Here is a 72,089-nt window from a genome sequence, read left to right on the forward strand (position 1 = left end):
TGTGAGATTGCAAATGGACCAGAGTAAAAATTTAAGAGTTTTTACACTGGATTGGACTGGCATTTTGATGATTACCCTGGATAGGATTTTCAGTTACTAAAATGTGTCCATATTAGGAACTGGAAGATTTTCATCATCTAAGAGTGATGGGGAAGCTGGGGCCCATGCAATGCCAGATTACGTCATCCAGGGAAAGAGAGAGAAAGCACCAGGGCAAGTTAAAACAGGGATCATGAGAAGGAATAACATTGTTCTCTGCGTCCTGCTGACTCCAGCTTGTCCAATAAAACAGCTTCATTTGCCCGTCTCTGTAACTGAAACAGGCTCAGAGGGTGGTCCCATGACCCCCTCCTATCTTACTGATTTGGACTCGTTCTAAAAGAAAGGACTAAAGCTTCGGCTTCTTGCTGTTCTGCATTTGATAATAGGTTCCTACAGAATGAATATAAGGCTCAGCTTAACACTTCTTAGAATACATTTTGCAGATTTCCTTCTTATCATACGTAATGGTGACGTTTCATGAACAGATATTCAACAGTTACGAAGTCTGTGCACTTTTGAAAAATTAAAATACCCATACTTATTAAAAATGAAACGGCCATACTTATTCATCGGGTTAAGTAGCCTAAGACATTTCTTCTCAATGGAAGGTTAGGCAGTTAATAGAAATGAGATTTACACAGTGATAAAAACATTGAAAACTACTATGTGTTCATGGTATAATTACCATCATATTAAAAACCCTTAAATTTATGGCCATGTATAAAATTGTTGTTTGTATTAAGGTTGGTGTTAGAATTATGAATAATGTTTGAGTTTACACTTTTCTGTATTTTCCAGATATTTATTCATTCCTTCTTTTCCCTCTCTCCCTCTTTTCCTCCCTCCCCCTCAGTCCTTCCTTCCTTTCTTTGTATGTATTTACTGAGCACCTATCCTGTGTTAGGACCTTTTCCAGGCCCCGGGAAGCCACCAGTAACAGGAGACACTAATTCCAAATCTGAGTTTGTGTGGGGTTGGGCATGGATCAGAGAGAGAACTGGAAGAGGGGGAAGAATTAGGCAGCGACACCAAGTGCAGGTGAAAGAGGAGGGGAGTGTGAGCTGCACCAGTTCTCTGCCCCCTTTGTAAGTTCTCTTTGGATAAGCTCATCTTCTTGTGTTTCACCCAGGCCTCTGCTGTCACTTCTTAGGAAGAAGTTCTGCGACCATCCGAGTGCCTTTCCTGTCCCATCTTGCACGGCCCCAACGCCCTCCCCTCACTTAAACAGAACTGGCTGACCTCATAGCGTGAATTTATGTATCATTTGTCCACTTGTTTATTATTGTGTTCTTCCTGAAAATGTGAGCATGACATAGGGACTCTGTTTTGTTCATTGCTGTATTCCTGCAATTTAGAAGTGTGTGCCTCTAGAACACAGGAGAGGTTTAACAAATATCAACAGAGTGATTAAAAGAATGATTCCCTAATCTATATGCTTAGCTTTGACACCTTGCCTGAGTTCCAGATTTGCATTCCCCATGCTGACCAACCCTTTAAAGGATATCCTGAGTGTACTTTGAACTACAGGTGTTCAAAGCTTTTTGTGATCAGCCTCCTTCCCTAGCCAAATCTGCTTCACTTCTTGTGAAATCCTCTCCCTTCAGGTCATTTCTTTGTCTCTCGAGTCTTCACTCTGCACCTTTGTTCCTTTGCCACTACACCCTGTTTGCCTGGCTCCTTAAGGAAATCAGAGATCTGAGGGTTATCAAAGGATTGAGGTGTGAAAGATTTGTCCTGGCACTTTAGCAGAGGGCTGAGCGCTCACAGTCTTTCCACTTGTTGATATTCTAATGCACTTGCTTGTATGGCCTCGTCTGATTGAAGAAGTGAACGTGAACGTTCATCCGTTAGGGTTTTCTGGCCTGATCTTTATATTGAATTTGCATGTTCTCCTGTAATTGATTGAACATGCTTACTTGTTCCAAGTAGGGAAAAACCTGCATGACTTGTAGCAACTTCACTTTTAAATACGGTTGGAAGGAAGGGATGGAACAGCTGTAAGGGTGTTTTGTATCTTTATGACTGATAGTGATTTCTGAGTAATATTTTCTGTGGAGGAGGGGGTAAAATTGAAAAACAGTATTTAATACCATTTTGGGGGTCAACACTAAAATTTAATTCTATTAAGGGTATTTAAACAAGAAGCACACAAGTTTACCTGTTCACGACAGAGCCTTTGAGTTGCCTGAGTAGACGTTGCCTTTTTTTTTTTTTGCAATGTGTCTCTTCCACACCTACGAGAGACTTAGCCGGAAGAAAGGACTGACATGTTCTGAAGCGTCAGCAAGCCACATACACTTTCAAATTACAAGGCAACGTTAGTCACTCTGGGGCGATTCCATCAACTCTGAGACTCGTGCTTCTGATTTCAAGGAGCTTGCAGGTGTGATGGGAAACGGGCCACAACAACAGAAGACAATATTGCCAAAATAAGTTGCATATGTTTTAGCGCGTCATAGGATACGCTCGCGTGCATTCTCATCTATCACTTTCCTGCTGGCAGTCCTTACTCCATCAGGAAACCGAATCATCGATCCTCCTTTTGTACCTTAAAAACAAAGAGGAAACGAATCCGCGGGGACACTGTTCTGCGGCCGCCTCGTTCCCCGCTGGTGCCCGAGAGGCCACCGTCAACCTCATTTGGAGATGCTTCCAGAGACTCATATCACTACGGTTGAAGGAGACGTAGGCCCTGCAGGTCTAGTTCTGCATGTCCTGGCACTTTTGAACTCGGTCAAGGAAAACACAAGTCTTCTGTAAACCTGCGTCCCGCGTTTCCAGCGGAGTGTTGCAGGCGGTCCCTGCCTTGCATTGTCGCAGACGGATGGAGGGCGGGCGGGGGCGGGGCGTGAGGGAGGGGCGGGGCCAGGCCGCTTCTCAACTACAGATCCGGGTGGGGTGGAGCCTGTAGGCGGGTCGAGCCCTGATGGGCGGGGCGGGGCCTGAGGGAGGGGCGGGGCCTGGTGGGTCTAGGGTCTCCTCAAGGAAAGGTGAGGGAGACGCGGGGCTTGACGGGAGAGGCATCTCCTCCGGAACGGTCCATGAGGGGAGGGGCCTTCGGATGGGCGGGGCCTGGGGCCTGGGGCAGGGCCTGCGGGTGGGCCTTACGCGCAGGCCAGGCGTCTCCTCAGCTAACGGTCCTGGCGGGCGCGTGCCCGCGGGCGGCGCCTCCGGGGCCCTTGCGGCCGGGAGCGCGCCGCCGCCTCTGCCGGCCCCTGCTCGGCCGAGGCTCCCTCCAGCGGCTCCCTGTCGGCGGGCCGGGCCGGGAGGCGCGGGCTGCGGCGGGAGCATGGTGCGGGCGCGGCAGCGCCGGCGGTGAGGACAAGTCATGGGCGACAGGTGAGCGCGGGTCGGCCCAGGGCACGGCCCCACGTGGCGCCCGCTGAGGCCTTTGCCTTCACACAGGTGGCTCCGGGTGACCGTGCTTCCCGGCTGCGTGGGCTGCAGGACGATGGCGGTGCCCGCGACCTGGACGGTGCGCGACGTGAAGCGGCGCCTCGCGGCCGAGACGGGCTTCCCCGCGTCGGAGCAGCGTCTGTGGCTCGGAGGCCGGCAGGTAGGGCGGGGACGGGGTCCCGGGGACGGGGGTGGGGCCTGGGGATGGGGCGGCTGGGGCGCGGGGCTTGGGGACGGGGCCTGGGGACGGCAGGACCGGGGACTGGGCCCGGGGATGGGGCCTGGGGACCGGGGACGGGGACCCGGGGACGGGGGCGGAGGACGGGGTGTACCGGGGACGGGGTCTGGGGGGAGAGGCCGGGGATGGGGCGGCCGGGACGGGCGACCGGGCTCCCGCTCGCCTGGGAATGATCATGCCTGGTGGATACCGATCGAATGACGGGGCTGTGTGCCTGTCACTGCTGTGATTTCTGTCGATTTAACGTTTCAGCATTGTTTCCCCCTCCCCCCTTTTGTCTGAATCTTCACTTCCTGAAATTAAGATACTTTTTTGATGGGCGCTTTAGCAAGAGGGGTTTTTTTTTGGTTGTTTTTTTGGTTTGCTTCTTCGGAGCCATAACCACTGAAGTGACTTCATCCTTACTCATATATTTCTGACTTTGTTATGCATTTAACTGGAATCCTGGTCAGTACTTTTTCACCTTTTATGTCTTAGATGTTTCTACCCATCTCTGAATCACAGAAATTTAGGACTGAGAGGCTCTTCAGGCATACTTTAACATGGAAGCTGTGATTTTGAGGAGGAAATTTATAGTAAAACTTGTAAGGTGCAAATGAATGATTTAACAGATCAAAACTTTGGAAAATTGGAGTATTTCATGTTATATATAACCTTTAAGACTGGGGGAAATACTACAGTTTTCTTAAAGGAGGTGTTAAATGGAGACGTTTTACTAGAAATTAACTTGTTATTTTATCCTAGTAAATATCTTCACTTTTTAAGCGATAAGGAGGTAAAAAAGGGTTGAACCAGAGACACAGGACTGCTTGAACACCCAGGATGGCATTTCAAGTATTGGATTTCCTTACTACACACTACAAATATTGGGGACATGCTTGGTACCCGTGATTTGTAACCTCTCAGTGTAATCTTGGCCTTCTGTGTGCCTGGGTGCACCCTCTGGTCTCTTGCCCTCTTAGACAGATTCTTGTGTTCCTCCAGGGATCAGTTCTCCTTACTCCTTGGTTCCCCAGGGTCTTTGGTGTGAGACAGTGGCTTGATTGAGGGCTTTGGGCAGGACTGAAGAGGAAAGCTTCTCATTCTTACCTCTTTATCTGTGTCTGCCCCAGACTCTTGACCTTCCTGTGTACCCACCCGGGTCCTCTACCTACTTCTTTGGTTGTTCCTCTGGTCCTCCTTTGTCATCTTATCCCCTAGATGTGGTCAGAGCCAAAGAGTCAGTTGGGGCTCTGTCTTGCTATTGGAAAGGTTTCTGGAAGTGTCTCTGCAAAGCACTGCTGTGGGATGGTGGACGCGGGCGTGGTGTGCAGCGTGTTTCAGATTGAGTGGGTGCGCGGCGGGGAGTCTAGTTAGGAAGCTTGTGCTAGAGCGAGGGGTGAGCTTCCAGCCTTCGATCGTGGAGCTGAAACTGAGAGGAAAGGAGGCACAGCGGGCTTTGTAAAAGACAAAATTATGGTGGTTTGGTACCAGACGGGGGTGTGTATTTGTGCAGACCGAGGGAGGGGTGGTGGCAGTGTTGGATGTAGAATAAGGGAGAAGGCCCGGCCAAGGATGTTCACAGGCCTTGAGTCAGACCAGGAAAAGAATGCTCAGTTAGCAGAGATGAACAAGTTCCGGGGGATCCAAGTTTCAGTTCGCTTTTGCATATGTTTGAGCTGGTGGCAGAGTATAAAGCATCTAGGAAAATGCATGAAGAGGTAAATGACCTAGATCCTGTTCCTGTATTACCAGCGGGTAACAGAGGCCAAGTTAAGTAACATGTTAGAGTCTGTTTTCCTGTTTCTGGTAGGAATGGGATAAAATGAATTCTAACCAGTTCTGAGGTCTCTGGTGTGTAAGAGTCTAGGGCATGATCGTCAACAGGCAGCTATGGCTCTGGCACTGAAGCTCAAGGGATAGCGGTCAGGGCTGGGGACATGATTTTGGGAAGCGACTTGCTTAGTGCGTTTCTCCTCCTGCACCTTGGTAAACTCACTGGGAATATGATTAACATTTGCTGAGCACTTAACCATGTTCCACACACTGTTCTGCTGGGGACTTTCCATGTATCATCTCATTTACTACTCAGAACAGCCAGCCTCATGAGATGGTTGTGACTAGTCCATTTTGTAGAAGAGCAAAGCTAAGATTCAGAGAGATAAAGTATCAAGTCAGGATTTGAACCCACGTCTGTCTGATTCCAAAGTCTATGGACTTCTGACTGTTCCACATCAGAGAGCACCTGTCAGGCTGTCTATTGCGAATAAATAAAAGTTAAATGTAAAGTTCTTTAAAACAGAGAAGAGCTTAAACCATTAAAAGTGAACTTTGAACTCAAGGATGGAGCTCTCCTAGAAAACAGTCAGAGGGCACAGTTCTCTCCTGATGCAGAGGACGGGCTGTGACTTCTACTGAACTGGTGAACTTAGTGATGCTAACGCGTGTCATCAAGAAGGGTCTCCTTTTTATAAGCGAATCTTTCACAGAGGTGGTTTCTTTCCGTTTTTATTCAGTGCCGCTCAGAACCTCTTAGATTTGAATCATTGGTGAGACTTCTGCATATTTCAGGGTAAAAAGAAACAAAAGCTGCTGACACCTCGGTGTCACTCGCTGGCTCTGGTTGGTTTTGGACTTAGCATTGGGCACTTACTTGGTCCTCAGTCTTTCCAGGTCACCTACCATCCTTTTTCTCCTTGTCTCTCTTGCTTTTCCTGGTCTGGAAGAGGAATCTGTAAGTTCTTCTTCCTGTCCTGTGAAGAGAGTGAAGCTGTTCGTTAGAGCTGCGTATCTTCCTGACACTTTCTCCTCGAGCCAAATGTGTTTGAGCCTCAAACCCGGAGGTTTGAAGTATTGCTTACCTTTCCTGTCTTTTAGTTGATCAGCAATGTCCTGCCTATCAGCTCTTGAATCTTGAGAACCTCCTTGTGTTCTTGACAGCTGAACAGAGGAAGAAGTGTTGGGAGATCCAGACTGCAGTTAATATTATACTATCTGCTTCACAATTTGGAGAGAGTTATTGTTTCCTAGTAAATGAAAGTGAGCGTCTCTGAGGTCCTTAAGGGAGGCTTAGGCTGGCCTGAACAGAGACCCGGCGTTCAAAGTATTTTGTCATCATTCTGTTTGAAACAAAATATGAAGACTGAAATGGGCAACGTTTAAGGTTTCGTTGCCTCTGGAGATGAACACGACCAGTGTCACTTTGCTTGGTTGAATGATTTAGGGTCCAAGGAGAGAGGCCCAAGCAGAACTCCCAAGTCTTGGCAGGCTCAGGGGGAGAAAGCAGGTAGCACTGTTGAGGTTATCTCTGCTGCTTGATTTCTCTTTGGGAGAATCACCGCCTTGCTGTGGGCCACTGATTACAATCTACCAAAAGCATTCAGTGTCAGGCTCACACAGCAGTTGGGTGTGTTGTCACCAACAGGGTTCTACTCCGTGTATTCTTCATTTTCAAGTCCTCTTTAACACCTGGAGACATCTTCCTGTGTTACAGATTTCCTTCCTTCCTCCCTTCTTGCTGTTCTTCTTTAAAAGTACCTTTGCTAACTGAATTGGACTACTAGTCCTTGGCTTATGCATAGCTCTCTTTTAGTAATCAGTTAATTAGTTAATTAATAATAGAATGAACAACCTTGATGACATCATCCAACTGGAGAACTAGAATGCTGTTGCCGGTTTCCTTTACCTCTGTTCTTTTCTTCCCCAGCCTGTATGCCTGTCTCTTTTGCCTTACCTCTTCGTGTGTTTTATTCTGTTGCCTTTTTATAGTTGTTTCGATAGTTTTATCGTAAGTGTGTGTGTGTGTGTGTGTGTGTGTGGATACCTGTGTTTGTATGGATGTGTGTGTATAAGCTAAACAATATACTGTTTACTTTTAGTTGTTTATGAACTTAACAAGAAGCTTATTATGCTATATGTAGCAACTTGGATTTAGCTTTTTTCACTCAATATTATGTTATGAATATTCACCCCAATTTATGTACAGTTTAGTTAAGTCATTTTCATTGCTGGATAATATTCCACTGTATGAATATGTCATAGGATTTGGGATGTTTCTGAATTTTTGTTGTTAACAACAGTACTGTTGTGATTATCTTTGTCCGTATTTCCTGTGCACAGAGGTTTTTTTTACAGGCTTGCCTTAAGATTCAGTGGGAACACGTATATGAAAGTGCTTTATAAACTGGGAGCTGTAACAACCGTTAACAACCATGTTCAGATTTATATTTTAGAAATGGGGACTAGAATGAAGATGATGTACAGAAAGTAAGGAGACCAGATGGGAGATGGTTATAAAAATCCAACAGAAGTTGAGAGTCTGAACAACTGGAAGTGGAGAAGACCGAGTTAGATGTGAGGGGAACTGGGAATGGACACGCTGGTGCCACTGTCGGTGGAGGAGGGCCGCTGAAGCCGCCTTTTGGCAGGCCGAGCTCTGGGAGCCTGGAGGGCAGCCGTGTGAGGTGGGGGGTGGACGATGGAGATGGTGGAGTCGTGATATGGAGAGCAGTGTCCTTCAGAACCCTGTCCTCCCTGTCAAGGAAGGGTCAGTTGCAGAGGCAGTCTCACCTCTTCTACCAGAGGCGAGAGCTGGGGTAGCGATTGCAGACTGTTGCCTGAAAGTCACTCCTCAGTAGCATGAGTGCGCTGCTGGGGAGAAGTGGATCTGGCTTTTTTTTCAGAAAAGCAGTCCATTACCTGCTCCTGTGGGTCATGATCACACACTGTACCCTGCCTTTGTGGGAAACAGAGCAGTCACTGAAAGGAAAACGTATATTGAGGCATTTTTCAGGAAAGCCAGTTGGGGAAATCATAGACCCAAGCAGCTTCAGAGGTTGGAGTCCTCACTTATCTCTTCCTTTCACAACATAGCTTTTTTATAACAACGTCTATAAGCAGTTTACCAAAGTGTATTTCTAGGAACAGTATCTTACAAGATGCTCTTCAAAATAAATGAAAAAAAAATTACTGCTAAAATTTGTGAAATACCACATAGTATAATCCTTTTAAAGAAGGTTACCATAATATTAATATGTTGAATGCCCTAAAAACCAAATTATTCCAACAAATTAAAGCTTTTTTTTGGTCCTCTAATATCTGTCGAATCCCATGGAGCTCTGTTCTGAGTAATACTCTCTGGAAATGCCGATCAAAAGAATGATTTTGTTTATGTTGATAATCCTGATTCACCGTAAAATTTTAAAAATTATTCTAAAGCAGAATCTATATATCTTTATCTATTTGTAATTATTTAAGGAAAAAGCATTTACATTTTAAAATAAAATTTATGACTAAATTTTTGTTCTCTGGAATATTCACTTCTCCAGAACAACTTATTTCCTTATATGAACACTTAACAAACAATATTTCTTTTTTGTTTTTATGCATATACATAAATACACTCTTTTTTAGATTCTTTTCCCCTATAGGCCATTACAGAGTATTGAGTAGAGTTCCCTGTGCCATACAGTAGGTCTTTATTAATTATCTATTTCATATATAGTAGTGTGTACATGTCAATCCCAATCTCCCAATTTATCCCTCCCCCATTTCCCCCCTGGTAATCATAGGTTTGTTTTCTACATCTGTGACTCTATTACTGTTTTGTAAAACAAACATTTCTTAGGTGAAAAAAAATGAGGTAAAGTTTTGAACTTACAGAATTAGGAACTATATTGCTTTTCATAATTTTATTTTCTTTTTTCAGTTATCTGACTGGATCAGGATTGGAGATCTGACTTCCCAAAATTGTCATCTTTTTGTAAACCTTCAATCAAGAGGCTTAAAAGGGGGAGGTATAACATTGACTTTACCAGGAGTAAATTCCATTTTTAGTCGCATAAAGATTATGTTTTAAAAATAAAATGGATGTACATAACATTTGGATGTGATGAGGGGATGTCAGGGCCAGAGGAACACAGGTGTGGGTGGAGCCAGTGAGCTGTAAGGATGCATTGGGTGGAGTAGTCTGCGGGCAGGGTCCTGTGGATGCTTGGTCGTGGCGGGTAGTTGTACCAAAATGATGCAGATAAATTCATAGTGATGATTTTGTCTTAAGCACAGATTTCTTTTTTACTTATAAACAGATGTATTTTTATTCTGTGCATCTGAGAAATTATTTCCCTTCCCCCATGCTCCCTACGCTTTGCTGTCACCTGTCTGAAAGTGACCTGGTTGGTCAGTTCTGAGAATCTCCAGTTTAGGAGAGACTTTAGGGTATTTGAACTGGGCAGCCGTTGAGACATTGTGCCATGTTTCAAAACACTCAGAACATTGGTTGAGTTTGCGACCATTAAGGATGTCATAACAGGCACCAGAATCTCTGGCTTATTACTTAGTGGCAAAGCAGCCACAAAATAGCGCCATTTATTTCATTTGCTTCGGAAAATAGCAACACCCCGCCATGCTCTTTATTTTTGAATTAATAATCTTATGTGACATTTGGTATATGTTTGAACATTTTTTAAAAACCTAATTTGTAGTTTAATTAAAAATCTTGAGATTTGATAAAATTGAGTCTGCTTTACTTTGTACTGAATCTGTTTAGTCAGGTAGCCCTCGTACCAGAGGGCTGCAGTGAAGTGTGTGAAGTCAGAACTTGCACACCTTCATTGTGTCTCAGAACCAAATAACATGTTGATAATAGGCCAGAGGACTGGACTTTCTTCTAAATTGTTTTACCCGTGTTCTCAGGTCGATTTGGTCAAACAACTCCCCCACTTGTTGATTTCCTCAAGGACATTTTAAGAAGATATCCAGAAGGAGGACAGATTCTTAAGGTGAGGTGTGGGTGTGTGCATGTGTGCATTTACATTGATAAAAATGAGACAGAGTAGTATTACTTACAAGGCCTGTTAGTATTTACATGTTAGAATTTTGTCTAGATTTGAATGGCTGTGTCTGTTTCCCTCTGCACCTGCAGTGCATACGCTGGATGTGATGGCTTGAGATGCAGTCCATGTAAATATGTGAGGTTTCAGAGGCAAAGGAGCCCCCTAAGCCGCAGTGTGCTGTAGTCATGCAGTGTTGCTCTAGGAACATTTATTTGGTAATTTTATGTAATTCTATAATGTAATTTTATGTAAAACATTGTGCAGGGGCATTACAAACCAACCAGCCGACCAAATAAAATAAGACAAAACCCACATTCAGGGGCCATGAACCCATGCCTGTTTGACTCCCCTAGATTTAGAAGTTTGCTTTTTGGGAGAGTTTATTTAAAAGGATAATTGTTTTAGTTAAGTATTTCTATTTACAGTATATTCTTTTAGTTTGAATAGACTCATTAAAAAAACAAACTGAACAATCATAAAAGAATGCAAATGGAAGACACTGCAAAAGTTAGATTTTGTATTTAAGCTTAATAAGAAACTTCCTTAATTAAGTGTAAAAGTAGATGAATTATTATGCATTTTCCTCAATTAGTTTTTATTATGTTCAATATCTTAGCTCTTATTATATTTTCTAGTTTAGATGGTAACATTTTAGAGAATAAGCACTAGGTCAGTTTAGCTTACCTTAGTATTAGTCATACTCAGGCAGGCGCTGACTGAGGAGTGCTGTACCCTAGGGAGTTTAATAATGATGAGGCACTGGGGCAGTTTAAGTCTGTCTCTGAGAACAGGCATCGGTGGCTCACAGAAGGCTAATTTGAAAGCCATTTTTATATTGAGATATTTTAGGAAAGTGAAGGTGGGAAGAGTGTCATTGTTGGGTTATGGGGGTAGAGAGAGGTGAACAGAATAAATTTAAGATAGGATTTAGTAGGGCCTCATCAATTCGAAAATGAGTGATAGAGATTCTGTTGGCAAACAAGGCAGTGGTCGTGAGCAAGGTCTTTGTACATTCTTAGGGTCAGCAAGCGCTGTGTGTAGTCCTTCCACTTTGCTTATTGTGTAGACATGTGTGCCAGCCAACTCAGTATGATTTTTGTCCCTTGGATATTTTAGTAGAATTCTACCACTTTAGATGTAATAGGAATCTTAGAATTACCTAGACGTAGGCCACCACCTTGTGTGATGTTTGCTGAAATAGATCCAGAGAAATTTTAGTGACTAGCTCAAGATCTTATGCAAATTGGCACATGTATTGCCTCTTCTTCTCAGAGTCAGTTTGAAAGAGATCCCCTGAGAAGAAGGGCCCCATCGTATTTTTTGTTCAACTTGAGACTGATAGTTGGAATCTGGGACTTGGGATGTTATCTTGTTTTCTTCATCTCTGTTGCCTAAAATACACACAAGTCTCAAGTAGCTATCCAGGTGAAAGCAAGATCCAGCCTCTAAAGTGCTGTCATCCTGTAAGTTAAACTTGCATTTTGCTACCTATTTAATTTTTATTTCTACCTTTAATATTATTTTATATTATACCCTAATGTAAATAAGATTGCTAATTTTTAGGGATTCTCCTAGACTAAGCAGGGTGGGAGTGAGTCTTAAAAGTCCCACGAGAAATGGGAAGCTGCGCGAACAGGAAGACTTCGCCACTGATGAGGAGGTAGATAAAGCGTGGCCACGTGTCCGTGTTTGGGGTTGAACGGCATGTGGGGTAACTGTCCCCAGCCTTCTGGTGTGCACGGGGTGAACGAACCACCCACCTGATGTCACAACCAGCCCTCATTTGCACACTGCTCCCGCACTCAGTCTGATGCTTATCTTGTTGCATGCAGGCAGTGTGCTGTGTCACCCGCTCTGATGAAGGCTTTGCTGTCGGCATGGCTGTAGTATCAGTGTACGCCCTCTGCAGTTCCTGCCCATCCCTGCCACCCCCCACCCCCGTTAGTGATTCCAGGGTGCTGGAAAGTAAAAAATAGTGCCCCCCAAAGTTAGAGGTTCACGAGTGTGCTAATACAGGGTGGATTATTCTGTGTCTAAAGACCCATCCATTTAAAATATAACCCCTTGATTTGGTTTGGTCTAATTCAGAGCTCATCCAGGAAATTGTCACCTGTTCTGTTTTTTTTTTTTTTTTTTTTTTTTTTTTGCTGTACGCGGGCCTCTCACTGTTGTGGCCTCTCCCGCTGCGGAGCACAGGCTCCGGACGCGCAGGCTCAGCGGCCATGGCTCACGGGCCCAGCTGCTCCGCGGCATGTGAGATCTTCCCAGACCGGGACACGAACCCACATCCCCTGAATCGGCAGGCGGACTCTCAACCACTGCGCCACCAGGAAAGCCCTGTCACCTGTTCTTTACGTTAGACTAAACTAGGTCGAATTCTACTAAAATATCCAAGGGAGAAAAATTATCCTGAGTTGGCTGGCGCACAGATCTACACAATAAGCAATGTGGAAGGGCTACACATCAGCGCTTGCTGACTGTAAGAATGTACAGAGACCTCGCTCACGACGCAAATAGTGGGTTTCCTTTACTTATGTGTAATTACTTTTTAAATATTATAGGTAAATACAAAGATGGGCAGTAGATTACTGTTCTATTAAATATTATTTTTTGGTGTATTTCTTGACTAGGAATTAATTCAGAATGCAGAAGATGCTGGGGCCACAGAAGTTAAATTTTTATATGATGAAACTCAGTATGGAACAGAGACTCTTTGGTCAAAAGATATGGCGCAATATCAGGGTAAGAATCAATAATTAGTTATGGACAAGTTTTACTTTATGTACTAACAGGTGAGTTTTAGTGATTTACAATTGAGTGTTTAGTGAACAGTCAAGTTACCACCTGTCCTTCACTTCTTGGCGTATTTAACCCCAAGAGATGTTTTTCTCTGCTTTTTGTGGGCAGATGTCTCTGCTAGTTGGTATTTTTACAGAGCGAAGAATAAAAATCTTGAAACTCAGAGTAATGAGCAATGTAAATACATAAATCTCTTATTCTGTTCAGTCAACTTGTGAGCACTTATATCATTAGCGAGACAAATAGAACACTTCTGTGCATTTGGAAAGAAGTTAGAGGCTGTGGCTTTGTGTATTACTTCGTGCTTTGAGAGTGCCCTTGAATTATTTTGAAGTAGGGTGAGAAGAAAGATTGAAGGAGAGAAGTGAGTAAGGAAAATGAAAGTAAAGACAGTAAGAAGCGAGAAGTGAGTAAGGAAAATGAAAGTAAAGACAGTAAGAAGCGATAACGAACGTAAAGACTGCTGAAGTCCTGCGCTTTGAAGTGCTGTGTTGAAAAGAATATTTGTAACTTTTAGTGCAGCTTTAAAGTCAGTAGGGTGATTGTGAATGACTGTGTGTGGTAGAAAGTTATCGAGAAAAGGGAGGGTCAGTTCAGACTTTCCTGGACATATTTTTAAGGAGATTAAGTCATATATTTTTTAAGAGGTTTCATGATTTAGGAGGGTAATCAACATTACTGTTAAACATCTAAATACTAAATATTTAGCATTTATGATATATTTATTATATAAATAAATACATATATTTATTCTTAGGTCATATTTGTGATATGGAAGTTGCATTTTTAAAATTCTATAAGGAGATGGGATGAGACGTAGTATGGCAGGAGGTTTTCATTCTAGCCCTGACTCCTGCCCCCTTCATGATCTTGGGCAAGTCAGCTCACCCCCATTGTTCATTTGTTCGGTGAGAGGGTGAAACCAGTCAGGTTTCCTGGCTCTGAGAGTCTGTGATTTAATGTAGTCATTGTTGAAAGATACCCCCCGTAGATATGAGGGACTTTTGTCTGAACCCTGATCCTGCACGGGGCTCCCCGTGGCCCACGTCCGTGGGGTGCTGGTGTGTGGAGTGTCAGTCGGGCCCGCCCCTCGTGTTTCCTCCCTGTGCCTGGGCGGGGCCCTGAGGCTGGCTGCCTGTCAGCCTTCTCCCCTGTGGAGCGGCGAGAACATAGTCCCCCACCCCAGTCACTTTGAGGGTTCCAGGAGATTGTGTGTGTCACAATGCTTTCTGTCTGGTGTCATCCTGATTTGGGGAGTGTCCTGTAGAACTGTATACGGGAAGAGATCGGGAAGAGATCCTGGAAGTATTCTGCTTCACAATTCTCTCGTGTCTAGGAGTTTTTCCTTCCAGCCCTGACTTCACCTCATTAAAAGAAAAAATTATGAAACAAGATTATTTAGCTGAGTTTATGCGTAAGCATACTTAGAGAGAGGCTCTTTAAAGTGACGTCAGATTAGACAATTTTTTAAAACTTGCACATACAGAAGGAAGTGGACATGATCTTGATCTCTTTAATTAACAAATGTTTGTTGAGGGCCCTCCATGCTTGTGGTGTTTGAGGGTCTTTCTCTCTCATACAGACATGAGCGGTATCTTGGCTGGTGTCATCTTCTTGGGTCACAGTTTTTTCCCTTTACTGACATTTAGTGTTGTACACGAGAACTCTTGAGTTCAACTTGTTTGTTATGTAATGAGATTACAAAAGACTCAGAATGTCAGATCCGATGCAGAAAACTCAGAGATCTTCCCCAGTTTCTCACTTTACTAAGGATTTCAAGGATGTGGTTAATTAAGAGGTACAAGTGAAGGAGTGTGGCGAAATCTGGGGCTCCCCCAGGCCCTTTCCTGCTGTGTCTGAGGACACCCTGTGGCCTGGGTTTAGCAGAGGCAGCCTCCACGTGCTTGTCCTTCCTACAAAAGCCTCGCGGTCTTGGCCTTTTCATATCCCCACTTTGACTATTTTCCAAGTAGCAGCCACGCCATTTTTGTAAAGCAAACTGTGGCCAGCATCCCCATATCTGTGCTTGAATTCATAGGCACGTGAGAAGGGTTATTTTTCACCCTATGAAATAATATATTAACAGGGTTTCTTTAGTCTTCTTATACATTTACAGGTAATTCCATTCACAAAAATAAATAAATATTCTATTTAGGAACAAATTTAAAAGTAGTACACTGTGGTTAATTTTCTTCTTTGCCCTGTGTTTTGAGTATCTAAGTCCATAATTTTTCCTTTTTGGATTTTTGGTCAACAATACTATATTTCTTCTGCTGGTAATTTTTACCATTAATTTGTAATTTCTGTTTTTTTTTTTTTTTTTTTTTTTTTGCGGTACGCGGGCCTCTCACTGTTGTGGCCTCTCCCGTTGCGGAGCACAGGCTCCGATGCGCAGGCTCAGCGGCCATGGCTCACGGGCCCAGCCGCTCCGTGGCATGTGGGATCTTCTCGGACCGGGGCACGAACCCGTGTCCCCTGCATCGGCAGGTGGACTCTCAACCACTGCGCCACCAGGGAAGCCCCATAATTTCTGTTTTTAATGTGAAAACAACCAAACTGTAATGCTCAATCAGTCACTCCATTCATTTCTTTCCATCTTCCCAACAAATAAGCAATGTTATGTAGAGGAAGTTATCGTAAGAGTAGTGAACACCCAGGCTCCCTTCTTTCTCAACACCTGCATGTGCCTCTCGATGTGCAGGGCCAGCTCTCTACGTGTACAACAATGCGGTTTTCACCCCGGAGGACTGGCATGGCATTCAGGAGATAGCACGGAGCCGGAAAAAGGACGACCCTCTGAAGGTCGGGAGATTTGGAATTGGGTTCAATTCTGTGTATCATATAACAGGTATGGTGTTTGGCTTTTCAGTCTTGAGACTGAAAATTATTTTAGCCTATATTTTGTACTTTATTGGGTTAACTTCAGAGATGATACTGTTTTAAAAGGCATTTTTCCCAAATTCTCTGTCAGTGGCAAGAAGTATATCAATGAAATATCAGTGCGTCTTGTGTTTTCTCAAGTTACCATGGTAACTATGCCGAATCGTCATCATGTGATGCAAAAGTTAATGCCGTCATTTCCGGTGGAATCCGTGTAGTACATTAAGTCATTTGATGTGAGGCTTGAGATTTTACGTGAGCTGTTGAAAGCCTACACAAAATTGTTACTCTAAAAACTTTTACACTGCAGATCTTTAAGAGTCAGGCAAACTGATTTTCACAGATTTTCCTGTACATAGGTTTAAATAACAGGAAGAAGAAAGTATAATATCCAGTGGTATTGAATAACTGACAAGGGGAGGACCTTTGAAATGACTCTGGTTTCTCATTTTCCTCATAAAAATTTTACTCTCTTTAAACTTACGAGTATTTTAACCATTACTTTGAAATCATGCTTGTAATCTAGAAAGAATATGAGGTTTCTGATTCATAGTTATAGTAGGAAATACTTGAAACTCTTAGGGTAGACACCTCTAAGGGTATATGGCTGTTCTTCCAGAATCAGAGCTCTTAGTATTTACTATAGTTTTGTGATAAAACTTTTTTATGAAATTAGCACTTGTTATCGTTTAGTTTGAAACCGTTTGTGCATTTTGAACTTGCAGGAGAAGGAGGGTTGAGCTGGCAGAGCTGTAGCTGTAGCTAGAGTGGCACATAATTTATTGCCCAAACTGGGACACTGCTGAGAGCAAAAGAGGTGGTATTATTCTCAGACACTGGCCTGAATTGGGACTGCCCTGGGCAAGTGGGATATAGGGTCACCATCACTATGGCCCACTTTTAGTAAGCCTATTTTTTAAATTGCATTTACATTATTATGATATATTGTATGATATTGTGTTAAGTAATATTAGTTATATGTTATGTAATAACAGTGATGAAATCATTATATAACAATTGTATGAATATTAATATTCATGTGTTCAAGTATTTGTGAGTTACTCCTCACATCTGTGTCATGTAGTAGTTTTTAAATTTTATGGGGGCACACACGTGAGTTGCATAAGCATGGAGCCAGTTGTACAGGAGTGAATTGTTTAGAGATTCCCCTGATGGCCAGCATCTGCTCTCACTGTGGATTTGTTCGCTATCGGAGAACGAGCACATTTATGTGGGACAGTGTTACCCGGGGTGCTGTTCTCTAATCCGAGGATTCGCGAAGTTCTTGAGTCCTGCTTTACAACCATCAGGAGCCTCCCTGACGTAGTTTCAATAGTGGGAGTGGAACAGGGAGTGTGGATGAGGGGGCCGTGGACCGGCGTTGCTGGTGGACATGGTGGCTCGGCCGGTGGATGTAACATTTCCTACTTAAAATACCCGAGAGCTTAGGAGTCGGCGGTTGTGACACCTGAGGCTGTGGTCAGTGACCATGCGTATTACAGGTGGACCTCACGGAGTTGTGTCTTGTGTGAAGGTTAGGCCCTCAAGTCACTGCCCATTTCTCACTCGCTCCAGGGCACGGTGCTTGCTGATCATCTGTGTTGTTCTTTCCCTTCCCTCTTTTCTCAGAGAATCTGTGGTTGAAGTTTTATTTTGAGCATAGGCTGCAACTCTGTTCTGTTTAATTGGGTTCACTCGGCTATGGGGAGAGTGTAAATATCCAAATTCTCTTTACGTATTTTAATTGTTTAATAAGTGTTTGAAGATGTATCTTAGGTTTTCACAACAATCATGTAAAGTCTCTCAATGCCTGGTACTTTTTGAATCAAAAGAGAAAGCATTTTTTGTGCTCAAAGAATTATATTTCCAAAGCTAGATTTAGTTTGTTTTTAGATAAATCTGTGTAGAGTCATCTTGTGGCTCATGCTTTTTCGTGTGTAATGTATGATAGTAACTATGTATTGTAGTTGTACTTACAATTGTCCTTTAAATTTCAGAGTTGATCATGACTTGAATTTTCCTTTACAGATGTTCCTTGTATCTTTAGTGGTGATCAGATTGGGGTGTTAGATCCTCATCAGACACTTTTTGGTCCACATGAATCAGGCCAATGTTGGAATCTCAAAGAGGACAGCAGAGAAATTAGCGAACTTTCAGACCAGTTTGCACCATTTATTGGCATCTTTGGAAGCACCAAGGAGACGTTTATAAATGGCAGTTTTCCAGGAACATTTTTCCGTTTCCCCCTTCGGCTACAGCCCTCCCAGCTTAGTAGTAACCTCTACAATAAGCAGAAGGTTCTCGAGTTGTTTGAGTCTTTCAGGGCAGATGCAGACACGGTGCTGCTCTTTCTGAAAAGTGTGCAGGACATCTCCTTACACGTCCGCGAGGCCGATGGGACGGAGAAGCTGGTCTTCAGAGTGACTGCTAGTGAGAGCGCGGCCCTGACACAGGAGCGGCCGGATTCTATAAAGATCCTGGGGGCCGCCATCAGTAACTATTGTGAGAAGATTCCCAGCAACAGCATAACCTGTGTCACGTACCCTATAAATATAGTTTTAGAAGATGAGAGTGCCAGGGGTGCACAGAAAACGTCTTGGCTGGTGTGTAACAGTGTGGGTGGGCGAGGGATTAGTAGTAGGCTTGATGCGTTGGCTGATGAGTTGAAGTTCGTCCCCGTCATTGGAATAGCCATGCTGCTGTCAAGTGGAGATGAGCAGGAGGGAGGAGCAGCGTCCGAGTTCTCCGGGAAAGCCTTCTGCTTCCTTCCTTTACCGCCTGGCGAGGAAAGCAAAACTGGCCTCCCAGCTCACATCAGTGGCTTCTTTGGCCTGACGGACAATCGCAGGAGCATCAAATGGAGAGAGCTGGACCAGTGGAGGGACCCGGCCGCCTTGTGGAATGAGTTTCTCGTCCTGAACGTCGTCCCTAGAGCCTACGCCACTCTGATCTTAGACTCCATAGAACGTCTGCAAGCGGGAAGGAGCCCCGACCTGCCCCTGTCGGTGGACGTCATCTACAAGCTGTGGCCCGACGTCAAGCGGGCCACGGCGCACTGGCAGCCCGTGTTGGAGCCTCTGTTTCACGAGCTGTTCCAGCACGCAGTCCTGTATTCCCTCAGCGGCCACTGGGTCCCCTTGGAGCAGGCGTGCTTCTCGGAACTGGACGAGAGTCTGGAATGCACCAGGTCCGTGCTCAGCTACCTCCAGAGCTCAGGGAAGCAGGTCGTCAGGGTCCCGGCCCACGTGGCCGCCGCCATTCAGCTCGCGGTGTCCAGCGTGAGGCCCGTGAGGAAGGTGACGCCCGCGTGGACCCGGCGGGTGCTGCGGAAGGCAGCGCACCTGGGCGGTACCAGCGCCGCTGAGAAGCTGCATCTGCTAGAGTTCGTGCTCTCCGACCAGGCCTACGGCGAGCTGCTGGGGCTGGAGCTGCTGCCCCTACAGAACGGAAGTTTCATCCCTTTCTCCTCATCTGTGTCCGATCAAGATGTGATCTATATAAGCTCAGAAAACTATCCCAGGTATGCGCGGAGCCCACCTTCTGCCCCTGCCCGCACTTCCAATCGGCTGCTGTGAAATTCGTCAGCTGTCAGTGTGGATGTTACCTTAGGGTGACTTTTGCAGAGCTGCTTTGTTAAAATAGGAAAGGATACATTTTTACATTCTAAGGTGAAAGGCATCCAGATGTTTACCAGTTAAAGAGCGGGTCCAAGCAGTTGTTTTTCTTGGAAATTCCAATAACAGAACACAGAAAAGAATGGTTATAAAGAGCTAATAGTAACTACAGTTAGTCAAAAGTGAATTATTTTGATGAAGTTAATTTAAATTAATTAAAATACCACACTAAGTAATTCTTTATAACTCAGGGTGTGTATTGACATTTCAGAAAATAAAATGAATTTTGTTCTAAGAAGTTTAGACAATTTCTGGATTTAGATATGGTCCATGATGTCCTCATGTTTTAAAGTGAAGCCTGGGTAATACTTGATCAAAAAGTGTTGCAGTGTGATTAGATGTGTGCCTTATAATTGATGTAATATAGTAATTACATTTAACTGGCTTGAAATTATATGATTGAATTTCTGTATCTTAGAATTGTTAGAAGATTAAAATTGCTGTGTTTCTTTCACTCTTTAGGTCCCTTTTCCCAGGTCTCGAAGGAAAATTTATTTTGGATAACTTGAAGCCTCACCTTCTGGCTGCTTTAAAGGAAGCTGCCCAAACCCGAGGTATTATAGCTGTTTAGTTGTTGTTGTTTTTTTAATATATGTATTGATAAAAACGACAGTTTATGTAAGTTTCCTATTAAGTCGAACCGTTAGGAAATTATTAGTTATCCATTTTAGACGTTATCACTCAGCAGTTCCATGTGGTTCAACTTCACGTACTTGTTGTAGTTTAAGATGTGTCAGTGCTGGATTCTGACATCCAAAAGAATCCGAACGTGATACTGTATTTAAAAGTCTCTTGTCATGGTCTGGCGGTGTGCCTTTATGCATGTGGTCCCTGGCACGTGCGCAGTGCTTTGCAGGTTTCAGTGCTCCCCGTTTCTTTTCCATTTGTGCCCCCAGCCTCATCCCTTGTAGCCTATCCGGTGGTGAGGGCGCTCTCGTGGGTTAGAGGGCGCATACGCGGAGAGAAGTTCGTCAGCCTTGCTCTGTCCTCACACCACCTGCCTCCTCAGTTCTGTGTGGCTGTCCTGAGGCAGCGTCGAGGAGATGCAGGCTGACAAAATGACCTCTGCCGCAGGGCCAGGAAAGGGCACTCCTGGGGTCGTAGCGAAGGCTGGGTGTCCTTTATTGGGAATCCTTTTTGGGAAAAAAAATCACCATGGTTCTGTTTAGTATTATCTTTCAACTTTTGTGAGCATCCTTTCTCTTGTAAGACTGTTGCCTGATCTTTTTCTAAGTTAGATATTGGCCTGAAAAATTCTAGATTTGTCCTACTAGTTGAGGTTGTAAAGCATATTCTTTGTTATGTGTCTTTTATACTATATGCTGTTTTCTTTTCAAAGGTAATGACTGTGCATCATTCATGTAAACAGAAGGGAAAGGAGCTGGAATGGGGGAGGCGAGTTCAGGATGGAGCAGAGTGACGCTGAAGGGAGTGCGGGTGTGAACTGGGAGGGTGTCCCTGGGACACTGCTGTTCCCAATATCGAGATCCCTTCCTTAACTGGGAATTGTCATCTTCAGAGTAGCCTTTTTGGGAGTCTAAACGTGGATTCCTATTACTTTGCCATTCTTTGCTCCAAAGTTTTAGAAATCCTTACTTTTCAAATTCTCTATTACATTCTTACATAAAAACGTTACGTTGAAATATAATGTACGTACAGAAAAGTATACATATCTTAAATGTAGGCCTAATGAAGTCTTATAAACTGAACATGCCCAGATCAAAACCAGAAGACTGCCAACACCCAGGGACTCCTGGCTGCCTTTTCTGTGACCGTCCTGTCCACTCAAGGGTAACCGTGACCCTGACTCTTAATAGCACCGATTGATTCAGCGAGTTATTGTACTCCCTGTGGGGGGATCACAGTGTGCACTCTGTCCGCTGCTTTCACTTACTCCGAGTTTGTGAGATCCGTCCAGGTTGGTGCACGCAGTTGTAGATCATCCTTTCTCATGGCTGCGCTATTTCATTGTGTGGTTTTACTTTCTTTTGAAGACAGATTTTTTGTTAATGGCCAGTAGTTTCTGAGGTAGATAGGGGTTTGGAAATCAGTCAGAAGTTATTCAGAATCAAATCAGGTGAAAGGGGTAGAGAACCAGCAGAATCATACTGCTTTTACTCAAAATGTTCAAGTACCCTGTAGCACAGAACATAGCCACAACTTGCTTCTCGGGCCTTAGATGGGTGGGGTACCTACTGTAATATTTTTAGGGACAAATTAAATTCATATACTCTTAACTTTGGTAATTTGACATTGTTATAACGCTAAGTCTTCCCACTCTGTATGTCTTTTCATTTTCTCACCTACTGTGGATTCTGATTTGTTATTGTAGGATCATACCAATACCATGTTTTATCTCTGGCTCCTGGTTAATTTTTTTTGACTGTTAAACTAGAAGAGACGTCTTCACTGTGTTTGTTGCCCGTAACCTGTGGCTCAGTTACCCCAGAAGTTGTCTTCGTGGTCACTTTTCCTATCTTGATTAAAGTATTGGCCTGCCACCCTTGTGATTATTTAATAATCCTGATCTCTAGCCTTTCCGGTATTTTTATCTGGCCATATGGGTGATGGGTAACTGCTTCCTGGGTATCTTCTCTATTGCTTTTATACCATTGGTTCCAGACAAAAATTTGTTTTTGATACTACTTTATTGCCATGTTTTGGGAACATTAAACATGAAACATGTGTAGGGGCTGATGGGGACCCAATAAATGACACCTCTGCTTTCCTGAGAGCCGCGTCAGTGAAGAGATGCACAGAGAGGGATCCAGCAGGTAGACGTCACCAGTCTCCCCCGTGTTACTGATAATCCTGGTAGTGGGGCTCCTGGCTTGCGGCGCATGGTGGACTTGTGCTGTGACCCCTCCAGAGGCGGGTGAGCTCGCCAGGCCAGTTGCAGGGGCACTGGGAGACCTCGGGCTTCCTTTCCGGGTACACCCTGCCCCACGAGTCTCCCTGGGCAGGGGCAGAGCCTCTTCACCCTGACTGGTTGATAAGTCATTCCTCTTTCTGGTGTGTGGGGCAGGTGGGGAATTACGAGTGGGGAGGGGAGAGGCCGAGAGTATTACGTCTGTGTAGCTCCCTTCCTATGGTAGGGAACGTCCCAGATGTCTAACAGCACTGGATCTTTTTTGCTCTAAATAATGACTGTGTGATTGTTTTGCTGACACAAAGCACTGTGGACTTCTGTTTACCAATTATCAGTAAAATTTGATTGGCCAGTTTTGAAAGTACTGCTGCATACAATTGAAGTATGCAGTTTTTTTCCTCTGCAATGGGTATTTCTCTAATTCTGTAGCCCAAGCAAAATCTGTCTCATTGTGTGGTAGTTTTACCTTTCACTTGCTTCACATTTAAAATCCTGAGCTAAGTATTAAGTTACTACTTGTACTTTCACCGTTTACCTCTGTTGCCTCTTTCCCATTGGCAATTACATGCTTCTGTCTTTTCCGTTTGGGGGAAAACAAAACAGACCTTGACTTTGGTTCGCTTTCTTGCATGCCGACATAGTCCAGCTTCTGGAAGGAGTGGCGTGTGTCTGTTGTCTGTACTTTCTCATCATCTGTTGCCACAGCACACGGGCTTTTGCTTCTACATCATTCCAGTAAAATTGCCTGACTGAGGCCACCAGCTAATGACTGTTTAAAAATGATAAAATCTAGTGGAATGTTCTGTTCTTTTTACCTGATCTCCCTGGTCACTCCCTCTTTGAACTCCCTGGCTTTGATGATACCACTCTCTCGGTGTCCTTATACTTCTTTGCCTGCTTCTGAGGATTATTTGTGAATTCCCGTTCCTCAGCTTACCCCCTAAATGGGATTAGTTCAGGAACTCCTTGCTCAGCTCTCATTTTGTTCCTTACTTTCTTCGAGTATACTCATTCACCCCCAGGCATCCACTGTCACACATATGTAATGGTCTCCATACCTTCAGTTGTCACCCCAGTCTCAAGAGGGGCAGTGTAGTGCAGTGTAGTGGTTACAAGCCTGGGCTCTGTGGCTGCACAGATCTGGGCTCAGACTCGACTCCTCCATCGTGTGACTTTGAACAAATTACCCGACCTGTCTGAGCCTCTCTTTCCTCATCAGTATCATGGCAGTACAGGAACATCCTTCCATTAAGAGTATATCAGGGAGATCAGCTCAGTGCTTTGTGACCACCTAGAGGGGTGGGATAGGGAGGGTGGGAGGGAGGGAGACGCAAGAGGGAGGAGATATAGGGATATATGTATATGTATAACTGATTCACTTTGTTACGAAGCAGAAACGAACACACCATTGTAAAGCAATTACACTCCAATAAAGATGTAAAAAAAGAGTATATCTGGGGCCCTCAAGATTCAATTACATGAAATGCAAGATTGCTTTCTTACAAGTGGAATGAAATGAGAAAAAGGGTTGAGTGGAGGATGGCAGGCAGTCACAACTTACCAACTGAATTTTATCCAGTTTGCATTATCGCAGCGGGGCAGCTTATTGATAACCTCAATTGTAATATTTTAGTCGTGGTAGGCGTTTCTCTGAAGATCGGATGATGTGTACAGAACGCGTACAGTTTTAACACGCTACCTGCTCATAAGAAATGGTGATGAAATGGCAGCTGCTATCATTCTGCCCTTGGAGTTCCTTAGGAGTCTTAAGGTCGGCATTCTCCCAGCTGGGGTCCTCATCCTCTCTCTGCGTCTGTCTCTCCTTTTGCCCGGTCCTTCCTCCTGAGAAAGGCGCCCGTTACCATGCCCAGGAATGAAACCCTTGCTCGCCATCCTTGTTCTCCAGTCTCCGGGGTCTGGGGATTGCATTGTCTCTGGCTGTGCTGCAGGCCCTCTGTCTCGGGGACACGCCGTCACTGTGCCCACATCCCTCCTCTCATCACCGCCTGCCCCACTCGCGGGTTTCGAGCAGATCCTGACGCGGGACAGGCGCGGTCTTGTTCGTGTGGCCTGCGGGGCGTCCCGTGGTTGGCCCCTCGGTGTCCCTCTTCTGTTCTCGTCACCACAGGCGCTTGCAGGTGCACAAACTTGAGTTCCCTGCACCCTGTGAGACCAGAACCCTGTGAGATTTGTCACCGCCGTGCAGCACAGCGCCCACTTCAAGGTGGGTGCTTGGTAAATTTTTTTTTACCCGAATTAAGGTTTTCTCATACCTGTGTTTTGCACACGGTGTTCCTTTTGCTTAGACTACTGGCTCCCTCCTCCACTTGGCCCTGTGACTTCCCTTCACCTTCTAACCCTCAGCCCATGCACCTCGTCCAAGCGGCTCCCTTTCCCACTCTTGTGTCTCTGACCCTGCCCGGCACCGCAGACCTGAGGGGCCGTCTCTGGTTCAAGCCCGGACCCTGTCGCAGTCCATGTGCTCCCCTTTGCCTGGTCACAGGCATGTTTTCACTGTGCCAGACTACGAATCCTTGAGAGCAGGGGCCGTCTGTTACTTCTTTTGTACTCCCAGTGCCTGGGTGACAAGCTAATGCTAAGCCCCCGCGGCTGGGCCAGGTGGGATGGTGTTGCACGGACAAGGACGAAAAGGCAGACCCTCCACTGTGCCTGTGAGTCAGGATTTCTTGTGTCTTCAGTATCTCCTTTGCTCTCCACAATCCTGAGATAAGCGTCACCCTCCTTTGAGGGCTGGGGACATTGAAGCCGAAAGAATTTGAAGGATTTACGTGACCTGCTAGAGCTGCAGAGTTGGAACGATGATTCTGTTTTGTTTCGTTTTTCCTATTACAGGTCGAGATTATTTCTGTGTTAGGTTACCTGAGCAAACGGGTGACAGTCAGAAGTTAGAGGAGCCGGTCAATGGGTTTTGGAGGAAATAAATAGAAAAAAAGTTGAGTCAGACAAATGGTAGGAATGGCTAATAGTTTGGTTTTAGTTCATATTGAAATACATCTTTAAATCTTAAATGTACATTCTGCTACGTTTGGAGTTTTGTTTATGGCTTTTCTTTTACATAATGATGTGTAAGATTCTGCAAGCTGTGTTATCTTAAGATACAGAATAATTCCTGTAGCCATCATGTGAAAATTGTGACAATTCTGGCTTTTTCTAAGAATGGATTTAATTATATTCTAGCACAACAACTTCTCTGGGGATATTCAGGTATGATGACTAAATGTGTTCATTTGTAGCCTGATGTTTTTGTTCATTTGATTCTTTGAATCCTGGTTTTTCATTTACCTAAGTAGCTAGAAGTTATATCAGTATTTTTTTTCTGGTGGTAATTATTAAAGGAGAGAGGAAACTATACTAGTGGAGTATATAGGCGGTTGTTACACATACCACAATAAAACCATATTCAAATGACTTGGAAACATTCACTTCATAGGACATTTAGTCTCAAATGAAAGAATTATGTTGAAATTGGTATTTTAAGCTGTGGTATTTAGTGGGTAGGTGTGAGAGTGCACACACCTATTATATGATGCACGTAAATATTGAGATTAAAAAGGTCAGAGGGGGATCCGTTCTGGGATCTGTGCCGATGAAGTGAGAGGCCCTGCGTGGACTGGCCACCGAGGAGCGTGGTCCAGTGTGCCTAGTGCCCCCGGGGAACGAGCAAAGGTAGAGTGGCCGCCAGCTCCCATTAGGGACGGCAGCTGACTGTTCGCACAATGCTGAGTGTCAGTTATTGACTGTCTTTTTTTTTTAATAACAAGTTTTGACTCAACTTGTATTATTTCCCCCCAGTTCATGTTTCACTTGGAAGATCAGAGGATGTAAGATTTGCTTTACAGAAATTGTTTTTATAGTAAACATTATTTTTTGAGTCAGTCTCTTCCTTGACGCTGAAATAAATTTAGAAACCAAGTCATTGTTATAGTGATAATTCATATAAATATTAACTTTGGTTTCTAGCTTGTGTTAAAAGCAGCTGATCATCCACACCTGCTATGACTATATATTCTTATATTTTTAAGGTGTGAGCAAAGAGGAAGACAGGATCTTGATGTCAGCAGGCTGCACAGTTAGCGCCTGCCCTGGGGACTCTGGGTTGTGTCAGCCATCTCCCCGCTTGTTGTCCGTCTCCTATTAGGGATGGAAACTAGGAAGCCGAAGCAGTGTCAGTGATGACTTCTGGAGAGAAGTTGATCACGAGTGCTATTCTGAATGACGCTGGTGCCTTCGGAGGTAGAACGAGGTTTCCGCCAGCCCCCTTGGGGTGTTAGGTGCTGCCGCCAGGCTTGCAGAGAGCCCAAGGGAGTGCTGAGCCTGCCGGCGGGCTGTCCTCGCCTTCCCTCTGTGCTCATTTTCTTTCCCTTTTTTCCTTTTCCTTTGAAGGTTGGCCTGACTGATGGCATACCATTTAATTGGCCCCTCACCTTATTTTGAAGTAGACTGTAATATCCTATTTCCATTCATGATGAAAATCTTTCTCAAAGTTAGGACTGAACATAAACACATAAATAAACAAAAAACGTAGTGCAGTCCTTGAATAGTGATTCAGCATGTTGATGTGATTATCTTGAACCGATCTATAGGAAAGCACAAACTACCCTGAGAAGAGCTATTTCTAAACAGACACATCTGTTGAGAGTTTAGATAAGCACTTTCTGTCTCCAGGGACACCTAACAGTACTACTTAACGTCTTTTGACAGTGCTGATGACTTTAAAGGCTAGGCCACAGAAACACAAGTCATTTATTAAAACACTGTGAAATTATTTTACTGATACTGTTGGAGATGCTTTACAGTTTCAGTGACTTTCTAATCCAGGGCAGGGAGACTTCTTTCTGTGTTAACATTTATATTTTAGGGTAAAAGCTAAAGGCTTAAATATGAAATAAACAGAAATCGGGACTTCAGATTGAATTGACTTTTGTACTTAGAATTGTGTCCTACTACATTTTCTCTCTCCTTTGTTTTCCCTGCTGTTTTTTCATTTGAGCATGACTGGTGTTAATCGCATGTTACGTGTGGTGTGCAGGTTTTATTGGCATTTTATTTATACATTGATATTAGATAACTTTCCTGAAGGTAGGCATGTTTTATAAGTTCCAAAGTTCATGCAAGGATACTGGATAGGATTATCTACAAAATGCATGTCATGTGCCAATTATTAACGCAGGACACAGTGTGGTGCGTATTTGATTTTTTTGTTGAGTGTTCTGATTTTTAACTTCTAACCCTTTTTTGTATCTTTGGTATTGTATCCTTGCCTTACTTGTGATTTGGAAATTCTATTATAGTTAATTCAATTCAGTAAGCATTTTTTAGAACATTAAACAAATTAATTAAAACAATTATATCTTAATAGGACACATAGACGGAGGAGGCTATGCTAGTCAGACTATTGACAAGATTTTATGACTTCTTAAATATTACTACTTGACTTACCCTAAGTCACACAATGTAGAAACTGATAATAATCAGAATGTGGGTATTGATGTCTTCAAAAGTTGCAAAAGTATGCCCTTGCTTAAACTTCTATGGCAGTAATTTTAAATGTCTTACTGTAACATGAAAGATAATTTTCTTGGTAGAAAGTAAGGTCAACTTCCTGATGTGTGAGTCTGTGGAACAAGGGTGTCCTTCCTTGGTTAACAAATGCTGATACAGAAAAATTTCAAGGGGCTTGAGGTGTGCCCCCTTTTATAAGTTTTTCCAAAATTAGTCTTTTAAGAGTCTAGAAATTACGTGTACCTAGGGAGAAAATGGAATATTCGTTTTCCATAAGATTGAATTTGAGGTGCTTTTTATTCTTCTATATGGGCAAATAACATACCTATAGGTACCTAGTGTTATTTTAAAATTTTGTTACTCCTGGTATTGCAGATAAAATACTCTGAAACACAACATGCACTTAGAAATAAAATGTTATTTTCTAGACCACTGATTAAAAGTCAGCAAAAATCTTTTCTTCCCCAGAGAAAACCTTATTAGTCTCCTCGTTTATAAAACATCTGGGAGTGGAGCTGCCTTGTTGGGGGTAACCCTGCCTTCACAGCAGGGCCCGCTTCCCCTGTTGCTTGTCCCTGAAGCACTTCTGCAAAGCCCAGATCCCAGAAGAACACACTTTACTTTGTGCTAAGTACCAAGTAAGCACTGCCTCGGAGGGTTGTGACTGTGCTCCGTACCCGGACATGTGCACAGAGCAGTCTTAGAGCTAGAACCTCAGCCTCATCCTTTCTCCAGATGAGAGACTTCCAGTCCCAGAGAGGCTGCGTGACCCCTAACTCCTCACACATCTAGTTACTGGTGGAGAGGAAACTCCAGTGTCCTGGCGGCCTCAGCTCCTGGCAGCCTTGGTCAGCTGGGACAGGGTGCTGGGCCTTGCTTTATCCTGTGGCCACCCGGCTCCTGGAAACTGGGCCTCCTTATAAATTACTTACCCTTAAATAAAAGGGTATTTATTTAAACTTTATCCACATTTTCTTTGGTGCTTTTATTTGTGAACAAATCACCACTAAAAATTATTTTCCATGTTGATTCTATTTGTAGGGCATTATAGGATAATTTTTAAGACACATCTAAATGCATTTTAGATATTTATTTAAAATAAGCACTTTCTCCAGAGAGAATTATCACTCCCACAGGCTATTATAAATATGGATTTATGTGTGATCAGCCCAGTTATGCCCTATTTTTGCGTTTTCACAGCGTACTTAAAACTCTCAAAATGACTTTCTAGTACTCTTTAATCTGTCTAATCTATGAGAATAGAAAGTTAAATAAGTTACAGTAGAATTGTATGTATTCATAACATTTCTTTATGTGATTTACAGGAAGACCGTGTACCCAGCTACAGCTTCTAAACCCAGAACGTTTTGCACGTCTTATCAAAGAAGTAGTGAACACATTCTGGCCTGGCAGGGAGTTGATTGTTCAGTGGTATCCATGTGATGAAGACAAAAAGCACCCACCTATTTCATGGCTTAAAATGGTGTGGAAGAATCTCTATATACATTTTTCAGAGGATTTGACTTTATTTGATGAGATGCCACTAATCCCTAGAACCGCACTAGAAGAAGGTCAGACGTGCGTGGAACTCATCAGACTCAGGATCCCCTCATTAGTCATTTTAGATGATGAATCTGAAGCACAGCTCCCAGAATTTTTAGCTGACGTTGTACGAAAACTTGGAGGGATTGTCCTTAAGCAATTAGATGCCTCCATACAACATCCACTTATTAAAAAATACATCCGTTCGCCATCCCCAAGCGCTGTTCTGCAGATGATGGAGAAGATGCCTCTGCAGAAGCTGTGCCACCAGGTTGCGTCGCTCCTTCCAACGCACAAAGACGCCCTAAGGAAGTTCTTAGCTAACTTAACTGATAGCAGTGAAAAGGAGAAAAGAGTAATTCAGGAACTGACAATATTCAAGCGCATTAACTATTCATCCAGTCAGGGGATCTCCTCCTACACCAAGCTGAAGGGCTGCAGGGTCCTGCACCACACATCCAGGCTCCCGGCGGGCCTGCGGCTCTCCATCTCAGTCGTGGACAGCAGTGACGAGGCCACCATCCGCCTGGCAAACCTGCTCAAGGTGGAGAAGGTAAAGACCACCAGCTGCCTAAAGCTTATCCTAAAAGACATCGAAAATGCATTTTATTCACATGAGGAGATGACACACCTTATGCTGTGGGTCCTCGAGAATCTATCCTCTCTTAAAAATGAGAATCCAAATGTGCTTGATTGGCTAACGCCATTAAAATTCATTCAGATCTCACAGGAGCGGCTGGTGTCGGCCAGTGAACTCTTTGACCCTGATGTGGAAGTATTAAAGGACCTCTTCTATGATGAAGAAGAAACTTGTTTCCCACCCTCAGCTTTTACCTCACCAGATATTCTTCACTCTTTAAGACAGATTGGTTTAAAAAACGAAGCCAGTCTCAAAGAGAAAGATGTTGTGCAAGTGGCTAAAAAAATTGAAGCTTTACAGGCCAGCTCTTGTCCAAATCAGGAAATTCTCCTGAAGAAAGCCAGAACACTCTTACTGGTCTTAAATAAGAACCACACCCTGCTGCAGTCACTTGAAGGGAAGATGGCCCTGAAGAAAATAAAATGGGCTCCAGCTTGCAAGCAAAGGCCTCCAAACTACCCAGGATCCTTAGTCTGGAAAGGGGATCTCTGGGATCTCTGTGCACCCGCGGACATGTGCGACGCGGCCCATGCCATTCTGGTCGGCTCATCACTTCCTCTTGTTGAGAGTGTCCATGTGAACGTGGAAGAAGCTTTAGGTATCTTCACAAAACCTGATATCAATGCTGTCTTAAAGCACTTTAAAATTGTTGTCGATTGGTACACTTCGAACACCTTTAGTGATGAAGACTACTATCAGTTCCAGCACATTTTGCTCGAAATTTATGGATTCATGCATGATCATTTAAATGAAGGGAAGGATGCTTTTAGAGCCTTAAAATTTCCATGGGTTTGGACTGGCAAAAAGTTCTGTCCTCTCGCCCAAGCTGTGATAAAACCGTTTTATGATCTTGACCTTCAGCCTTATTTGCACAGTGTGCCTAAGACCATGGCAAAGTTCCACCAGCTGTTCAAGGCCTGCGGTTCAGTAGAGGAGCTGACGCCAGATCACATTTCCATGGTCATTCAGAAGGTGTACCTCAAAAGCGGCCAAGACCTCAGTGACCAAGAAAGCAAACAGAATCTTCATCTTATGTTGAATATTATCCGATGGCTTTATAGCAATCAGATTCCAGCAAGCCTCAACACACCAGTTCCTATACATCATAGCAGAGATCCTTCCAAGCTTATCATGAAGCCAATTCATGAATGCTGTTACTGTGACATCAAAGTTGATGACCTGAATGACTTACTGGAAGATTCCGTGGAACCAGTCATTTTGGTGCATGAGGACATACCCATGAAAACTGCAGAGTGGCTGAAAGTCCCGTGCCTCAGTACAAGACTGATCAACCCTGAAAACATGGGCTTTGAGCAGTCAGGACAAAGAGAACCACTGACTGTAAGAATTAAAAATATTCTGGAAGAATACCCTTCAGTGTCAGATATCTTTAAAGAACTTCTTCAAAATGCTGACGACGCAAATGCAACAGAATGCAGCTTCATGATTGACATGAGAAGAAACATGGACATTCGAGAGAATCTCCTGGACCCGGGGATGGCAGCGTGTCATGGGCCGGCTCTGTGGTCGTTCAACAACTCTCAATTCTCAGATTCGGACTTTGTGAACATAACAAGGCTAGGGGAATCTTTAAAGAGGGCAGAAGTTGACAAAGTTGGGAAATTTGGTCTTGGGTTTAATTCCGTGTACCACATCACCGACATTCCCATCATCATGAGTCGAGAATTCATGATAATGTTTGATCCCAACATAAACCACATCAGTAAACACATTAAAGACAGATCTAATCCCGGGATCAAAATTAATTGGAGTAAACAGCAGAAAAGACTTAGGAAATTTCCTAATCAGTTCAAACCATTCATAGACGTATTTGGCTGTCAGTTACCTCTGACCGTGGAAGCACCTTACAGCTACAGTGGGACTCTGTTCCGACTGTCCTTTAGAACTCAGCAGGAAGCCAGAGTGAGTGAAGTTAGCAGCACCTGCTACAACACAGCAGACATTTACTCTCTCGTGGATGAATTCAGTCTCTGTGGACACAGGCTTATCATTTTCACTCAGAGTGTAACCTCAATGTATCTGAAGTACTTGAAAATTGAGGAAACCAACCCCAGCTTAGCTCAAGATACAATCATAATTAAAAAAAAATTGTGCTCTTCCAAAGCACTGATTGCACCTGTCATCAGTGTTTTAAAAGAAGCTGCTAAGCTCATGAAGACTTGCGACAGCAGTAACAAGAAGCTCCCCGCTGACGCACCCAAGTCAGCTTGCATCCTTCAGATCACAGTGGAGGAATTTCACCACGTGTTCAGAAGGATTGCTGATTTACAGTCGCCACTTTTTAGAGGTCCAGATGACGACCCAGCTGCTCTCTTTGAAATGGCTAAGTCCGGCCAATCCAAAAAGCCATCGGATGAGTTACCACAAAAAACAATGGAGTGTACCATGTGGCTTATATGTACCTGCATGGATACAGGAGAGGCTCTCAAGTTTTCCCTGAGTGAGAGTGGGAGAAGGCTGGGAGTGGTTCCTTGTGGGGCTGTGGGAGTTTTTCTGGCTGAGATCCAGGACCGGAAGTGGGCTGTGAGACCACAGGCTGGAGAGGTGTTCTGCTATTTGCCCCTACGAATCAAAACAGGATTGCCGGTTCACATCAACGGGTGCTTTGCTGTTACTTCAAACAGGAAAGAGATCTGGAAGACAGACACGAAAGGACGCTGGAACACCACCTTCATGAGACACGTGGTTGTGAAAGCTTACCTAGAGGCACTCAGCATCCTGCGTGACCTGGCCATGAGTGGGGAGCTGATGGACTATACTTACCATGCAGTGTGGCCTGACCCTGATCTGGTTCATGATGACTTCTCTGTAATTTGTCAAGGGTTTTATGAAGATATAGCTCACGGGAAAGGGAAGGAATTGACAAGAGTCTTCTCTGATGGATCCACATGGGTTTCCATGAAGAATGTGAGATTTCTAGATGACTGTATACTTAAGAGAAGAGATGTTGGCCCAGCAGCCTTCAAGATATTTTTGAAATACCTCAAGAAGACTGGGTCGAAAAACCTCTGTGCTGTTGAACTTCCTTCTTCAGTAAAATTAGGATTTGAAGAAGCTGGCTGCAAACAGATACTGCTTGAAAATACATTTTCAGAGAAACAGTTTTTTTCAGAAGTGTTTTTTCCAAATATTCAAGAAATTGAAGCAGAACTCAGAGATCCTTTAATGAATTTTGTTCTGAATGAGAAAGTCGATGAGTTCTCAGGAATTCTTCGTGTTACTCCATGTATCCCTTGCTCTCTGGAGGGGCATCCTCTGGTTTTACCATCAAGATTAATCCACCCTGAAGGACGGGTTGCAAAGTTATTTGATACTAAAGATGGACGATTTCCTTACGGGTCTACTCAGGACTACCTAAATCCTATTATTCTGATTAAACTCGTCCAGTTAGGTATGGCAAAAGATGATATTTTATGGGATGACATGCTAGAACGTGCCGAGTCAGTAGCTGAAATTAATAAAAGTGATCACGGTGCTGCTTGTCTAAGAAGTAGCATCCTGTTAAGTCTTATTGATGAAAAACTAAAAATAAGGGATCCTAGAGCAAAGGATTTTGCTGCAAAATATCAAACAATCCCCTTCCTCCCATTTCTCACAAAACCAGCAGGTTTTTCTTTGGACTGGAAAGGTAACAGTTTTAAGCCTGAGACCATGTTTGCAGCAACCGACCTTTATACAGCTGAGCATCAGGATATAGTTTGTCTTTTGCAGCCAGTTCTAAACGAAAATTCACATTCCTTCAGAGGCTGCGGTTCAGTGCCACTGGCTGTTAAAGAGTTTTTGGGGTTACTGCGGAAGCCCACAGTTGACCTGGTCATAAACCAATTGAAAGAAGTTGCAAAATCAGTTGATGATGGAATCACATTGTACCAGGAGAACATCACCAATGCTTGCTACAAATACCTTCATGAAGCAATGATGCAAAGTGACATCACTAAGATATCAATTATTGAAAAGTTAAAAACGTTTAGCTTCATTCTAGTTGAGAGTGCATATGTTGACTCAGAAAAAATTGCTTTTCATTTGAATTTTGAAGCAGCCCCATACCTTTATCAGTTGCCTAATAAATATAAAAATAGTTTCCGTGAACTTTTTGAAAGTGTGGGTGTGAGGCAGTCTTTTACTGTTGAAGATTTTGCCCTTGTTTTGGAATCTATTGCTCAAGAAAAAGAAACAAAACAAATAACAGAAGAGAATTTTCAGCTTTGCCGGCGAATAATCAGTGAAGGAATATGGAGTCTCATTAGAGAAAAGAAACAAGAATTTTGTGAGAAAAATTATGGCCAAATATTATTGCCAGATACTAATCTTAAGCTTCTCCCTGCAAAATCTTTATGCTACAATGATTGTCCCTGGATAAAAGTAAAGGATAGCACTGTAAAATACTGTCATGCAGATATACCCAGGGAAGTGGCTGTGAAACTAGGAGCAGTACCAAAGCGGCATAAAGCCTTAGAAAGGTATGCGTCCAACATCTGCTTTACAACACTGGGCACTGAATTTGGACAGAAGGAAAAACTGACCAGCAGAATTAAGAGTATCCTTAATGCCTATCCTTCAGAAAAGGAAATGCTGAAAGAACTTCTTCAGAATGCTGACGATGCAAAGGCTACAGAAATCTGTTTTGTGTTTGACCCTCGACAGCATCCAGTTGATAGGATATTTGACGACAAGTGGGCCCCCTTGCAGGGGCCAGCACTGTGTGTGTACAACAACCAGCCTTTCACAGAAGACGATGTCAGAGGGATTCAGAACCTCGGGAAAGGCACCAAGGAAGGAAATCCGTGTAAAACCGGACAGTACGGAATAGGATTCAATTCTGTGTATCACATTACAGACTGCCCTTCTTTTATTTCCGGCAATGACATCCTGTGTATTTTTGATCCTCATGCCAGATACGCACCAGGAGCCACATCTGTTAGTCCTGGACGCATGTTTAGAGATTTGGATGCAGATTTTAGGACACAGTTCTCAGATGTTCTGGATCTTTACCTGGGAACCCACTTTAAACTGGATAATTGCACAATGTTTCGATTTCCTCTTCGTAATGCAGAAATGGCAAAAGTTTCAGAAATTTCTTCAGTTCCATCATCAGACAGAATGGTCCAGAATCTTTTGGACAAACTGCGGTCAGATGGGGCTGAACTTTTAATGTTTCTTAATCACATGGAAAAAATTTCTATTTGTGAAATAGATAAAGCTACGGGAGCCCTAAACGTGCTGTATTCTGTGAAGGGCAACATCACCGATGGAGACAGGCTGAAAAGGAAGCAGTTTCACGCATTTGTAATTGACAGTGTCACTAAAAAGAGGCCGCTCAAGGACATACCGGTTCAGCAGATCACCTACACTATGGATACGGAGGACTCTGAGGGAAACCTTACCACCTGGCTAATTTGTAATAGATCAGGTTTTTCAAGTATGGAGAAAGTATCTAAGAGCGTTATATCAGCTCACAAGAACCAAGATATCACTCTCTTCCCACGTGGTGGAGTAGCTGCCTGCATCACCCACAACTACAAAAAGCCCCACAGGGCCTTCTGCTTTCTGCCCCTCTCTTTAGAGACGGGGTTACCGTTTCACGTGAACGGCCACTTTGCTCTCGATTCAGCCAGGAGGAACCTGTGGCGGGATGACAACGGGGTGGGCGTTCGGAGTGACTGGAACAACAGCTTAATGACGGCCCTGATCGCTCCCGCGTACGTCGAGTTATTAATCCAGTTAAAAAAGCGCTATTTCCCTGGTTCTGACCCGACGTTATCGGTCTTACAGAACACGCCTATTCATGTTGTAAAGGACACCTTAAAGAAGTTTTTGTCATTCTTCCCAGTCAACAGGCTTGATCTACAGCCAGATTTATACTGTCTGGTGAAAGCACTTTACAGCTGCATCCACGAGGACATGAAGCGCCTTTTACCCGTTGTGCGGGCTCCGAACATTGATGGCTCCGACCTGCACTCTGCAGTTATAATCACCTGGATTAATATGTCGACTTCAAATAAAACGAGACCATTTTTTGACAATTTGCTGCAGGATGAATTACACCACCTTAAAAATGCAGACTATAACATCACCACACGCAAAACAGTGGCAGAGAATGTCTATAGGCTGAAACACCTGCTTTTGGAAATTGGCTTCAACTTGGTTTATAACTGTGATGAAACTGCTAATCTGTACCACTGTCTGATAGACGCCGATATTCCTGTTAGTTATGTCACCCCTGCTGATGTGCGATCTTTTTTAATGACGTTTTCCTCTCCCGATACTAATTGCCATATTGGGAAGCTGCCTTGTCGTCTCCAGCAGACTAACCTGAAACTTTTTCACAGTTTAAAACTCTTAGTTGATTACTGTTTTAAGGATGCAGAAGAAAACGGGATTGAAGTGGAGGGACTGCCCCTTCTCATTACATTAGACAGTGTTTTGCAAACTTTTGATGCAAAACGACCCAAGTTTCTAACAACATACCATGAATTGATTCCATCCCGCAAAGACTTGTTCATGAATACATTGTACCTGAAGTACAGTAATATTTTACTGAACTGTAAAGTTGCAAAAGTGTTTGACATTTCCAGCTTTGCTGACTTGTTATCCTCTGTGTTGCCCCGTGAATATAAGACCAAAAGTTGCACAAAGTGGAAAGACAGTTTTACGAGTGAGTCTTGGCTTAAGAGTGCATGGCATTTTATCAGCGAATCCGTAAATGTGAAAGAGGATCAAGAAGAGACAAAAGCAACCTTTGACACTGTTGTTGACACCCTAAAAGACTGGGCATTGCTCCCTGGAACAAAGTTTACTGTGTCAGCCAATCAGCTTGTAGTTCCCGAAGGTGATGTTCTGCTTCCTCTAAGTCTCATGCACATTGCAGTCTTTCCAAATGGCCAGAGTGATAAGGTTTTTCATGCTCTCATGAAAGCTGGCTGTATTCAGCTTGCTTTGAACAAAATCTGCTCCAAAGATAGTGCATTTGTTCCTCTGTTGTCATGTTACACAGCAAACATAGAGAGCCCCACAAGCATTTTGAAGGCTGTGCATTATATGGTCCAAACCTCAACTTTTAGAACTGAAAAATTAGTGGAAAGTGACTTTGAAGCACTTCTGATGTATTTCAACTGCAATTTGAATCACTTGATGTCCCAAGATGACATAAAAATTTTAAAGTCACTTCCATGCTACAAATCCATCAGTGGTCGCTATATGAGCATTGCGAAATTTGGAACATGCTATGTGCTTACAAAAAGTATTCCTTCTGCTGAAGTGGAAAAATGGACACAATCATCGTCCTCTGCATTTCTTGAAGAAAAAGTACACTTAAAAGAACTATATGAGGTGCTTGGTTGTGTACCTGTAGATGATCTTGAGGTCTATTTGAAACACCTCTTACCAAAAATTGAAAATCTCTCTTATGATGCAAAATTAGAGCATTTGATCTATCTTAAGAATAGACTCTCAAGTATTGAAGAATTGTCAGAGATCAAGGAACAACTTTTCGAAAAACTGGAAAGTTTATTGATAATCCATGATGCTAACAGTCGACTAAAGCAAGCCAAACATTTCTATGATAGAACTGTGAGAGTTTTTGAAGTTATGCTTCCCGAAAAATTGTTTATTCCTAAGGACTTCTTTAAAAAATTGGAACAACTTATAAAACCCAAAAATCAAGTTGCATTTATGACATCCTGGGTAGAATTCTTAAGAAATATCGGACTAAAACACATCCTTTCTCAGCAGCAGTTGTTACAGTTTGCTAAGGAGATCAGTGTGAGGGCTAATACAGAAAACTGGTCTAAAGAAACACTGCAGAATACAGTCGATATCCTTCTCCACCATATATTCCAAGAACGAATGGATTTGTTATCTGGAAATTTTTTGAAAGAACTGTCTTTAATACCATTCTTATGTCCCGAGCGGGCCCCTGCCGAATTCATTCGATTTCATCCTCAGTATCAAGAGGTAAACGGAACGCTTCCTCTTATAAAGTTCAACGGAGCACAGGTGAATCCAAAATTCAAGCAGTGCGACGTGCTCCAGCTGTTATGGACGTCATGCCCTATTCTTCCAGAGAAAGCCACCCCCTTGAGCATCAAAGAACAAGAAGGGAGTGACCTTGGTCCCCAAGAACAGCTGGAGCAGGTTTTAAGTATGCTGAATGTGAACCTGGACCCCCCTCTGGATAAGGTCATCAATAACTGCAGGAACATATGCAACATCACAACTCTGGATGAAGACATGGTCAAGACTAGAGCAAAGGTCTTAAGGAGCATATACGAGTTTCTCAGCGCAGAGAAAAGGGAGTTCCGTTTTCAACTGCGGGGCGTTGCTTTTGTGATGGTGGAAGATGGCTGGAAGCTTCTGAAGCCGGAGGAGGTGGTGATCAATCTTGAGTACGAGTCTGATTTTAAACCGTATCTGTACAAGCTGCCTTTAGAACTGGGCACCTTTCACCAGCTGTTCAAACACTTAGGCACTGAAGATATCATTTCAACCAAGCAGTACGTTGAAGTGCTGAGCCGCATATTCAAAAATTCTGAAGGAAAACAGTTAGATCCTAATGAAATGCGCACCGTTAAGAGAGTCGTTTCTGGCTTGTTCAAGAGTCTACAAAATGACTCGGTGAAGGTGCGGGGCGATCTCGAGAACATCCGGGACCTTGCACTCTACCTGCCAAGCCAGGATGGGAGGCTGGTGAAGTCCAACATCCTGGTGTTTGATGACGCCCCGCATTACAAGAGCAGGATCCAGGGCAATATCGGTGTGCAGATGTTGGTGGATCTCAGCCAGTGCTACTTAGGGAAAGACCACGGGTTCCATACTAAGCTGACTATGCTCTTTCCTCAGAAACTCAGACCTCGTCTGCTGAGCAGCATCCTCGAGGAGCAGTTAGATGAGGAGACTCCCAGAGTCTGCCAGTTTGGAGCGCTGTGCTCTCTTCAGGGCAGGCTGCAGTTACTCTTGTCCTCTGAACAGTTCATCACAGGCCTGATCAGAATCATGAAGCATGAAAACGATAACGCTTTTCTGGCCAACGAGGAGAAAGCCGTGCGACTCTGCAAAGCTCTAAGAGAAGGCTTGAAAGTGTCCTGTTTTGAGAAGCTTCAGACAACATTAAGAGTTAAAGGTTTCAATCCTATTCCTCAGAGCAGAAGTGAAACTTTTGCTTTCCTGAAGAGGTTTGGGAATGCAGTCATCCTGCTCTACATACAGCATTCAGACAGTAAAGACATTAACTTCCTGTTAGCCTTGGCAATGACGCTTAAATCAGCGACCGACAATTTGATTTCCGACACTTCATATCTAATTGCTATGCTAGGATGCAATGATATTTACAGGATCAGTGAGAAACTCGACAGTTTAGGAGTGAAATACGACTCTTCAGAACCATCGAAACTTGAACTTCCAATGCCCGGCACTCCGATACCTGCTGAGATTCACTACACTCTGCTTATGGACCCAATGAATGTCTTTTACCCCGGGGAATACGTCGGGTACCTTGTTGATGCTGAAGGTGGGGAGATCTATGGGTCGTACCAGCCGACATATACATACGCCATTATCGTACAGGAAGTTGAAAGAGAAGATGCTGACAACTCTAGTTTTCTAGGAAAGATATATCAGATTGATATTGGTTACAGTGAATATAAAATAGTTAGCTCTCTTGATCTGTATAAGTTTTCAAGGCCAGAGGAAAGCTCTCAGAGCAGAGACAGTGCCCCTTCCACACCCACCAGCCCTACAGAGTTCCTGGCCCCTGGTCTACGAAGCATCCCTCCTCTTTTCTTTGGTAGGGAGAGCCACAAGACCTCATCTTCGAAGCATCATTCCCCCAAGAAGCTTAAGGTGAATTCTTTACCAGAAATTTTAAAAGAAGTGACGTCAGTGGTGGAGCAAGCTTGGAAGCTTCCGGAATCTGAAAGAAAAAAGATCATTAGGCGGTTGTATTTGAAATGGCACCCTGACAAAAACCCAGAGAACCATGACGTTGCTAATGAAGTTTTTAAACATCTGCAGAATGAAATTAACAGATTAGAGAAGCAGGCTTTTCTAGATCAAAATGCAGACAGAGCCTCGAGGCGAACGTTTTCAACCTCAGCATCCCGATTTCAGTCAGAGAAGTACTCATTTCAGAGATTTTACACTTCGTGGAATCAAGAAGCAACGAGCCACAAATCTGAAAGGCAACAACAAAATAAGGAAAAATGCCCACCTTCAGCCGGACAGACTTACTCTCCGAGGTTCTTTGTTCCCCCCACCTTCAAGTCAGTTGGTAACCCAGTCGAAGCACGCAGATGGCTGCGACAAGCCAGAGCCAATTTCTCAGCCGCCAGGAATGACCTCCACAAAAACGCCAACGAATGGGTGTGCTTCAAATGTTTCCTCTCTACCAAGCTGGCTCTGATCGCCGCCGACTATGCTGTGCGGGGCAAGTCCGACAAAGACGTGAAGCCGACTGCACTCGCGCAGAAAATAGAGGAATACAGTGAGCATCTGGAAGGCCTGACGAATGACGTCCATACCTTGGAAGCTTACGGTGTAGACAGTTTAAAAACAAGGTACCCCGATCTGCTGCCTTTCCCACAGATCCCGAATGACAGGTTCACTTCTGAGGTTGCCATGAGAGTGATGGAATGTACTGCCTGTATCATCATAAAACTTGAAAATTTTATACAACAAAAAGTGTGAGCGCACTTAAAGAAAAAGCAGAGCTGGGTCTTGAATGTGTTGTAGCACAAGTATGAATTGCTGTCCTTAAGCTTCCTTGCCAGTTATTTAGGAATTGCGAAGCACACTGCAGACTGTTTGGGGAGAATTTTGGAGTTGTTGTTAACATGAATTTCAACAGAAGACGTTAACTGGATCTAAGAACTATTTTGAGGCTGGTGGTGAACTGTGGAATTGCTGGAGGCAGCTGGCCGGCTGGGGTGGCGGCTCGTTGGACTGCACTTTATACAACCAAAGCTCAGCAGTTTGTTAGACAAGAGTCTGTCTCTGTCTCTGGTTAGGGTGAAGTTAGTTTTACGTCTTCCATGTAGTATTTTTTGAAGCAGCTAATGAAACACTGGACATATCATTGGTTTAAACAAATGAGGGGAACTAAGTCTTTGGAGCTTATTATCTCTTTAAGTGGATCCTCTTGGGTGTGTTATTTTCTTATCAGCTGGATCCGATTATGAATTTTTTGCAATTTTACCTATTAGACCCTCAGTACATGTATAACATGGTACAGTACTTTACTCCTGAATATTACCTGATTGAGACTCTGCAGACGGTACTGCTGGGACGCACTGAGTACACTTTACATCCTTGTTCTGGATGTCCTCCCGCCCTGGGTTTACAGGCTTCCTGGTTCGTGAAGGTAGCACGTGGGAGACCCCAGTGGTGGCCGTTCTGGCCTCTGGATGTGAATACTGCTTCCAAGAACCGCCTGCCAAAGCGACATCTGTCACCTGTTAGAACATTTGCTTTATGTTTGTTTGTACATATTTTCCACAAACGTCATAATTTATATAGTGTGGTTGAACAGGATGTGACCTTTTGTTGTCTAAAGGTGCTGCAGTAAACATTTTTTGTCCTTCAGCGTGGCACTTAGTGGAGTTTTTTGGATTTCACTTTGAAGGCATTAAAAAATTGTAAAATCATGTGACAATAAGTTATAAAATAGGAATTATCAGCTTGTGTTTTCCCCACGAACAATTCAGAACTGACATTTAATTTTTTATCATGTTTGAATGTCCTACGAACATACTTCTTTTGCAGAATGTAAAAGAAAGGTGATGATAATTAGTTTCTATAAGTGTGCTGGCTGTAAATGATGCTAAATATAATATTTTATGCAATTAAGGGCTTATGGAACATATTAAAACTTTTTTTTATTGGTAATAAGGAATGTTTGCGCCTCCACTATTGTATTGCTTCTGGATGTGAAGCCATGTGATAATTTCTGCTATTATATTAAGTGCCACAATTTTAATAAAGCAAATGTACATATGAAATCATTGTAGCTGGTATTTCCTGAGAAACAGTTCCTTGAAAATCAAACTTAATATCTTCCTATATGAAGTTCTGACCTGTGTGTATTTATTTGTGCGTTTATTGGAAATATTAGGATAGAACTTTCCTATATATTTTATAGTGGAATTTTAATAGGTTCCTTTTCTTATGATTGAATATAAAGTACTTGACATATACTAGGTTTATTAGGTGCTCACTGATTTTGTTGATTTTATTTCGCCTTTCTAGGGAATAAAATTAGTTGACATATGTGGTATACGTATGTATTTGGAAATACGTTAAATATGGTTCTTCTCTAGGTAGAGGCTGGATTGATACCGACCTTGCCTCAGGGGAGGGCTGTGTGCCTGGGGCCAATTCACACCTGAGCCCTAACAGGTAGGACATGTTCATCTTTACACCTCAGGCACAAGTCTTCTAAATCCGGCAGACCAGGCTTGGAATTCTCTGTTCCGGGGCGACCCAAACGCTGGGTCCCCAGCTGTCTGGGACTTTCTTAAGTTCTTGCTACTTTAAAACTCAGATTCGACACTTGGAATATGTTTCATTGCTTTTGGATATTAAAATGTACACAGAACACCCTGTCTGGCTTTCGTGGTAGTTGATCTAGGTGGAGTTTTGTGTTTTTTTCTAGACTTCCTTTAAAAGAAAAAATACAGGTCCACAGTCCCTGATATGAAACGCTTGCATCCAAATGTTTTTCAGAATTTGGATATTAGAACATTAATACCAGTGCATATAAACTGGGTTTAATGAGGCTTTTCCATCAGAGTTGGGCAGCTCCCTTTAATCAAACACATTAGTATTTCTGCAGTGAGACCATGAATACCCACCCACAGTAAACTACACAGACATGAGAAGTAGCCTCATCTAAATTTAGGTCAGGTTTTGCCACCCATAGTTTGCAGTAGATGTATTTGGAAAGTTTTCATTTTTTGGAACTTTTTAGATTTTGAAATTCGGGGTAAGGAATTTTGGACCTGAACTATTTTTTGTATTAGGCTCCCCTATTTTGCTTTTTTTATTAAAAAGAAGGTGTAAACTACCAGCTGGTGTGGGCGTAGCTGCTCCTGAGAAAGGGGTTGGAACAGGCCTTCTGCACTCGGGAGCGGGTTCTGTGCCTCCCCGTGAGCGGAAGGGCGGAATGCTCCACAGCCTCCGGCGGGGGGAGACCAGGGACGAGCCTGAGAATGATGGTGGGGAAATGTTCAAATAGCGTTCAGTCAAATAAAGAGAACAGGTCTGCTTTGGGGACTGGTGGGGTTGTCTTTCATTAGCGCCAGCTGACATCTTCTGTCCTTCCAATATTTTGCAGACCTCGAGGATAAAAGCTAGTAGAAAACAGCAGTTAGATGAGATTTTAATGAGTCATGTATGACTCCGGCTTCTACCAGAGACAGAACCAGCAGGAGACACACGGACACAGACCTGGGAAGAGCTCTCCTTCCAGGAGCTGACTCGCCATCGCGGGGGCCGGCAGGTCCGCATCCTGCAGGGCGCGCACCCCACAGGCAGGAGCTGCAGTCGGCAGGTGGAATTTCCTAAAACTCTGGCTTCTGACGCTTCTTCTCCATTTATCTTGTTTTGACAAGTTTGGCCTAAAGTGTCATCACTCCTTCATCGGTCTGGAAGCCGGTCCCGGGCCCCCCGTGCTGTCAGGTGTGGGCGAGACTGGGGAAGACTTGGATACCAAAGCCAACGCGAGGTACATTTTACTGAAAAATAAGAGCTATGTGTTTAAAATTTGGGCTTGTTTCTCCTGTAGCTGCTAAGTGGCCCGGGAAGTGCCCTCATTTATTCTGGATACAAAGCCCAGGACAAAAGGTGAAGCTGCACTGACTGTTCAGCTCAGAATCCACCCTTTGTCCTCGGTGCCCTTAGACCCGCTCGTTCCACCGGCTTGTTTACACGTGACCCAAAGTTTGTTCGGTTATTAAACCACAGCCAATTTGCGGTGGCATTTACAATACGGAGAAGCCAGCTAAAGCCAAGGGAGAAGAGGCGTGTTGGATCAGGGAAGGGAGGGGACGAGAACCCATACAAATCGACCCAGCCTCGCGGGAGCTCCCACCCTGCTTCCCTGTCCGCGCACGAGTGGAGATTGACCTGGGGGTGCCCGGGAGGGCGGGGGGACCTGAACTCGTGTAGGGGCTGCGGAGTCGGAGCCTGCAGGGGTGGGAGAGGTTCTGGGTTGTTCTGCTGAAAGGTCTTAGCAAGTCCATTTTGCTGCAAATCCAACTTTACCATTAAAGCTGATATTTTGATCTTCATCTTTTTCACTTGTGTCTGCTTCTCAGTCGGTTCGGAAATCGGAAAAGAAACAAGGGCTGTTTTGCGAGGTCACTAAAATTATGAGCACTGGACGGTCGGTAAGCGCTTAGTGTGTAGGGCTGTCCGTGTGTATGCCTCATTGGGTACATTCATAAGCATGGCCTTGCACCTTTAATGGAAATTTAAGTTACACTGTATAATGTACTTAAGAAGACAGGTTTATGTAATACATCTTAGAATACAGCCCATCTAAAAGTTCTTATTCTAAGCAAGGAGAAATTCCTGATCACTCTGTAGAATGAAGCTAGAAACAACGTTAGTGATGATTCCATTATAGCAGAGGAGCAAAAAGATCTGATTTACACCTTTTGTTAAAAAGGTTCTATTCCCCATACTTCCTCTTTGATTGTTCTTCTCGACCTCACTTTATCATCGGCGTCATTTTTTTTGACATGTACACACGTTCTATGAGAACCAAACTAGTTTAGAAATGTTCCATGGTGATCCTGTGTTCCATCTACATCAACTGGGCTGGAAGACATTTTTCTTTTGCACAGACATGGTACAGGAAAGTACATATGACACAAAAACGGCAACATTATTTACTATGACAATAGGAATGTTAGAGCAAGAGAGCAGACATTAATTTTAAAAATCGGGACTCAACTAAGTGGAAAAGGCAAATACCAATTTATAATCTAAAGCCCTCCCCCGCCCCCAGAAACTAGGAGCATTATATTCGGAGTTGAGTCTGCCCTTAACTGCTTAGGAAACACTGTACTTTTGTTTTGTAATCTCAAGTGTTTATGACACTAGTAATTTAAAAGTCGCGGAGTTGTGAGAAGTGGGCTGCACTGTTAACACCTTGTCAAAACAGCACTGGAAATAAAGACTCACTTTTCTCTCAGTTCTGAGACTGCGGAAAGTGAAACTGAAGTTGTGTTTATAGTTATAAATCATTTAATTAGAAAGTTGCAGTGCTGGGCTTCCCTGGTGGCGCAGTGGTTAAGAATCCCCCTGCCAATGCAGGGGACACAGGTTCGAGCCCTGGTCCGGGAAGATCCCACATGCCGCAGAGCAACTAAGCCTGTGCGCTACAACTACTGAGCCTGTGCTCTGGGGCCCGTGAGTCACAACTACTGAGCCTGTGAGCCACAACTACTGAAGCCCACACGCCTAGAGCCCGTGCTCCGCAACAAGAGAAGCCACTGCAATGAGAAGCCGGCGCACCGCAAGGAAGAGTAGCCCCCGCTCGCTGCAACTAGAGAAAGCCCACGCACTGCAACAAAGACCCAACGCAGCCAAAAATAAATAATAAATAAATAAATTACAAAAACCCCCAAAGTTGCAGTGCTGTTGGTCCCACCATGTCTTGTGCCATGTGGGGATTCTAATGCTAACAACTGGTAAACCACAAACCAAAGCCGACACCCATGGCTCTGTGTGCCAAAGGGCATTTTACAGAGTGAGTGAGTGGCCTCTAAAAAACCAACGTGCTCATGGGTTCAGTGTGCCCACCGGATGCAAATACACATCACACAGCCGACGGTGAGTGTAAGAGGCTGACTCCGTGAGGTCCCACCTGGTCCCTCACCTGTCCCGTCAGGTGAGCATGCCTGCTGGGCACCTGGGACCCCTGCCTACTCGCGGTGCGATTCTGGTGGGTGACAAACCCCTTTGGACTTTAGTTTCTCCACTTGTCAAGCGAGCACCAGCCCATCTGCGCAGGTATCAGGTAGACTGGTGCCGTGGATGGAATGAGACACAGGTCAAAGTTGTCTGAAGTGAAAACCGATGTGGAAATGCAGGGTCACAGTTTAGTTTAATTTTAACAGATACTGTGTGACCTTGTGACTTGTCTCATCGGAACCTTTTTTATCACCAGTAACTGGGGGAAAAGTAGTACCTACCTCAAAGAGTTATGAGGATTAAAGAAAGTAAGACAAACTGTGAAGTCTGTGAAAAAATGTAGATTGATTTTCATCGCTCATTGACTATATAAAGAAAGCACGGTTTTGTATAATTTATTCCTCTGACTACATATTGAAAATCAAATCAGCCTTAACGTCCCTTCAAAACTTGAAGATTTTCCTGTGAAACCTGACACACGTTGCATTAAGATGAAGAGAGCACTTACAGGTTTTACAGAGGAAAACCTCATGGAACTCTCGTGGCACCTCAGCAGGACCACGGCTACTCTCATGGGGAGTCAGATACCCACAGCTGATATTCCACACAGCAGTTAAATATTTCACTGTAGATCGACGCATACAAGAAAGGGAAAGTCACAATGGTTCCGATGGAAATGAATCAGTCTAGTGGAATCAACACATTCTCCTGATAGTCCTTTGACTTTTGTGTCTAAGGTCCAGCCGCCACTTTGAGATCATGGAGTTTCACGGGAACACTTGCACTGGTACATTTTTCTTTCTGAGCTCCTTTCGAAAGCAGGTCCTACTTCCTTCCCATGTGCCGACTCAGCTTTACTTTGTCGAGTTGCTCCAGGTGTGAAGGCTTGAGGTCAGCACTCCAAAGCTCACCGAAACGAGGCAGGTAGCTCCGTGGAAGACGCCCCTGGTTTAGAGGCAGATGTGACTGTTCTCGTGGCACGTGGTACCCACGCCGGCCACAGACAGGTAAAGCTTCCCATCTGGACACGCACAGATTTCGTAGAGTCCCCGCAAGCTGCTTGCGGGACCCTGAGTCCCCTGAGCCAACTTGGGTAAGCACATGGTTTCAGCATCGAGCACAAGCTGCTTGGGAGAGAATGAGAGATGAAGTGGTCAAGGAGGAATGGACGCAACAAGCACGAAATTAAATGCTCAAATCGTTCCAAACAAATTCGCTGTTTCTCTGCAGAGAAAATGAAGGAGGCACCTGGCTTGACCGAAATCCTATTACAATTAATCTGATTCTTTACAAGCCTATTTCTAGTTTACATCCAGGCAAGGGATAAACAGTCCTTAGGAACTGGAGGGAAGTCATTTTTTTCTTTTACTCATTGTGCTAGGTGAGCTAGAAAAATGTATGATGCGACACTTTTATGCAGACCTTTCAGAATTATTTGACCAAAATAATACAATTCTTTGCCTGATTCACGTTTACCTTGTGTCCCACTTTGACCTTCAGCTTCTCCTCCCTATTAGGATAAAGTATTGATACAAGCCACAGAAGTAGATTCATCTTAGTCATTTTAACCTGTGATTGTTGGAATTTCTCCTGATTTTATTTTCCTGTGAGAGGCAATTAAATTCATCCTAATAGCTGTCAACCATTTCCCCAGCTTTTAAAATATGATTTGAAACTCTACTGCCTTCTATGAAATGCAGGAAAGCAGTAGACACACAGACGACTAAAATAAGATGAAAGCCACTGGAGTTTTTTGTTCCTATCGAGGTTTAGTTGAACTGAAATACAAACAAATGGCCATTTATTGAGATCTGGTGATCTGACAGCTTAAGGAAATAAGTGTGGTCACACAGAGCAGCCAAGCCTGACCAGGACGATCACTTATCGGAAGGAATTAAACCATGTTTGGGAAGGTTCCATGTTATCCCTCGCCAACAAGGTCGGACCCCTCCTTTGTTTCATGTGGCTCTCATCCTGTATACTCCAAGCTCTTAATAAACTGGCGTTTGCGTCTGTGTCCCCTCTCGGGATGCTGACCTCTTCATGGAAGCGGTGGGTGACAGTACACATGCGTGATAGGCAGGCTTTGCCCTGGGGTCTGGGTCACTGTCAGAGGAGGAAGTCAAGTGGGTCTTATTTTTTTAGAGCAGAACCTATTTAGATTATTGTCTAATGCTTTGGGTTCTGCCCAGTTCTTTGCTTTTCCCTAACTTGCTGGCTTCTCCTCTCTCCTTTTTCCTGGTTAATTGGTTAATTTTTTTCTAGCTATTTTTTTTTCCTGTCCTTCCAGCAAACTCTGGTCACTGATGGTCCATATACTGCTTTGTTGTTCATCTTCATTTGCCTTTTTGGGAGGATATTTTCTGGGAGGCCAGACATCTCTTCACTTTGAAGTAGCTCCCAGTAATAAGGGGTATCAACTTCAAGTACGGGTCGGGCTGAGTGCTACTTGTAAAACGACACCCAATTCATGAAAATAAGTAATATTATTTCAAAACTAAGATCACTATAGATTTTTTTCAAGGTAACACGTTTTCAGTACGTAGGGACGTTATGATTTAGTAATAAGATTCCAAAATTCCTGGCTTCCACTTTTGCATTTATCTGCTCCATGCATCAAAACTTTGTAAGTTACAACCTGCAGGGGTTTCGCCTGATGACTTTGGTTTCCCACCAGCGGGCTGCCCTTGAGGGTCCTGTGTACTCGGGAGCTGCCTTAACAGCAGCTCCCTCTTACTATTAAATTAGTATCATTTCAAAGCTATCTTACCGCACTGGGGTCTCATAACCCTGTGACACTGTGATGTAAATACTAGTTCCCGTACTTGACCATTGAGGGGGTAGGCCCAGAGGGGCCTGTTAACGTCCCTGAATTCACACAGTAATTGGCAAACTGATCTCGCACTAGAAAGGTCAATGGTGGGGAGCCTGTACCCTGCTGCCCGTTATAGCCACAGTGCGTATCAGCGATGTTTTGTTTCTGGACCTGAGGTTCCGGGTTTTTTCTTCCTGTAGCTCTTACTTTTCATATTTAATTTTCGCTTACCCAGAACTTGGTGCGAGCGAGCACCCCTGGCAGTAACGGCTGACGGTTGTCACAGGTAACTCCTAGTGACAGCCCTACTGAGGGAAGTTGGATCACCAGGAAGTGACAGTACTGATGTTCTCTGTAAGCTCTGAGAGTCTAGTACTTTTTCAAAGCTGAAAATAACAAGAGACTTGACAGCACAAATACCAGACAAAGCAGTCTGGATCCAACACAATTATTTTAACCTTTCTTGGCCCTTCTTTCAGTGCTAAATTGTCTTCTCCTTCCTTTCACATTTTCTGTGCTATGCCTTTCATGACGTTTCTTTACAAACTACCATAAATTTACTATGCCGATGCCTTAATGGACAAGCGTGTCATCAGTGCTCAGGGGACGTGAGGCTTGTACAACGGGAGGCCCACCCCGCCCCCATCTATTGGACTCACTGTCCCATCACTGCTGTGAAGAACGATGTCCATCTGGGAAAGGGCCTCGATTTTCCCTGCAGCAGCTTGAATATGAATGCCTTTCGGGGCGTCCATGCTGAGACTCCGTGTCGGGGATTCTAGTCTGAAATGAGGGAGAGAAACCAGGAAAAAGAGCATAAAAAGCAGCCACCCCAGGAATCCCCTAACCAAGGGCTTAGCATAGAAAATATAATCAGTAAGGTATATGGTATTTTCACTCATTCTTGAATGCTAACATAGGGCACGTTACTCATGGATAAATCCAGAAATAAAGTGCAGTAAAGAATTTTAACTTCCCATCAATGGAGTCCATGAAATTAGCATCCTCTGAAAATAGATGCAAACATTAGACAGTCCTAGCCCTGTGCAGTAGCTTTGACGGCGTGGTTAGCACTCTGGCACACCACAGCAGAAGAAAATGCTATTGGTGAATATCTCTGGAAAACTATATTTTAGCCAAAATACAAACTTCTTCAGGAAAAAGAGAAATTTAAGGGCAACGCGTACATTTGCTAACACGTTCACAAAATAGGATGTAAATCTGGACTCTAGGTGTTGTTTGCTTTTTTTTTTTTTCATTTAGGAAGATTACAGGGCAGATGCAAAGATTTCTTTTGGAAAAATACTGAATTAATGGAGTTGACAGGGTGGAGACTGGCCTCCGCTGGCGTTGTTTTTGTAAAACGTATCAGCATCTCCTTGTGATGTAGTCAAACACAGATACAGAACCAGGAACACAGGAGCAGAAAAATTCTCTTATTTGCCTCCGCCTGGAAAAGACTGAGTTTCCACCAGATGGCACAACGTGATCACTGGGCAGGTCTTTCAGCTGCGCCAACCTGACTCAAGCAAAAGCTGAAAGGGTGACTTCCTTGAAATGTGCAAAGATCCACAAGAAGGAGAACACAAGGTGGAGGGGGGCGGGAGAGAGAAAGGGTGATGTTTAAGAGGAGAGAAGGGCCTGGTAATGAATTTGCTGCTGAACTGACTGAGTGATCGACTTTTACAATTCTTTAAAATTGAAGTCGCGTTAATTTCTGCTGTACAGCAAAGTGACTCAGTTATACATACATATATTATTTTTAATATTCCTTTCCATTATGGTTTATCATAGGATATTGAATATAGTTCCCTGTGCTATACAGTAGGGCCTTGTTTTTATCCATTCTATATATAATAGTTTGTACCTGCTAATCTCAAACTCCCAATCCCCCCCTCCCCCACCCCCACCCCCCTTGGCAACTGCCAGTCTCTTCTCTATGTCTGTGAGGCTGTTTCTGTTCTTCTGTAGATAAGTTCATTTGTGTCATATTTTAGATTCCACATACAAGTGATATCATATGGTTTTTGTCTTTCTTTGTCTGACTTACTTCACTTAGTATGATAATCTCTAGTTGCATCCATGTTGCTGCAAATGGCATCATTTCATTCTTTTTTATGGCTGAGTAGTATTGATCGACTTCTAAATCAGGTGGATTGTTCCCTTTGATCAGCAAGTTTCTTGTCTACCACTATTTGTTATGGAAAACAAAGCTTCCTTATGTACATCTCAGTATGTAAGACCTGATCTGTTACACATTTTAAAATATTACTTTGAGTGCGAGGATACAGAGATATTCCTAGAATTTATCGGTCAAATTCTGTTGGGTTTAGGTGTTGGGGAAACACGCTGTATCTTCATGAGCCTGGTCTGCTGATCGCGGGCCCCTTCTGACTTTGCTAACTGCCTGCATTTCTCCAGCCAGAGAGAAAGAAAGGGGAGGGGAGGGAAGGCAGGGGAGGGAGGTGGATGGGTGAGCAACTGCACAGGTCGGGCCTGTTCCAGGGACCGTGGTGAGGGTGAGTCTGCTTCAAAGACCAGTTCTCAAACCGCAAACGACCTCAACAGGCCCTGTGACTAGCTGTTAACGGCATTATACTGCGATACTCCTGGGAGAGCAACCTTCGTCCCCTTTGCGTCATTTCTATCCTTGAAGATGAAACGTTTCAGTGCAGCACAGGTGTAGACACATTTTACCTAAACGGCTGAGATCAGAATGCTCTGAAGTGCACCTCTCTGTGAACGCATTCAACAGTGGCCGGATATCAAAGACCTCACGTTCATGTGGGAAAATAAGCAACAGCAGACAGAAAGGGTGAAAGGGAAAAGCTGCAAGAGTGTGTGTATGTGTGTGTTGTGTGTGTGTGTATATGTGTGTGTTGTGTGTTTGTATGTGTATGTATATGTGTACATGTGTGTATGTATGTGTGCGTGTACATGTGTGTATGTGTGTGTGTGTATGTGTACGTGTATGTGTACGTGTATGTGCGTATGTGTGTCTTTGTGTGGCTAGCCCTACCAGACACTGAAATATCTTTTAAAGTTTATTTAAGTAACAAAGTTGGTACTTGGACCTGAATAGACAGCTGAGCAGGATAGAGTAGAAACTGTAGAAACAGACCCAGATGCACAGGGAAATCTTATATATGATAAAGGTTACATTTCAAATTGTGGTGGCAGTTACATAATAATGCAATTGCTGGCACCTGGTTGGCCAGCTGGAAGAGAGAAAATTAGACCCAGATTCTTGTATCTGTACCTCATACAAGAATAAACTCCAAGTGGATCAGCGATCCAAATGTAAGAGAGAAAGCCATACAAGAAATGTGGCTGGCGAGTTTCTCTTCCTGTAGGGAAAGTCTTTTAATTATGGCTTAAAATCCAGAAGTAATAAAAGAAATGATTAATAAATTTCAGTATATAACCATTAAAAATTAATAGAAATATAATAGGAAAAAGGCTAATATTCTGAATATGTATATATTTTAATCCCTACTAATCCATTTTGAAAAGTAATTAAAGAAGCAAAGAGATGAAGAGTCAATTCACAGAAGAAGCAACCTTAATAACAAAATAAAAATATGAAAGATGCTTAACCACACTAGTCATCAGGGAAACAAACAGTAAAATAACACAATATAACACACATCAGATGAAAACTATCATAAACTCTGACAGTGCCGAATGTTGGTAAAAACGTGAGGAAAGACCAACTCTTACTGCTCATGAATTAGACATCATTGCAAGCACTCTGAGGTGTACGTTGGCCAAGTTGGTAAAACTGAGTATGTTCATCCCCGAAACCCACACATTCCAAAACTTGGTAGAACAGAAAGCCAAGCAGTGCGCGTCATGGCTGTCCTAAAAGAATTTTGCAAAACGAGGCACCCATTACATATTTTAAGTTAACATCTAAATGCTTTATCATACATTTAAGTATCTGCAAAAGATGTAATTTCTTCCATATTATAAACATTGTTATTTTTTTAAATGAATCTAAAAATCATGGAGATTTGATACCTGCCAACCTTCAGTTGACTCCTGTGTTCCTTCTGACATACCCTCATTGTTTGGGTTTTTGAGCACTTCTTACTTATTGGCTATAAGATGCTCTAAATGCATCTACATTCCCAGGCCTAGAATGAGCCAAGGATTTCTCCAAAGAATCCTGATTCCTTTTGTTGGAGAATGGTATGAGAAACCAAGTTCTGGCTGCCACTGATTTTAATTACTCAATCTCTCATTCCTAGAACTTCTTTTTGTTATTTTCCAAATATTCTGTTTTCATCTTGTCTTTGCCTTACCTTTGTATTCAAGTTTTTTTTTTTTTTTCTTTCTCTTTGAGCCTTTTATTCATACGTGTTTTAAAATCTCTTTGTTTTGCTCTACTACTTGGAGTTTCAGGGGTAACCTGAAGTGGCTGCTAATTCTTCCCCACGGTAGTTCAATTCCTTATTCATTTGCCTTTTTCTTCTTCTTTTAGTAAGTTCATCTTCAGCAAGATTTTTTTTTTCCATGAGTGTTTTTATGCCATTAATATCTTCAATGTAGTTTCTCTCTCTCTCTCTCTCTTTTTTTTTTATCACTATTGGTTTATAGACTTGGTGCAATTTTTTTTTTTTTTTTTTTTCTCGGTACGCGGGCCTCTCACTGCTGTGGCCTCTCCCGTTGCGGAGCACAGGCTCAGCGGCCATGGCTCACGGGCCCAGCCGCTCCGCGGCATGTGGGATCTTCCCGGACCGGGGCACGAACCCGTGTCCCCTGCATCGGCAGGCACACTCTCAACCACTGCACCACCAGGGAAGCCCTTGGTGCAGTTTTTAATGTTAATTTTCCAGCTTAGAGCTCCTGCACAATGAGGTAGTGTGGATTTAGTCCTCCTAATGCTTGCAACCCATGATTTCTCCTGGGTAACTTTTTCAACCCATAGCCCAAGATAGCAACTTTCTTGCAGCATCCTTGGGCTAGTAGGTAAATTGAAATACCTGTTTCACAGAGGCCAAGATTTATGAGATATCTCAGTTTGAGCATTTCATATACACTAGGCTATACCTTAGAATCTCAGTCCCCATAAAATATTAAAGTCCCAGCCCCTAATCTCTATGGGATCCTGATTTCTCCCTGAGTACCCTTGACTTAGCTTCTACTGTGCTCTGACCATGAATTTCCTCTTTATTACTGGGACCTGGGAACTAGCTTTCCTTGGTTTCTAGTTGAGCAATATTTATAAACTCTTATTAAGCAAACCAATATTTACAAGTGTTTGAAACAGGAACAGGTATTTCCATGTCTGCTCATTTTACTTAACTAATGAGGACACATATATATTACTGACTATGTGCTAGGCATTGTTTCCACAAATTTACAAATAATAACATATTTAATCACATCACATCCCTATTGGGTTGCAGAGGCTTTGCAATTTACCCTACCGTATCCACATCTACTGATTGCTTAAGTTTCAGTTCACGTGCCTCCTTATCTGTGATTTCATCTCAGATCACCCTGAAGAATTCATGCTCTTTTTCTTATGCTCTCGCTATAATTTGTACCTTCATCATAGCAAAGAATTATGTTGTTTTAACTTGTTTGCATGTTTCTTTTCTCAATAGACTTTAAATTCACTAAGGTCAGGGACCATGCCTTTTATCACTGTAGAACCAACATCTATCATAGCCTCTGGCATATAAATACACTTAATACATTTTCACTAAATTAAAAAAAAAGATGGAATTATATCATGTGTGAATGAGAAGTAGCTTTAAAACAGTATGTCAGAGTTCACACTTTTTTTGAGGATGATTTTGCCGTAAGAAATGTAAATCTAGCTTAAATACAAGTTAATTATATTTTTGTCTTAACTAAAATAATAATTGTTACCCTTTCATGACTACAATTTGAGCAAATACCAAAATCTGAATTGTGATATTTAAACGTGTATATTTCAGAGATCTTTTTATAAATGCATCATGATCTTAACCCAACAAAATCCACATTCAAAGTTTTCATGGGTCAGTTATGATATTCCAGGAATATCTTTTTACTTTACTCAGGCCAGCAATAGTAATGCTACTGGACAGAAATAAAAAGGGAAAGACAGTTTACGGCAAGAACTTACAGAAGAAAATACGACTCTCGTGTACTCAATCAGTGGAGCCTGGTAGTAAATCAAAGAATAAATCAGTGAAGGGTTCACTTGCATGGTAGAAAGAGGGAACAGAGTGTATATGGATGGGCTTTGGGGTCAGAGCTGAAGTTAAGTCATGAGTTGGTTACATTTTTTTCCTTTGTGCCTTAGAACACACTACTATCTAGAGCTCAGTGTTCTCTTTTATAAGATGGGGATCGAGTTGATACTTTTCAGGTCGAATTGATGAGTAAACGAGATAAATTATGTGACCACACCTTTCCTGACCGTGGAAGGCATTCGGTACATATTAGTTCACGTCTTCCATCCAAACCTCATTCCTTATTGTAAGCAATTCCTTACAATTTCGTTACATTCTCAATCACTTTTGTTGTAACATTTGGGTTATGTAATCCTCGCTTAGTATCATCCTTTAGAAAGCCAGAGAATAATACCCTTCTGCCATTTCTTTTTTAGTAAGGGACTGCTGTAGAAGCCAGCAGATTTATTTCCTAATGGGAAAACGTATGATGAATTGTTTAATTTTGAGACCTATAATTTTAAAATAGTGACATTTATTTCAAAGAGTGGCTTGGCATCTCTACAATTTACACTATTTTATAATTCCAAAATGGTTTTAATGGGATTATTTTTTAAAGATATTGAATCATTTTCCTCTCCTAGGAAAATAAAATGTTCTTTTCCCCTAACTATAATAGTTCTGTAATATTAATCTTATGGTCTTTTATCAAAATCAATGAAATTGTTATAATTTAATTGTCACAATGTATTTTTATGCTGCCAATGTTCTCTAAGTGGGTAAGATGAATTGAACTCTCATTTGCTTTTGATGAATATTTAATTAGACATTAAAATTAAGAGAAATGCTGAATTTCCTAACCCCAATTCCATTTTGTGTGAATATCTACTTGATAATAAAAATGATTATTTGTATTCCACTTTCAGTTTAGAAAAAATATTTTTAACTTAATAGCTTATTAATCTTTCCTAGAACACTCTGAGATGTGCATTACTAACAACTTTTTTTAAAGATTTTTTTTTGAGGTGGACCATTTTTAAAGTCTTTTATTGAATTTGTTGCAATATTGCTTCTGTTTTATGTTTTGGTTTTTTGGCTATGAGAGATCCGTGGGGATCTTAGCTCCCCGACCAGGGATCAAACCCACACTCCCAGCATTGGAAGGTGAAGTCTTAACCACTGGACTGCCAGTGAAGTCCCTATCAACGTTTTATATATGAGAAAAAATAGCCTCAAAAGGTTAGTTTGGCCAAGGTCACCAGGCTTGTCTGTAAAGCTGGGATTCCTACTGTACATTATTCCCTATTATACATAATATGTTAACATGTTAATTGTCTCCTGAATATTTTTCAAGTTCAAATTCTAAACGTGATTTTAAGTGACATTGTAGACTTTAAGACATTTGTTTTTAAAAATATTGTTTTTGTTATAAAATACAAATATACTATTGGAATAAACAGTTACAGCAGCAAAGAACATTCAGTAGCCTAGTAATAAAGTGAAATACACACAGTCACACAGAGACTCTGTATAAAGAATAAACTTATATATGGAACTGGGTGATTTTATATATTCTGCTATGACGTAAAGATATACCAAAGGTTGAGGATATTGTGCTAAGTGAAATAATCCAGTCACAGAAGGACAAATACTGTTTGATTCCACTTAAATGAGGTACCCAGAGTCCTCAAATTCATAGAGACAGAGACTCAGATGGTGGTTTGCAGGGGTTGCGGGGAAATGGGGAGTTAGCGTTTAATGGGCACAGAGTTTCAGTTTTGCAAAATGTAAAGAATGCTGGAGATGGAGGCGGGGGACGGCTGCAGAACAATAAGCGTACCTTAGACTTTTGAACGGTACACTTGAAAGTGGTTAAGATGGTAAATTTTATATTACGTGCATTTTGCCACAATTGAGAAAAAGATATATCAACTTTTTTGCGTATATGAATCCGTCAAGGTTTTATAGCATTCTTGTCTCTACTAACAGTGCACATATTTAAAAAATGTAATGTAAACTGAGATTTTTAAGAATGCCTTTTGCAAATTTCAAGCCCATATAAGACACCGTCCTCTTTCACTAAAACGTGCAGTGTTTGCCTCAGCTGATGCTCCTCAGGGAAAAACGAAGGGTCTGTGGACCACATGAACCACAGCCCCATGCGTGGCGTGGGACCTGAAGCGTGAGGACAAGCAGATGTTCGTGGGGTCTCCAAGGGAAGGGGGGCACCCCAGTCAGGTGGGACAGCGTGTGTGGAAGTGTGGAGTCCGGGCCCGGCAGTGGCTCAGTCTCAGGACGGGTGAGGCAGGAGGCCCCAGGGTGCCAACCTAGAGAGCCCCAAGGAGCCTAGGTCACAAGCCAAGTGCCCCAGTAGCATTCTGGACTTTACTCTGGCTGATGTGGAATCAACGAAACATTTAAATTAGCTGCATTTACACCCCCATGTTCATAGCAGCATTATGCACAATAGCCAAGACATGGAAGCAACCTAAATGTCCATCCACAGAGGAACAGATAAAGACGATGTGGTACCTGTAGACAATGGAATATTACTCAGCCATAAGAAAGAATGAAACAATGCCATTTGCTGCTACTTGGATGGACACAGAGATTATCATACTAAGTGAAGTAAGTCAGAAAGAGAAAGACAAGTATCATGTGGTATCACTTATATGTGGAATCTAAAATATACACAAATGAACTTATCTACGAAACTGAAACAGACTCACAGACATAGAGAACAGACTTGTGGTTGCCAAGGGGCAGGTAGGGTGGGGGAGGGATGGATTAGGAGGTTGGGATCAGCAGATGCAAACTATTATATGTAGAATGGATGAACAATAAGGTCCTACTGTAGAGCACAGGGAACCATATTCAGTATCCTGTGGTAAACCATCATGGAAGAGAAAAAAAATTCTTTTAAAGTGTGTAAAGTATAAATATGTTCTCAACTGTACACTTAAAAATGGTTAAGATGATAAATTTTATACGTGTATTTTACCACAATTTAAAAAACTCGAAAAAAATAAATAAAATAGCTGCATTTAGCCAAGTCCCTCAGATTTTCTGGAGGCAGGAATAGCTATTGGAACAGTACAGGCTGCACTGGGGCAGGGGCAGGGCTAGTAAAGAGCTCAGAGACAAAAGGACGGGACATAGAGTAGGACTTCTAACCTCCTTTGGATTTTTGTAAGAAATGACTTGTTATGGGCGGAAGTTCATCAGAATAAAGACAACTAACGGAATAAGAAACAACCTGGTAATATCTGCTAACATGTTATTCTAGCACATAACCAGGTATCTTCTGTAAGAGAGTTTGTTTATATTTGAACAAAATTCTTACCTAAGGTCCTGGATTGGGTCCGGTTTTATGAGGGGCGTCTCCACTGAATGTTCAAAAAGAGCCCCTTCAGGCCCTAAACACAAACCAAAGATGAAGCTTTTACAAAAGTAAAATAAACAGCAGCCCACAAATCGAGCATTTATACTGCATATTACAGGACACGTAGGTTCTGATCGTTGCTGAATTCGTACAGATGTTTGAGTTGCAGGAAAAAAATAGGTATAACTGCTTTCCTGCTTTTCCAAGGATACCACGATTTCATTAGATGTCTATAAACAAAATATGATTTTTAAAGCAGTTACAAATACCCAGGCTTATTTTAAAACCAGAAAGCAATATTAGCCCTCAAATTGAAAGAAATTTCAGTTGAAAATTGCATTAAGTCCATATATTTTCGGTAATAGTAATTTGATTCATTCTCTAGATTTTACGTGTAAAAATGGTATCTTGTGTCATCTGTTTCTTAAGGCACATCAGGAAATTTATAGAAAAATCCAAATTTTGAATATTTAAAATTGACTTTCTAATTTGTACGAATCAGTATGTTCCCAGTTGTCTGGTTAGTCCGAGAACCTAATTATGTGCAAGACATGGTGTGGGTATTGGGTTAGGGTGCAGAGATTCGAAGGTGATATATCCTAACTTGGTTAGTAGTCAGAACCCTACAAGGCAGGTATGATTATTTTCCCATTTTACTGAAGAGGAAACTGAGGAACAGAAAGGTTAATTAACTTGCCTAGAGTTACACAGCTAAGTGGCCGGACTGTGATTTGACTTCAAAGCCCACACTTTTAACCTCTGCACAGCAGGGTTATTCACAGATAAGTGCTCATCATGATTTACCTAGGTCCTTCTGCCTGGCCTAGACCACACCCCTGTCTTGGGCTCCACCCGTCAGTACAAAATGAACTTTCAAAATTACAAACCAGGGCTTCTCTGGTGGCGCAGTGGCTGAGAGTCCGCCTGCCGATGCAGGGGACGCGGGTTCGTGCCCCGGTCCGGGAAGATCCCACATGCCGCGGAGCGGCTGGGCCCGTGAGCCATGGCCGCTGAGCCTGCGCGTCCGGAGCCTGTGCTCCGCAACGGGAGAGGCCACAGCAGTGAGAGGCCCGCGTACCGCAAAAAAAAAAAAAAAAAAAAGAGAAACGCAAGCAATTTAATATGAGGAGAATTTAGGCTGGAACGACAACTTAAGGGGCACAGACCCCCTGAGGCCATCAAGGTCCTCGTATGGAAGTTTGGAGAAGTCACTGCACAAGGAAGTGACCCTTGGAATTGATGGGACCATTCACCACCACTGAAAGGGGAAAGTCAGGAGAGTAGCAGAACTGGAGGAAAATACCGAATGAATCAGCCTGGAGACCTCCTGTGGGATCATGTATGTCCTTAGAGTTGAAGCCAGTTTTAATTGGGCCTTTTGTTCCTTTCAGCTGAAGGGCTGTTAACTGATGGAGCAGGTCATCAACTGTCCACAGAGCTGCATGACTGGGTCCAGAGCCGGATGTGTTGAGCGTGTGCTTGAAGGGTGTGGTCCTCTCTAAGAAGCTGCTAGAGATCCGTCTTCACATCTGTAAGGGACATGGACTCACCACCTTCGCTTCTTCCTCAGTGGCGGAAACCTTACTTTCCAGGTCCTCTTTTGTGGGTGGCTTTGTGGGTGACTCCAGAATTTCTACGTCGTCACTTGTGACATATGTAATCCCGTTTAGCTAATCAGAGAAGGATGAAGGGACTGAACTGCCTTATTGCTAGATTGTGTCTTTCCCCTTAGTGATGAGACTGGATACTCTTACAGGGCCCTGTTTTCCTTCCTAAATGTTGGGGAATGGACCCCGCCCAGCGAATCACTGCCAAGGAACCGAAGTACCCAACCGTGCATCATCTTCCAGAAGCCGGTTCTGGCAACGGGATAAAATAATTTTTTTGAAGATGACATTTTGATGCTGCTCCAATAACATGTTCTGTGACTGGGGTTAGTAAAAGAGACATGCTGATTTCGGTCACTTGGTGACGATTCTACTTTTAGGGGGAAAAATGAGACTGCTGAAGGCCGAGGTCAATTTCAAACTGGGGTGGTGAAATTGTTTAATCTCCTCCATGAATTTGATTTAAAAATGATTTTTCAGTTTCCCCGTTGACTAGAGTATACATGGCAGCTGTTTAAGAATGGACGAGGGATTTCACGTTACTCTTTGAGTTCTTGAGACAAAGGCAACGGCAAGAAAGCACTTCTTGATGTGTGTTCAGATCAGGATGTACTGCAACTCAGGAATCTGGAGGGGCCACCTTAAAGAAAGACCACTGAGTCCCTCCCCTTACGCCCCATGCTCAGGCCAAGTGGCCAGAGGGAAGAGTGTATAGCCAAGCATTGAATTCTCTTTCTCTGCCCCCAGAGTGACCTGGTTCTCTGTCGCTTCTCACTCCTCTTTCCTTGGTTGTCAACTGCTGCTGCTTTTGCTGATCCAAGAAACTCCAAAGGCTACTTGAAATCAATCCATTTAACACAGAGATCAAACTTTTATAGTACGTAGTGGAGAAAAGCTTGAATGGGAATTTACTTGGAAAAATTAACGTTTATAAAAATATTCTTCTCGTATTTTATGTATTTAACAAAACTTAACCATCATTGTAGCAACTATGGAGTCGTATGACATAAAGAATAAATCAAGTTTTGTTTTTTGGTGCAATTTTCCCAACACAGTTGGAATTATATGATGGCTGTGGTAGTTTTCTGTTTCTGTGTAAAGCCTTTGGGTTACACCAATTGGAAAGAGATAAAAGGAAACAATATGGTGGGGAAAAAAAAGTGGGTAAAGATTTGTGAGGAAGATTTCATTCTTCTAGAGAGTGTCAAAGAATTTCAAAAGAAATGCCATGAAGAAAAGTCAACAAATTCAAACTACAGTACTTTTTCTTATCGGCCTGAAATATTCCACAGTAAACTTCCCAAAACTGCAATTTGCTTTTGCAGAAGTGCCCTCCACGTGATACTGTTTCTCTTAAGAGTTACTACAGATGAATGGATACAGAAGATGTGGTATATACACAATGGAATATTATTCAACCAGAAAAAGAAGGAAATCCTGCCCTTTGCAACAACATGGATGGACCTCGAGGGGATTATGCTCAGTGAAAAAAGTCAGAGAAAGATAAGTACTGTATGATCTCACTGATACGTAGAATCTAAAAAACAAACAACAACAAAACAAAAACTGAACTCACAGACATAGAGAACAGACTGATGGTTGCAAGAAGTGAGTGTTGGGAGGTGGACAAAATGGGTGGAGGTGGTCAAAGGTACAAACTTCCAGTTATAAGACAAATAAGTCGCGGGGATGTGATATACACCATGGCGACTACAGGTACCACGTATTGTGTATTTGCAAGTTGCTAAGAAAGTAGATCTTAAAAGTTCTCGTCACAAGAAAGAAGTTTTAAGTATGTGTGGTGATGGACGTTAATTAGACTTATTGTGGGGATCGTTTCACAATATATACAAATATTGAATCCTTATGTTGTACACCTGAAATTAATGTTGTTTGTCAATTATTCCTTAATTAAAAATAAAGAGCTACTACATACCAGTTACTCGAAGTTTATCTGTACCAACCACAACTGCCTTTTCATCAACAGTAAACAGGGGCTTGCTGTCCTTGGAGTTGATCTGAAACTGCTGACTCTGGACCTCTACCATTTCAGGACCTAAAGAATGAATTAAAACATTTTATTATAAAGTGTGTAGTCTCTGCAGTGTTAAAAGCTCTACTTTTACACATGCCATGGCACCCAGTAGTACCAAATCACCAAACAGTTAAGATTTGTTACCAGTAATTTTTTTGATTCTGTGATTAAATTTTAAGTCCTAAATCTATTATATTATTAAAATTAATGTAGGTCACATGTATGTTGATCTAAATCAAATATATGTATGAATGAATTATATAAAAATTTTTTCAGGTTTTTAAAACTTGCCAAAAATAATATGATTCTTCTACGCAGATTACTGAAATGGGTATTCTTTTGAGTACTAACCAACTGAGGATTTTATATTCTGAAATGTGAGATTTGTGAAAGACCATCTTATGAATGGCTTCCTTCAGTGGCCAAAGTTCACGCAGACAATGAATGAGTCGCACTCAGATTCTTGCCTCTGCCCTAATCCTCACCTCCTACTCCATGGAGCAAACAGACATCACCATGGAAACACACCCTCAAGTTTCTGCCCTTCACCTTCATCTCAGCCATTTCTGTCTTCTCCAGCCCTTCTTTCTATTTCAGGGACAGGGCATCCCTTTCTCCTCCAAGCTTACTCCTTTCACATGAACTTTTTCTGTTTGTTTGTTCGTTTTTGCTGTACAGCAGGTTCTTACCAGTTATCTACTTTATACATATTAGTGTATATACGCCAATCCCAATCTCCGACCCACTGGCTTTTAAATTAAGACTGTGCCCAGCAGACGTTTAATGTGTGCTTCTGCGTGCCAGGCACTGGGGACGCTGTACCTTCAGCGTGTGAGATCTTGTTCAATGTCTCTCATTGGTACAGTTGGGTATCCATCATTTTATGTTTTCTGATTTCTCTGTCCTTCTAACCTTAGCAGCAGAATGGATTCATCTCTCTAGAACATAGCGTTCAGCATTTGCTTAAGGAACTACGAGTGTTCCTTCATTCTTTTGTTAGTTCTATTTTCTTATCTAGAAAAGTAAGTTTATTGTGAAGTGGATACTCGTAGATTTCGTGTATGTGTCCCTGTGTCCCCCACAGTACTCATTCAAGTTGACTGGTACCTGCTAGAAATTAAACAGAAGCTTTTCAGCTAATACAGTAATCAGTCTTGGATATTGTCAGCAACACATTCTTACGTTTTTTCACTAATTTGTACCTCAGAACCCTCCAAAGATTCTTCATTTAAATGTGCGTGTGTTCACATGTTACAAAGCGGAACACAGTTTTTTCTCTCTGTTTTATCTCCTTTCTCTTAAGGAAGCCTGGCTTTTTGTGAGAGTTGCCTGTATTTTTGCTCTCCTGAGCTTTCACCAAACTCAGTTATCCTGTGATTCGGTGTCACTATTTACCTCTTCTGGGTCACTGATATGTCTTACATATTTCTCATACAAACACTGATTTGCATTAAGTCATGAATTTGAAGTTATTTGAGTTTAGAATCAAGAGGAAAAAGCTGGAGTAATTTATCCAATAGGAGTTCACTGTTTAGCTTATTGGAGGTTCATATAACAATTCGAGGAGAATTTATCAAGTGAAAGTGGTTAAACTAAATGACATTTTTTCTGTAACCATTGTTTCATATACATTGATGAAATATTCAACAAATGAGTTTAGTTGCATAATTTTCATGAGTAACAAAGCTACATAAATCCTCAAATCAAAGAAAATTCAGGAAAGTGAGTCTCCTCCATTCAGCACAAATTTATTGTATGCTTTTATGTTCAAGGTTTCGTGCTAAGAATTGAGGCTACATAAAAGAGGAGATGCAGTTCACACCTTATAGGATTTCATAGTCTACTGAAGAAAAAAGCATATAAATCTAGTCCCAGGGCAATTTGATAAGTGCCGTGATACAACCATGGACAGTGTCCAGTGAGAACCCTGACAAGGAATTCCTGTCCCTCCTGGGGGATCAGGGATGACACCTCAGGGAAGGGGATGTCTGGGCTGACCTGGAAGAGTTCATGTTTCCCTGATGAAGGGAGAATGCGAGATTCCAGGTAGAGGGGGCTACTCAAACAAACGCACAGAGGTGGATAAAATTCCATCTTCACTTTATAAAAAATACAGACATAGAATGTTCAGTTTAAATATGTTTTCCACTTCAAAAGAAACTGTGCTCCAAGTGATAACAAGCCCACCACAGGAATAATCATCTCTTAAAGTAAGTGAGTTTATAATTAAATCTTTTAACTTTCATTAATATTCTACTAGTCTTTATAACCTTGCTGGACATGCATTAGAGCTGAGTGCAGCAGAGTTCTTTAAGAAATAAAACTCAGGGCTTCTCTGGTGGCACAGTGGTTGGGAACTCGCCTGCCAGTGCAGGGGACACAGGTTCGAGCCCTGGTCTGGGAGGATCCCACATGCCGCAGAGCAACTAAGCCCGCAAGCCACAACTACCGAAGCCTGCGCGCCTAGAGCCTGTGCTCCGCAGCAAGAGAGGCCATTGCCACGAGAAGCCCGTGCACCGCAACAAAGACCCAATGCAGACAAAAATAAATAATAAATAAATTAATTTTAAAAAAGAAGAAATGAAACTCAAATACTTTCTTTGTGATTAAAAAAGGAGCTATCTGGTAAAATCACAATTTTAATGAAAGGCTTTGGTACAAATAATGAGGGAAATAAATAAAGGAATTAGGGCTTCCCTGGTGGCGCAGTGGTTGAGAGTCCGCCTGCCAATGTGGGGGACACGGGTTCATGCCCCGGTCTGGGAAGATCCCACATGCCGCGGAGCGGCTGGGCCCGTGGGCCACGGCCGCTGGGCTTGCGTGTCCGGAGCCTGTGCTCTGCGATGGGAGGGGCTGCAGCGGTGAGAGGCCCGCGTACGGCAAAAACAAACAAACAAACAACATCAACAAAAAAAGCAAATGTCACAGAGTCCTTTGAGAAAAGGAAAGATTTATTCTGCTGCTGCAAATATCTTATCACAGAAAATACTGGACTGGAAGTATAAAGCTGTGGTTAAGTTCATTCTACTAATGTTTTGGTATCATCTTGTATTACTAGGTTCACCTTTATAAGCCTGGTGTCAGTGACTCTTATCTGTAGAGCTTGACTCTATTCTTTAGGCTAGTCTGTTACATCCAAGCACATGAGTTCATGGACCTATAATAACCAGGAAAGGGCTCCAGCGCTGTTCACAGCAATTGCCCTTGGATGAACCCACTGTTTTTTGAAAATTTATTTTACTGAAGTATAGTTGATTTACGATGTTGTGTTAATTTCTGCTGTACAGCAAAGTGACTCAGTTATAAATACGTTCTTTTTCATCTTCTTTTCCATGATGGTTTATCACAGGATATTGAATATAGTTCCCTGCGTTATATAGTAGGACTTGTCTATCCATCCTGTATATACTAGTTTGCATCTGCTAATCCCAAATTCCCAATCCGCCCCTCCCCCACCCCCTCGGCAACTGCAGTCTGTTCTCCATGCCTGTGAGTCTGTTTCTGTTTCATAGGTAAGTTCATTTGTGTCATATTTTAGATTCCACATATGAGTGACATCATATATTTGTCTTTCTCTGTCTGACTTACTTCACTTAGCATGATAATCTCTAGCTCCATCCATGTTGCTGCAAATGGCATGATTTCCTTCTTTTTCATGACTGAGTAGTATTCCACGGTATATATACACAATGTGTATCTATATATATTGTGTGTCTGTGTGTGTGTGTGTACATGACATCTTCTTTATTCATTCATCTGTCTATAGACACAGGTTGTTTCTATGTTTTCACTATTGTGAACAGTGATGCTAACCCCTTGTTTTTTACTCCTGACTTTCTTTGTTGAATTTCTCTTTTCTGTTTTACCTGAGAAATTTTGAGTTTGTTTCCCGCTCATGACCCCAAGTTCCTCACAGCTGTGGCTCAGACTTATACTTGAACCCTTGTCCACTCTGGAGCACCCTGGACAGGCCATCTTCCCCCACCCCATCTCCTAGAACTCTCTCCCACACTTAAGCTGGCTTTCCAGTCCATCCCTTCCTACACAGTCTTTTATTCATTCCTCCATTCATTCATTCACCAAGTATTTATTGAATACCTCCTAAATATATGAGTGGCCTGAATTAAGAACTGTGTCATTGACTGAATGGAATAACCTAACTCCAATTTTTGAGTATTACATAATCAAATTATTGTGTGTGTGTGTATATATATATATATATATATATATATATATAATATGCAACAATATTATTGTATATTGTATTTACAATAAATATATTTATAATATAATTTTATAATTATATTTACAATTATATATATATTCCTTGGACTATTATGTAGCCATTAAAATAATGCCATTGAAATGGAAGAAATTAAAAAAACAAAAAGAGAGTACTATGTAGACTTCTATGCAAATAAATTTGAAAACCTAGATGAAACAGAAAATTTCAGGGAAATAGGAATTGCCAAAATTGACCCCATTCAGCTAAAAAGTCTTATTTTGAAGCTAACCAGAACTGGTTTCTATTATTCGAAGTCAAAAGAACATTAACTGTAGTAACCAGAGCTGCATTTATAACTAGTAAGATTCCACTGTCGTTCACAATTTGTTGTCTGTTAGTTCCAAGATTTGAAATGCTAGCTGTTGATGCTTGCTTTCCTATGTTTGATTCCTTTTGGAATTTAAGACTTTTGGCTTTGATTGTATTGGTTGCCAATTTTTTCAGTGGTCTTAGTAATAAACAATTATTCATTTAATTAAATGGGATTACTTTGTCTAGTTCACATAGATCACACTTTAATATCCAGATTGGCTAAATTTAACTTCTCCCAGGAAATGTGAGGCTGGAATGAGTGTGATTGTGGGAAGTCATTTACTGAAAATCGTCTTGGATTTGGTGAGCTGAATATTTCCGAGTTCAGGATTCTCAGTATAGCAGAGGCTTTCCAACCAAAGGTTTAATAGAAATCACTTATTTTAACTCTACCTCAGGTATGAAACACTAAGGTTAAGACTCAAAATTTGAGGTTAACAGTTTAAAGTAATTCTGATGGGAAACTTTTTTTTTAAAGTGAATTCCTTGGTGACAAAAACAACACCATATTTGCAGCAACTAGGACAGTTCCCGGTGTGCCATGATTTAATGAAATCTGAGTAGAGAGGGAGGGTGGTGGAAACACCCCTGTTGGAGAAGCAAGTCCTAAGGTGACTCCTGGTTTGGCTTCTCTACTAACTAGCTGTGTGTTTTTGAGAAAGTTAGCTTTTCAGTGCTTCCATCATTCCATCCACGAAAGTGGAGACAGATTTATGTTATCTTTAACTCCTCTATATATGAAAATCCACACTTAGCAAAAAATTAAATGTGAAAATGAGTATTTGTGTTAAATCATTTTCAGAAGAATATAAAATGAATCTTTTACTTTTGGAACTCCTAAAAAATAATTACACACTCTAAATGTTATTAATTACTTGACAGCATATAGAAAGTAGCACATAGGCATTCAATAAATGTTTGTTGAATGAATGACAAAAGATGGGTAAAAATCCCTCAAACATTTTTTTTTTGTGGTACGCAGGCCTCTCATGGCTGTGGCCTCTCCTGTTGCGGAGCACAGGCTCCGGACATGCAGGTTTAGCGGCCATGGCTCACGGGCCCAGCTGCTCCGCGGTATGTGCGATCCTCCCGGACCGGGGCACGAACCCGTGTCCCCTGCATAGGCAGGCAGACTCTCAACCACTGCGCCACCAGGGAAGCCCTCCCTCAAACATTTAAAAGCTATCGTCAGTTAAAAATTTTTAAGAAATTTAAGAAATGGTAGACACAATTCATAATACAACATAATTTATAAAGAAATATGATTTGGTTTAGACAAGTATCATGAACATGTATGCTGTGTAAGCTCAGGTTCATCTCTAGATTTATTGAGAATTTCACTGGACTTGGTGATAAAACAAGCTTCTAAGCAAAACAGAAATACAATTTATCATTTAGAAAAAGTTATAAAGATTGAATCAGAACACAGACTATGGAACTCATGTATTACTGTAATAAAGAGGAATCATGAAGTTAAGATACGGCTGTACCTTCCAATGGAACATTATTGTTCTGTAACAACAGCCATTTAAAAAGGGGGACACGGAAGGTTACCTGCCTGTGTTGGTAGTACACTTGTCATCTATTTCCCCATAATCTGGAGAGCCATCCAATTTCTTAGATTTAGCAAATCTATAAAGTGTTGATGGTGTAGAGAAGGTATATTCCTTTCACCAGCTGTTTGCTCTTTTGTTATTTCTTCCATCGATATTCTTTCTTTCTAATCCTTTTGCTCTCTGCGCACAATTCCAAAGGACCTCTCTCCCACGTGACCATATTCTTTGGTCTTAGCTGATCGGATGGGTGTACATGGCTCAGCCAAGGGCAGTTGGTTGAACAGAGTAATTGGGCCAATTAGAGTACTTTGCTGTGAATTGAGAATTCGTGACATTGAAGACCAAGTTGGCTGGTGTTGAGAACTATAGCCAATCGGATGAAGAACCAGAGAGTCCTGTAGAGTTAGAACTGGTGCAACCATGATACCAAGTGAAAATCATGGACAGAGATTCATGGAAAGGAGGGGAACATGGTAGAGAGAAGGAGAAAGGGAGGGGGAGAGAGGGAGAGAGAGGATGAATACTTTGATTCTCCGGCCCTGGTCTTTCTTTTCTTGAGGGCAGCTACTTTGTTTCCTTTCCTCAGTCTCTGTGAGATTATTTTGTATCCTGCCAACAATCATTGTTTCTTGTACTACCTTAAATGGTCCTCTTATTTCTTGGAACCAAAATAACTTCACTTAAAATACTTCAGACTGTCCTCCCACCACCTGAACTAGTCTCCGTGGTCCACACAGCATGATATTTAGAAAACTCGTACTTTGATTGCTCATAAATAACTTTGAATTCTCTAGAAGAAAAAAAAACAAATGGATCCATTCAGCACAACTGTTCATGGACCACACACATGCAAAGCACTGTTATGAAGCTGGACTCACCCACTTTTAACCTGCCTGTAACTTCTCCTTCTGGGTTGCGTGCATTTACAGTCACATTCTGTGTGGACTGCAGAAGCAGAGATGAGTCCTAAAAACAGATTTACAATGTTAGCCAAATATAGACTATTTAAAATGACTATACCTTTGAATTTGTATATAAATTGAGGATTTATACAAAATAATTTCCCCAATGTCATAGATCCTGTGAACCTCTAAATTTGTGGCTAAAACTATTTTTTAAACTTGGATTATATTGTGTGAAGGGGGTAAATGCATTATTTCTTTTCCCCCCCACAAAATACAATAACCTCCTGGGTTTACAGAGCCTGTGTGCACTGGTTACAATGGACCAAGTCCGTTCTCAAGGTGAAGATCTGAAACAATGAAGTTTTAATCAGTGTTTTGTCTTTTCCAAGGAATTAAAATTTCATTTCTCATAATTTATGTCCAGGACATGATATATTTTTAAAAGGTAAATCAGAGTGGTTAACTCTTCTATAAATAAATACATTACTTATTTTCAAGACGCAAAAGGCTTCTCACAATTTCAAAAGAGCTTTTAAAATCTGTTGGATGCCTACGTTTTTAGAGCTTTTTGTTGGAAGATACAGTGGCTTTATGAGCACGTAAGTGGGGTCATAGTCTGAGCGGAGGCTTTGTCTCACAGAATATTGCTGGCTCTTCTATAACAGTCTTCTTCAAAAGGAATGCAGTAATTTGGCTACTGGATTCAGGTGGGTTTATGCCACTCAGCGGGAACCAAATATCTTCCAAAGTTGTGGGGTATAATATGATTTTTCAGAAGGAAAGAAGTTTTAGGAGTGCTTTGAAACTCTAGCAGGTCAGAAACTCTCCAACTTGCTTTGTGGAAGCAGATGGATTTACCACTGTCTCACCTTTTTCCAATGGCGTGACCTTACTACTTGTTTTTGCTGTGTTTTGAAATAACCAGCATGATAATAAGAGCTAATAATTCACCAACGATTTTTACCATCCAGCCTCTCCTTTTATCTCCACATTTTGAAGGAGGTAGCATTACTCCTCACATAACAGATGAGGAAATTGAGCTCAAAGAGATTAAATGGCAGCTCTCCCAAAGTAACAGCTAGCAAGTGACAGTTCCATGACGGAACCGTCTTCAGGAGCCAACTTCCAGGCTCTTTATTTATTTATTTATTTTTTTATCATTTTCCCTGAAAGGGAGGACATGGCCCAGGTCAGAGCTGTGAGGCCCACTCCCGGGCCTAGACAAAGTAAGTTGTCCCAGGAACCACTCTGGTCGTCTGATCCAATGGATGCTCTCCAACACTATTCTTTTTCTGGCTTCCACCGCAGGGGCTGCAAAGGCTAAATGCTTTCTCAGCCTGTCCTGCAGGGAGGGAGACCCAAGCGATACAATTCTGGTCAATGAGATGTAAGCAGAAATCCGCTGGGGCGGGGCTGGGGGTTTCCAGGCAAGGTTTTGGGTGTGACCATGGCGGTCACTCGCTAGGGCCCACCCAAGGCACGTGGCCAGGGAAACATGCAGTGTCGACGCATGCACACCTTTCATCAGAAAAGCAAACTTTCTGTGTTTCACCATTATTTATTTCTCATGAAACACAAATTATTTAAATGCGTCCTCATTTGCTTACCACTCTGGAGTGTATTTCTTTGGCATAAAGTGGGAATAAAAACTCCGATTCCCCCTCCAGGCGAAGTCCATCTTCTGTAACATGCAGGTGGCCCATCCCTGTCTGTTAAAAAGAGATTTGTTATTGCTTTCTTCTTCACTTCTTTTAGTAGCAACTTAAATCATGTATGCATTTTCATAGATTTCCTATCCGCACTTTACTGTATTTCTCTTAAACACTTTATTTAAAACTTTAGTTGTTTTTATTCAATATTCAGTATTTTATTACGTCTTGTGCAAATACAAAGGGCTGTTTAGGAAGTGCATATAAGATTTAAATAATCACTTTATAACAAACATGCAAGAGCCCACCAACATGTCAGAAAAAAAAATCTTACCATTACTATTTAAAATTTTTTAAAAATTAAGATGCAATAAAATGGACTCTTAAGGCTTATAGCTCTATGAGTTTTAACATACATACAGATTCGGGTAGCCACCAACACAACCAGGATACAGCACTGCAATGAAAACCAACACGCTACAGTTCGCAGTGAAATTATTTAAAAAAGGTAAAAAAGAAAAGTGAATGTTATATTATTTTTTGCTACTGAAAATTCTGATCCAGACAGGAAACCAACATTAACTGCATGAAAGGAAGCTTCTGTTGATACAATGTGGATGGAGTGACCGCACAAACGAAACAAGAACATGTTTATCAGGAAAAAAAAAATACTTACTGGGGAAAACCACATCACTTTAAGAATCCAAATTGTAAGAGCAAGATTCACAAGGAGGAGGATGAGCAAAAGAAGAACAAATAAGTAGAGGCAACGCTTTCTCCAGCCATAAATGCCGATTTTGTAGACAGACTGGTTCTCTGGCCGCTCTATGCGGGTGCCTTCTGTGGTCATGGTGTATTGTTCACGTACCATCTGCCACCGGGTGGGGGGCAAGGGGGGGTGAAGGGAGGGGGGAGGGGGGAAGAGGAGGGTGGAGGGAGAGAGGGAGAGACACATGGCCAGAAAGAGAATTTGTTTGTCAGTATTGATTGACCATTAGTCCCACAAAATACTTTTTACCCCAGTAACAAAT

The 72,089-nt window shown here is 42.5% G+C and overlaps 2 protein-coding genes across 2 annotated transcripts; one reads left to right on the forward strand and one right to left on the reverse strand.

Moving 5' to 3' along the window:
• The first annotated feature begins 3,133 nt into the window (after positions 1-3,133).
• On the forward strand, positions 3,134-42,692 carry SACS (sacsin molecular chaperone). Its single transcript, XM_022574496.3, has 9 exons — positions 3,134-3,381; positions 3,448-3,598; positions 9,363-9,450; positions 10,349-10,434; positions 13,119-13,230; positions 15,989-16,135; positions 18,196-19,687; positions 20,304-20,395; positions 29,559-42,692. Exons 1-9 carry the CDS (start codon positions 3,371-3,373, stop codon positions 41,114-41,116), a joined length of 13,737 nt encoding a protein of 4,578 aa, XP_022430204.2. The 5' UTR covers positions 3,134-3,370; the 3' UTR covers positions 41,117-42,692.
• Positions 42,693-47,175: 4,483 nt separating this feature from the next.
• Positions 47,176-71,990, reverse strand: SGCG (sarcoglycan gamma). The gene is made up of 7 exons (XM_022574493.2): positions 71,735-71,990; positions 71,017-71,118; positions 69,383-69,470; positions 62,253-62,372; positions 58,671-58,743; positions 49,820-49,943; positions 47,176-47,469 (listed from the first exon to the last, which is right to left on the reverse strand). The coding sequence occupies exons 1-7, from the start codon at positions 71,927-71,929 to the stop codon at positions 47,296-47,298; spliced, it is 876 nt and encodes a 291-aa protein (XP_022430201.2). The 5' UTR covers positions 71,930-71,990; the 3' UTR covers positions 47,176-47,295.
• Positions 71,991-72,089: the final 99 nt, after the last annotated feature.

The sequence above is a fragment of the Delphinapterus leucas genome, chromosome 18, assembly GCF_059928025.1.
Source record: "Delphinapterus leucas isolate spDelLeu-1000000601 "Yukka" chromosome 18, BTC_Dleu_Yukka2, whole genome shotgun sequence".
NCBI classification, from domain to species: domain Eukaryota; kingdom Metazoa; phylum Chordata; class Mammalia; order Artiodactyla; family Monodontidae; genus Delphinapterus; species Delphinapterus leucas.

Coding starts and splice junctions, on each gene's coding strand:
- SACS (XM_022574496.3), top strand. Junction 3,599..9,362: donor TGTGGCTCGGAGGCCGGCAG/GTAGGGCGGGGA, acceptor TTCTTTTTTCAG/TTATCTGACTGGATCAGGAT. Junction 16,136..18,195: donor TTCTGTGTATCATATAACAG/GTATGGTGTTTG, acceptor TTTCCTTTACAG/ATGTTCCTTGTATCTTTAGT.
- SGCG (XM_022574493.2), bottom strand. CDS start 71,929: ATGGTACGTGAACAATACACCATGACCACAGAAGGCACCCGCATAGAG. Junction 58,744..62,252: donor AGATAAACTTCGAGTAACTG/GTATGTAGTAGC, acceptor GTTTGTGTTTAG/GGCCTGAAGGGGCTCTTTTT. Junction 47,470..49,819: donor TTCACAGCAGTGATGGGACA/GTGAGTCCAATA, acceptor TCTCCCAAGCAG/CTTGTGCTCGATGCTGAAAC.